Here is a 72,089-nt window from a genome sequence, read left to right on the forward strand (position 1 = left end):
CTCTCAGACAGGAGGACTCCAGGAATCAGCGTTCAGTTTGCACAGAGATTCAAGCAGCATAGTATGTTAAAGGGGCAGCTATTCTTTCAGATGACTGGGAGGTGTAGGAGAAAGTGAATTATACAATGGGTAAAAAAAAAAAGGATGATCAAGATTAATCTTTCTTTCCATCTATTTGACCTCAGCTGAATTATCTGACTTCAATAAGGTTCAGTTTCCTCATTTTTGAAGTTTCTTCCTAGAATTACTATGAATATGGAATAAGACAAAATAGCTTAAAATTACAGACAAGGATATGACCCTTAGTACAGTATGAAGGCTAGATACTCATGCTATTCATGGAGTTCAACACAGCTAAAATATAAGAGTGGGAACACTAAGCCTGTGATTTTACAGAACAACCTTAAACTCGCTACCATGCAAACATCTGTAAACTGGGGCTCAGCAAATACAGAAGTCTGGGGTGGGGGTGTTGTGTGAGTGAGAGGGGGAGAGAAAGAGAGAGGAGGGAAGAGATGGAAGGAGGCAGGAAGGGAGGGAGGGAGGGAGAGAGGAGTGAGACAGGGGAAGGAAGGAAGGAAGGAAGGAAGGAGGGAAGGAGGGAGGGAGGGAGGGAGGGACAGAGACCTAGATTGGGGATTGTATGTGTTCCCCCTCCATTCTCTTGGAAGTCCATAGGAGCTTGGCAAATGAACATACTTATGTGAGTGATTTCTGCTACAGTGAAGCACAGCATACTCTTGAATTAAGTTCTCACAGCAATTCAAATCCAGTATCTCTCTGTTTTCTGACAGGAAAGGAATTTATATATCCGAAAACCAATTTCTCTGAACTTTGTCTCCAAGTTCCATGTCCTCTGTCAATGACATCATGCTACAGCCAGACCACAAACCAGGAACTTACAGTTCATCCTTAATCCTCCTCCCCCACCAACCCCCAATCAATCACCACATCTCAGAAAATCTAACTCTAAAAGAAAGCTCTTCCTCTTCCTCCTATTCTACTGCAGCTTCCTCTGTTCAGGTCCTCATGATTTCTTGGCAACGAAATTGTCAAATCATCCTCACTGGGCTCCCTGCCTCCAGCAAAAAGGTCTCTTGTGATGTAGAGTTCCAACAATACCCAGCTCTGCTTAAAACCTTGTAGGCTTCACAGTTTGTAATAGCTAAAGCTTGGAAACAGCCCAAGTGCCCATCAACTGGAAAATGGATAAAGAAGATTTTTTTTTATAAAATGGAATACTACTAGGCCATAAAGAATGAGAAACTAGAGACATTTATAGCTAAATGGATGCATATTGAGGCCATACTCTTAAGTGAAATAAATAGGACACACGTGTAAACACCAAATAGTTTCTCCAGTGTGAGAAACTGGAAGTTTAAATAAGGATTAAAATGATTAAAATGAATAATTGATAATCTGAAATAGGAAAAGATCCAAAGGTGTAGGGGTGGTGGGAGGGGAAGGGGAAAGGAAAAATTATGAGAAAAGAAAAAAAATGGGAAAGAAGTCTATATAAATAGGGAAGGGTGGAGGGGGTGAAGGGCGCACAGGTAATGGAGATAAAAATAAGAACTAAGATACATCATGTACAGGTACAAGCACCCAATAATAAATGTAAACATAATGTATACCTAAAATGTACCAATAAAAGAATTTTTTAAAAAACCTTGGGCTTTAGCATTATCTTTAAAATGAAGGCCCAACAAGGTAGACAACATCTTGTAGGCTCTTAGCTGCCTCCTTCTCTCACTTCATCCCCATCACAGAGCACTTGACACTTTGTGCTATGATTATATCAGGTTAAGTGGCTGTTTTCCAGATAACTCTTCCAAGCCTGCAAACATTTGCAACTGCATGTCTCTCCCTTTAAAGTTTTGCTCCTCTAGGTGAGGCCCACATCCCAGCAGCACTACTTGGGGATTGGCTAGAAGTGCAGACTCTCAGTTCTCATCCCACAGCTTCCAAATAACTAGCCATACTTAAAAAGATTCCCAATGGTTCGTGTACACACTAAAGTTTTAGGACTTCGTAGATTGCTCTTTCTACTTTGCCTGCCTCACTAGTTCTCAGCCTTACAGACACAACTCCCTCTTGTGAAATATTAAGGAAAAAAAGGAACCTTCTCTGAACTATCTTGAAATAAATGATATGGATAACATGTAATATCTGTATTTGTAGTTTTAAAAAGTTTGATGTAATGTTTTAAATATAATAAGGAAAGGGACAATTAATATGAAATAAAATATTTTTGTATGTAAATGCTTACACACAACTATATGTGAAGATATAACAAAATAACTAAAAGTTTTCCTAGAATCACTGGGGACTGACAGGTATAAAATTAGTACTGATGAGGGTGCATTATGTTGATAAAAAGAACCACAAAAAATGAGACAGACCGTGATGTAGCTTTTCAAGATGGTGAACAATTCTTGGCAAAGTTCTGAAGAGAGCAAAACACACTATTCCTTTTATTCACATGGGAGTCATATGCCTGAAATATGCATTGTAATACTGTACAATGCATGCTTTGTATACCTGTATAACATGAATTAGGTGTTAGATTTGGATCATTATAACCAGATATTCACCTGCATGAATGTCTAGTGGGATATTCTAATATTATCCTGGATATAGGAGGATTCTTTGTTGCATTTGATTAGCCCAAGCAGGACATGTAGCACCTCTTGTATTTATTCATGGCAGGTCAGAGCTGTACTCCTGTCAGTGACCACCAGTAATTCCCCCCAAATTGCCAGACTCCACAAAGGGCAATACATTTCCTGTCTGGAGATGTTGGCCTACCTGGGAGCTCTGCAATTCTCTTCTGGTCTCAATTTCCACAGTCACCTTCACCATGCCTGGGGCTTCTCTGGTGCTTTCCCTCCATGACATGGTCTCCCTTAGTGTCTGAGTGGAGTCCTGGTCCAGTCCCTGGGAGTCCAAGGTCTGTGTGTAAAGTAGGAGTGTCTCCTAATTACCTTTGTGCCCCCAGAAATCACACATTCTGAAACCCAGTAGATGGTCACCAAGGCTGTTGAATAAATGACTTAGGAAACAAAAAGTAAAATAAAAAGAACTCTGAGAGCTTGGAGATTGAAGATACTGTCATCCATTAAAACAGAGTCTTTTTAATGTATCTACTTTACCCTGAACATAATATGATAACATGGACATGTAATAATCTTTTCCTCTTTATAAGCTTAAGTATTTCCACGTAGTCTTTATTTTTTATTCTCATATTCAGTTCCAATTATGAACATGAGCTAAGTACAAAACTTGATATATTTAAATGTGATATTATGTCTCTCTGGTGTTATCAAGGGAAGGAGTGATTAATTCTGATCATAGGATTTGAGGAGACCTTTTCAGAAGATGAGATCTATTATGGTATAAATATGAATTATCTGGAATGACCTTCCTATATATCAATGGCTTAATTACCAATGCAGGAATATTCAGAGGTGAGGTCTAGAGAAGTGATTGGATCATGAACATGCTAAGCTCAACAATCGATTACTCAAGCAATGAGGATGGCTGACCATAGACCTCTGAAACCATGGGCCAACATAAACCTTTCCTCCTTTAAACCATCTATGTCAGGTGTTTTGTCACAGTGACAAAAAGCTGCCTCACACAAGACACTTGTTTTCCATATATAATGGTACTAAGGCTCATGTTTTAAGACTTTCATATAAAGACAATTTGAAAAAATAAGTGGCTTATTCAATGATGGTACTTTTCATTGTTTTTCAAAAGTAATGGAAGGCAGGTATGTGGACAAAGGTTTGCAGATATTGGTACAACCAACAAACCCTGAGGCAGGGCTTTGAATTTTCTGCCCCCTCTGCCTGAAAGAACCTCTGCATTGACATCTGCCTGGTTTGCTCACTCTTCACTCACTGTTTATTCAGATGTCACCTTCTAAAAAGGTGTCTATGATCACCTTATTTAACCCTTTATGCTTAATTTTTCTCCACAGCATCTGCTACCATTTCTCTGCTCATGTTTGTGTCTGTTGTCTCTCCTCACTTCCTCACTAAAATGGAAACCCCAGGGTTGCAGGGTTTTTACCTGTTTTGTTTTCCTGATAATGCCCATAATGCCTGCGGGTGTTAGCTTTCCATCACTATGACAAAATGCCTGAGGAAAATCAATTGAAAAGAGGAAAGGTTCATTTTGATTCATAGTTTCACTTGGTTCTGGGCAGAAAAAACCTGTGGACCTGTTGAAAGCATTTCACTGTCCACTTTCCTGGTTTCTTAATTCTTATTTTGTAACTGGCATCTCATTCTATATCTTGAGTCTATGGTTATAGTGTGTACAGTATTTAAGAATTTACTCTTTCCTTTGGCACCTGTCATTATTAGAACATATCTCCCTGCTTTCTATTACCCAGTGACCCTGTCCCATCTCTTTTAGCTGATAAACTCATTAAAGCCAAGAAAATAATCAATAATAATGCCTCTACTTCCTGGAAAATAATTTGCATTTAAACAACTCTTAGTGCCTGAATGCAAAGAGGGAAGTGATGTGGGAATCCTCAGCAGGCACTAGGTCTGGGCCAGCTTGGGTAGCCAGAGAGAGGCCTGGTAGGAAAATCAAATCACATCTGATGGGTGCCTATCCACTCAGGCTCTGCAGGGTGAGTCCAGCCATGCACACCCCTCAGAGCAGCACACACAAGGCATGCAGGGTGCCAATTAAAGGCCTGAGAGCATCTCAGCTTGCATAGAAATAAGCCTGTTGGGCCGGGGACTTAGCTCAGTGGTTTTGCTGCCTGCTACGCAAGCACAAGGACCCGAGTTCGATCCCCAGTACCAAAAAAAAAAAAAAGAAAGAAAGAAATAAGCCTGTCACTTGTGGTATATGTATACACTTACATATATTACCATCGATTCCTTCCCTCAGTGCTTTGATAGCTTTCTGTCTGACACAAATATATCTTGGAACAGAAAAAGGTAAGCTAGTTAGGCATAAGCCTCTGCCCTCAAAAAAGGATAGACTAGGTAAACTGGGCTCGCATTACTGGGGCACAAATCACAAGCATATTCTTTACTGGGGCTGCACTGTAGAGAGGTGAAACTTTTTCACTACAACAGGACAAAAATATAATTCCTGATAAACAGACCTTGTGCTATGCAGAGACAAAACTAACACAATGATCTGCAGGACTGAGGAGGAGAAATTTCTCCATTAGTACGTCTGTTGGATCTGTCTGAGCAACACTGCTGTATCTCCACAGGCCCGGGCACCATGCACCATGTGCAGAATGCTGCTGGCCTTCCCAGGACAGAGCAGGGCAGGCTGAGGCCTTGGCCTAGTTTACCAGAACCAGCTCCAGGGGGCCGAGCACTTGTGCCTGTCTAAAGTGAATGAATTTTCTTTTGAATTATGACCGAGTATGACTTCTTTCTCCACCACTCTTACACAGTGCCATATAAGCCCCTCTGTTGCTACCTAGTGGAATGGGTACTGATCTGCAGTTCCTCCAGGGTAGTTTTGTTTACTTAATTCTCTGGACAAAGAGACATTATAGTGTAACTGTATAGAAGCTTTCCACATTTTATCAAAATGACATCTTTTTTAGAGAAATTCTGAGAGATTAGCATATATTTCAGATACTAAGTAACCCCCCACCCCTGCTAAGGATTGAATCCATGGCCTTCATGCTGAGCTATATTCTCAGCCCTTTATTGAAATTTTTATTTTGAAACAAGGTCTTGCTAAACACTAAATTGTCCAGGCTGGGCTTCAGCCTTGTCACCCTTCTACCTCAGACTCCCAGAGTGCTGGAATTACAGACATGTTGATGGACACACAAAAAGGCATTTTTTTCAACTACAGTGAAACTAGTTTCTCAAGCTGTTTCTAACTCCCTAAATATAGAGTTAAAGAGTCCTCAAGCTACTTGGAAGCTGACTTCTTCCCTGCTAGAACAGAGGAGGGATGTGTGTCCTTTGTCTAGAGATGTTGGAGACCTTGCTGTCCACAGAAGAGGCTTCACTTGGACTTCACAGGATCTTTGTCTCCTGCGCTGCCACCACTTGACTGGCACGTGTGATCTGGAGCTAATAGCAAATACCCAATGGTTCAGGGAACATCTGGGGTCCTGAGGACATGCACTGAACTGCAGATGGCTTTCTCCCACTGAAATAAAGGAGACAGGGGCTGACATTACCATGATGGATCCCCTTGAAGGCAGGCCACCTGTCTTCTGAGGTCAGACCCAAGCCAGGGCTCTCAAACATCGACATGGCCCAGGTTTGCTGGAAGCCTCCCTGACACAGAGACTCTGGGCCCCACCCCAACGTCAGGTTAAAGAGGGCAGAGGCAAGGCCTATGAATGAGAATTTCTTTTTTTTTTTTTTTTTGGTACTGGAGATGGAACTCAGGATTTTGCGCTTGCAAGGCATGTGTGGCATTACTGAACTAAATCCCTGACCCTAAGAACAAGCATTTCTAATAAGTACCCAGGCCCTGTGGCTGCTGAAGATCCAGGGAACACTCTTCAGGAGCCACTCCTCTGGGTCCAGGTTCTGTCTGACCTGTTCCTTCCCTCCCACTGCTGTGCTTCACACATGAGAGACCGGGGAAGAGAGGAAGTTGCAGCTTCTGGAGCAACATGTGCTGGCCAAGTCCAGGTTGCCAATCAGGACAGAGAATCCAGCTTAAAGAACAGGGGGCCAGACCACCTTTCTCATGATTCTCACTGTGCAGGCCTTTCTCCTCTGGCACTGCAGTGCTAGTTCATCCACTTCATTTATAAAGCCCACCTGGTGAGAGTTTGAGTGGAGTGGCCCAGGCCCATAGCAATCTGACCAGAGTTAGAGAAAAGGAGACTAGACTGGCAGAGGGACTCAGAGGACTCTGGAGCATCAATAAACCGTGTTCACGTGGCAGTTTCTCCAGTGGTTTTGCACAAGTGATCACAGCAGGGCAGGGAAGGGCACACCTAAGGAGCCATCATGTAGACAGACAACAAAGATTCTCAGCAGACATTTCTGACTACTGCTAGTGGGGAACTCACCGGAAACTGCAGATGAGACTCAGTTTGAAATGCAGACAGATACTCTGCAGCTAGTTTCAAAGAACACCATGCACTTTCTCCCTAGAAAACTTGCCCCTCTGAGGCTCTAAAAAGCAGTCTTTAAAGATCTGATTCTCTCTATACCTTGGCCCCAAAGAGAAACTATTAGATTTGGACTAAGAAGAACAGCTGGGACAATTCAAGGATGTTTGTGTGTATGAGGGAGGAAGTGGGGAGGTGCCCTGGCTGCTGGGGTATCTCTGCAGGGCTGGGCTGTATTTAAATAGTTTTCATGATGTCTGTCAGAATACAGGACTCCTTTCTTTCCATTCTTGTTATGTTTCCTTTGCAGGTTCACTGGGGCTTTCTTCTGCTTCATCCTCACCCCAGGACCCAGGCTGTGGGAAGAGCTTATGACTGGGCCTTGCTGACTGCTACATCAGAGGGAAAGACAGTGATAAAATGCATGCTTGGTTTTGAAGTTTTTGACCAGAAATAATACATGGCACTATTGTTAGCTGAATAGTATCCCTCAAAACTTCATGTCTACTTAGAACCTTAATGATGTGATTTTATTTAAAATAGATCTTTGCAGGTATATTTAGTTAAGGAGCTCAGGACAATATTAACCCAAATCTAGGGTGGGCCTGACATCCAGTGATTGTTGTCCTTATATGAAGAGAGCAGGATATGATAACAGAGAAGTCCATGTGCAGACAGAGAAAGAGTCTAGAGTGATGCGCTCACATGGAAGAGCATCAAGGCTGCAATGATTCAGCGGAAGCCAGGAAGGAGATTCTTCTCCAGCTTTCGAGGGAGCAAGCACCTGCTGACACCTTGATTCCAGACTTCAGACTCCAGAACTGTGGCAGAATAAACTTCTCTTGGTGTAAGCCTCTCATTTTTGGTAATATGTTTCAGCACCGGTTGGAAACTAACTCACTGGCCAAAGCAAGTTCCATTGCTATGTCCAGTTTCTATAGGGTGGAAGATGTTCCTGCAGGACTGGGTGGTCTTGCTCAGATTCACTTTCCACCACTTGTCCTCTGCTGGGGGACTGCAAAGCTAAACTTCAAGAACTGCATGAATGGACTCCTTTTCCCTCTGGTTCTGGTTGAGATTTTCCAACAAAGGGAGTTGGGGTGAAGTCAGAGTCCCTCCCTTGCTACCTTCTTCTCTCATGAGGGCAGTGGCTCTGAAGGCCCTGCCAGCTCCTGCAAGGCAGCCCCTCCTGGTTTCTCCTTTCCCTTGAGCTGCTGATAACTATTTCTTCCCCATTGCCCGCCAGACCTAGGGTGCACAGCTGTTGCTAGGTAAGGTGCTTCAGCATTCCTTGTTGGTTTCCCACACCCCCGCCTTCAGCCTTGCCAATAGTCATGTTATTAATCTCCCCTCTGCAACTTCACTGGTGGGTGCCATGTGTTTCTGCTGGGACCCAGAGGACACACGTCTTGTACCTAGAAGGAGAGCTGGCAATGTTGATGGACAGTGGCAACCTTGCTAAATTGAGAAACAGCACCAGTGAAACAACAGTGAGAAACACAGGAACAACAACACATCACTGGATGCTTGGCTTCCACTCCGCCCTCTGTGTGGCAGAGGAGGGAGCATGAGCTGTGAAGAGAGACTCAAATCCCAGCTCCACCACTCATTAGCTGTGATATGAGCCTCAGTTTCTCAGGAAGGATGCATAACAATGCTTCCCTTGGTGGGATGCTGCAATGATTAAGAGGGATAAATATGAAAGGCACCTAACTGTATTGGACAGAATAATGTCCCCCAAAGGTATCCAAGCTTGAATCCCCAGAAACTTGTGAATATGTTAACTTACGTAGAAAAAAAGATGGTAGGATTATAATTATGATGATTATAGATTTTACAATTAGGGAAATTATCCTGCATTACCAAGTGGGCCCCATCCAATTACTTGAGCAATTAGAAAGAGAAGAAATAGGTGGAATTGCTGGTCCTAGAGATTAGAGATATAGTAGAAAAGGGAACATAGAGAAGATACACCATTCTAAGGATTTAATGTACCATTTCAAGTTTTAGATGCTCAGAAACTCACACGGGACCCAAAAGAGGCCATTAGATTCTAAAGGAGACCCTGAGATGGCAGCTAACAAGGCAAAAGTGACCTCACCTTTACATACATTGAGTTCTGCCAACCACCTGGGTGAACTGGAAATGGATTCTTCCCTGGAGCCCCTGGAAGGGACAGCAGCCCAGACAATGCCTTGATTTCAAGCTTGTGAGACTCAAGCAGGGAAACCAACTGAACCTACTGAATTTCTCATATATAGCCTGGTGAGGTAACAGATGCATGCTGTTTCAAGCTCCTGGATTTATGGTAATTTGTTACAGCGTGTCTTAGTTACCTTTCCTGTTGCTAAGACAAAATACCCAACACCCACAAGTTAAAGAAGGAAATGTTTATTTTGTCTCACAGTGTGTAGAGATTTCAGTCCATAGTCACCTGGCTCCAAGGCAGTATGACACGGCAAAGAATAAACAGTCTATAGCACAACAGGCAGAAGGCAGCAAGCAGCAAGCCTCCCTTCCCTCTCCCTTTTATCCCATCCAGGCTACTAGCCTTTTCCACACCCAGAACTATGCTACACCAATCAGTGGACTCAATTAGTACCACACACCCTTAATCCCAGTATCACACGCCTTAAATCCGGCCAGCTCTGAAAAGCCCTACCCAGGAGCACATGAGGATTTGGGGAGACAAACCATAAGCCATAGCAAGCAGAAAATAGGTACAAGCCATTACAAGGTACAAGCCATAACATTTTGGGAGCAATGCTACATAATTTTAGGGAAAAATCATTTGATTAGGAGTAGCTCTCCTGCCTACAGGCCGGCTATGGCATTTTGAGACATAATTCCATTTTGGTCCCAGGTCACAACTGAGACCTCAATGATCCAGTGATGCTGTGATGCTCCAGGACAAGATTACACCAGCTGAAGAAATCCTGGGAGGAACAAAATCTTCCATCTACTCAGTTCCTCATTGTTCTTGGATTGTTATACTTTGTTTATGCCGATGTACTGAACTCTCTGCAAGTCATTTGTTACATTTGTTTCTGCCATTATACTGAATAAAAGGTGTGGTAAGCTGGGAGTTTTCGTCTTTGCTGCCCAGAGCAGCACTGATCAGGCCCAAAGCTCAGCTTCTTCTCAAAGTTTCATTTTTTTCTACCTTTCCTGTATAATAAGTTAATTCACCTTGTGCTGCCACGGCTCTCAGGAGACTAGGACTTACTGTAGAGGTCCTAGTAACATCCCCTTTCCCTGTTCCCTACAATAACAAGCAGAAAATAAAACTACTCACAAAGGGACATTCACTATGTTTGTTATTTAGCCCAAATGTGAGAGTTAGGCAGGATATGAAGGGCCCTTTGCGGGATGCAAAATACTGCACTCTCATAGAAATGCTCCTGCTGCAATTTTACAACCTCCCCTGCCTGGATGCTGGCTTTTCCCAGTGTTTTGAAATTACATGAATATGGATTCCACATAAGCAGCTGGAGCTCCAACAGCAGGAGGAGAAGCAAGAAATAGAAACCCTGTGCATATTCCTGGCAGAGGCAAAGTATCCTGTTACTTCCTGGACACACAGAAGGAGATTCACAGCATATTAGATTGCCCTCGGTATTTGCATTTGATTGAAGCACTGGTGAGGACACCCTGGAACCTTTACTTCTTTCTTAGGCTAAGTCTGCCTCTCCAACCCCATGTCATTATCTCCAAGGTACTGATTATCCAAACTCTGTTCTTGCCCAGACAGCACAGGCCCTTATGCTCCATGTCTTCATGGGATGACTGTGGCTCTATTCTGCCACAGCTGGGTGAAATTGAGAAATAACACCAATCAATGAAACAGTTCGTTTTAGAAACCAGCTTACTCCTGTAAGTATGAGTACACTGGCTCTCTGAATTCCACACCTGCTCAGGTTCCCCTACTTTGAAGTGCGCTCTGCTGTAAGGTAGGTTTTTGGGGGGGGGGGGGTTTCCTGCATTCACCACACCATAAATAAACTCTGGCTTAGGCATCTCTTTAATTCTGACATTCTCATTTTCCACTTGAGGCTTGACTTTGAGCCAATCTTGCCCCACTTCCTCATTCTTTCTGGGAAAGACGGTGAGGGAACTGGAGAAACAAGGTCTATGGGGGTATCCCCCTCAAGGACTCCCTGCTGGACACTATACTATGTTCAAACATTCAAATATACATCATCCCCTCTCCTTCCATTGAAGAACTCCATTACATAAAGATAAAACAAGCTCATTTTCAAATAAATCTGTCTGAATAAATTAAAACTCTTAAGGAGGTTATATACTAGAGAAAAGAGTTTAAGGTCATCTCAGAAAGAAGATATCAAACCATAGCAGGCTACTATGGACTGTCACTCCTAGGATGGGACTCCTCTTGGTCCTGCACCACCCCTTCAACCCACCAACTTGTCCGAACTAGAGCAGAGGTGATTGCCCAGGTGCCTCTGATTTGCCTGACTTAAGCCTATTTCAGTTTCTGCACAGAGGGACATTAAGCAGTCTCAGTAGTTCCCAGAGTAAAACAGAGCATCACTGGATCTCTCCAGGTACCTCTCCAGTCACTCTGCAGCTTTAGGGGGTTGGTCGGTTGCCGGGACAGCTGACAGCTTTATTTAGCCAAGTGTCCCTAATGCTCAAAGTCTGTTGGATGATTCTTTTGTAGCAGCTGGAAAATTGATCAGCTCCTCTCATAGCCTCAGGGTGTCAAGGCTTCCATTCAAATTGTTACTATCATAGTTATTAATCATTGTTTTAGTGAGATGTCTGCTCGACTACTATTTTTCTTTCTTTTTTCAATCACTTAACAATCAAGTTTCACTACAGCAACTTGGCTAGTCACATTAATAGATTTAGTACACCTCTTCTGTTTGCCCAATTTAATGGAAAATCTTAGAAGAGGCAGTACTTCACAGAATACAATACATTGCTTCAGTGTCATAGAGAGCAGCAATTCTATTTCCTGAATTTTATTCCTGTGGTGATAAATGCTAGGGAGAAGATGTCCAGGGTAGAGGATTTGGAGAAGTTGGGATACTGTGGTGGGAAACTGCTGTCTTTTCCAGTATGTGAGAAAACCATCAAGGAAATAGACCATATAAGCTCCATGAGAGCAGCCACCAGAGCCTGACACTGACAAGAGAGTTCATCACTTGGGATAAACGCTAATGGTAGCTTTAAAAGGGCTTTTGCTTTGAGATGAATGATACGGCCTGTGTGATTCAGCGATATATTCAGAGGCCCTGTCCATATTGTAGCTTGGAGCCACATTCTGAACCCATTTTTCAAGCACGATAAACCCAAACAGCGCAGAGAAGTACACACGGTAGAGTCACAAACCGTACTCAGTGACACCGCTGGCCGGGGTGTCCTGGCTCGGTCTACTCTGTTTGCCATCTCTGTGTTAGTCCCATTATGAACGTTCACCACCACAACTGGAACTTACTCGATAAAAACACGAGAGAGAGAGAGAGAGGTAAGAGGCCCGCACCTGAAACAAAGAAGGCGGCCGCCAGCGTCAGGGCGGGGAGCGGTCACGGCGCCCCGGCTCCGCGCGGCCCTCGGGCTCGGGCGTGGGAACCCCGCGGGGGTCTGGGGCTTGGGGGGAGAAGGGCCCTGGTGAGGGCCGAGGGAGGGTCGGGGCCCTGGCCCAGCAGAGGGAGGCCGGGCGGCGCGTAGCGGGGACTCCGAGGTCGGCGGAGCGAAGCCTGGCGGGGCCTGGATCGCGGCAGAGCGAAGGCGCGGCGGGGACTGTGGGGCCCGGGCTCTGTGGAGGCGGAAGAAGCCGCAGAGCGGAGGGCACCCGGGGACCCCCATGAGCTGGGGATAAGGGCTCAGCCCGCTGTGGCGTATGGAGCCGTGGGAGAGCGAGGACGGCGGGACTTGGGCGGGAGGCCCGCGGAGGGCGCAGATCGGCACCAGAGCCCGAGGGGGCTGGGGAGCGCGCGTGTCGGATCCGCCCGCAACGGTATCGGAGGCGGCGGCTACTCGACACCCTTGGCTGCGGAACCCACAGGGCCGGCGCGGAGATGTGGCCCTTGGCGGCGACGCTGCTGCTGGGCTCTTGGTGCTTTGGTGAGTGGCTGCTGAACCCCAACCCCAGGGCTGCGTCCTTCGCCGCGGTCGACCCCGCAGCCGGAGCCGGAGAGGGTGGCGGGGCGCGGGGTGCGGAGCCCTGTGCGGTCACCGGGCGCCCCTGCCTGCCTTCCCTCCTCGCTCGCCTCTCTCTTCCTCCCGAGTGAAGGCAGCTCCTCTCCTTCACCCCGTCCGCACCTCCACACGCAGCCCGAGGAAGACTGGAGACCGCGCAACTCGTGCGAACGGGAATTGTGAAGAGAGGGGGCCAGGGGCGGCAGCTGCGTAGGACCCCTGATTCCTCACCTCTCCTCCCCTTGCGTCCACGCTCTGGGGTTGGAGGCAGAGTGGGAGGGCCCGGGCGTCTGGCAGTGGAAGCGCGCTTTTGGGTGAAGTGGCCAGAAGGGGCTTTGCCCCACAGCGGAGCAGGGAAGCAGGGGGCTGAAAAGGGCCGTTTAAGTGTCCTTTCTGACTCGGCGTTTATCGGAAGAATCTTCTGCTGGCGTATTTCCTTGTTTTTAAGCCTAAAAATAAGCTTCTTTGAAAGTGTCTTGTGACCCCCCAAGCCACAACATCATGTAACTACATTTCAAACCATTGAAGTTTTCCTAGTTTATTTGGGGGAAAAGTTTTAAAAGTTATCTAAATTTTGCTGGAAATAAGAAGACAGTAACCTGGAGTCCCAACACTTATGCAGTACATTGGGATTTGGTGTCTTTGGACTTCAAAGGAGTTTTGCCCTCTGGTGTGGTATGGATGTGTTAATGTCCCCTAAAGAGCTGTGTGCTGGAGCCAAGAGGTGGTAGAACCTTTGGAAGTGGGCCTAGTGAAACTAATTAGGTTGAAGGTGGGGGTGCGGCCCTGGGAAAGTGTTAAAGTAGGTTTGGTTGGGTTTGGTTTTGGTTTGAATCTGAGGAGTTTCCTGATGTTGCCCAGGCTGGTGTGAAGTTCTTGGACTCAAGTGATCTCTCTGCCTCAGTCTCCCAAGTAGTTAGGGCATAGTGCACCATGATACCTGGAAGTACCGGAAGTGTAGTTCTTGTAGGACCCTAATCAGTTTTGTTGTGGGATGGAGGGTCTCAGGGGAATTGCTTGCGGTGGAGGGGGGTTCTTGGTATCCTGAACAAAGATTTGAGCAAGACACTCAAAAGGAGTAACAAGAGTAATATTTATTTTAAAAGGCATAGCCACTTTTAAATGGTAAGCCACAGAAGTGAAGGTACAGGCCACGGGGTGGGAGCCAGCCAGTGAAAGGGCTTGGGGCCTGGATAAGGGCAGGCATTGGGCCTTTTAAGGTCCTGGGATTCTGGGAGGATCTATAGCTGGGGATTGGCAGGAATCATGACCCAACTGGGTACCTGCCTCTACCTGCCCCTTAGGAGGGGGTAGGTTTTGACCATGCACAGTTTTTAGAGGAAATGTTCTGGCATCCAGCACCCACTGCAGGGTGATGATAGTGTCAAAACTGCAATCTGCATGAGGTTAGACACAGGCAGGGTCATGTACTTTTGGGTTTGTGCATACATGGGAGTCTTGGGGGGACAGGGTGACCTTTAGGTATTGGTTTTCTGACATTTTGACATTGCCATCCTTGGTCTAATTTCTTGATTATTGACCCATAGCGTTTTCTCCTCTTTCATGCTTGCTGTACCTCCTATCTCAGTTCCTCTAACAACAAGTTGTTTAAGAGGAGGACCCTGACCTCTGAATGTCTCTGGCTTCCTGCTATGCCATATGAATTCTTCTGTGTACACTTCTGCCGTCCTGATGCCTTCTGTCATGAGGCCCTAAACAGAAGATAAATAACTGAGGCCACCCAATCCTGAAATTACAGCTTCCAAAATTGTAAACTAAAAAAAACCCCTCTTTTTAAAATAAAGTACCCTTCCTCAGGTATTTTGTTAGAGCACCATTAAATAGATTGTTACACCCCCCTACATACACACAGATCAAGCATTTGGGAGACATTTGCTTTTTAAAAGTGCATGCTTCATCTGTAAAACCTGAGGAAGGAATAGGAATTTTCATAGCACTATAGTGCCTGTCAGTAATCTGTAGAGCCCTTTGTGGACTGTTTATAAGATTCAGAATTGAGCTTGAGTACTGGTAACATCAATTGCTCCATTTTTCATAGAATGGTAAAATAATTTCATTTTGTTAGCCTCTGTGCACCTTTGAAAATTATTATGTCAAATGCAGTCATTCTCAAATGGAGTCACAGCCACTTAAATGGAGTTGAGAAGCCATGGGTGGGGGACTACTGACTTCATGGATGCCTGCTTCAGGAGCTATCTCCTAAGACCAACTCGATGGAATGCCCTGAGAGACTCTCATGACTAACTTTATTTAGTAACTGTTGATGGAACACCCCACATGTGTTCACAGTAGTTTCACCTAGTAATTTCAGCCATTCATCAAAAAGTCTTGTATAATGCTGTGTGTGCCATTGAGCTTTATTTCAAATCACCTCAGGTAATTTTCTCCCCTGAAATCCACTTTCCTTTACTCTTCAGACCTCCCAGAGGCCACCCTACCCTGTGTATGTGTGTCCTGCCTTGCAATCTTACTCTTTATTTATCACAAAGAAAAGTCTCATTATTACAATTTGTCTTTACATTTTCAATTGGTTATGCATTAAGTGATATCAGAAGTGAGGTCCAAAGCAGACTCACCTCAGAGATTAACTGCTTATAGGATTACTGCATGTGGTACCCACATCTGTCCCTTGGGGAACCTTCCTTCCTGTGCCTCCTTTCCTCACCTGGGTCTCTCTCAGAACCTCCAACTCTGTGACCTGAGCTGTTATTTGGACCTGTTTTATGAGGAGTCTTTCTCTTCTTGTTTATGAGAACCCTCTCCATGTTTATCTCAGTTGGCATTCGTTGCCTTAAAATGCATTCTAGGACCAGACAAGTAATGCTGAAACTCCTTCTTCAGAGACTTGCCCTCACCTTCCTATAGATTCTCAGCTGTTAACCCAGTTGTTCTCTCCACAGCCACTCAATCAGCTTTTAAAATAAAACTTCTAGGGAAATTCCAAATGGAAGAAATGGAAAAGTTAAAACTTGCTACTCTGACATATTGGCTAGTCAAGTGAAGACACTTGAAAAACATTTTGCTATTTCTTAAAGAAAGCAAAAGATAGAATCCTCATGAGAAAGACGGGTACCTTTAGTGAAAGAAAGGCATCAGTCTTTCTCTAAAAAGGCAAAAAGTTGAGACCGAAAGGACACTGTAAAACTCTTGTAAATCTTCCTCACATATTCAGCCACAGTTTTAACTTTTATTATTCTTTGTCCAATCCAGTACATTGGTAACTTCTTTGAAGTTTTTCTCTCTTTATGAGGGTTCCCATGCCACATACACATTAACTATTCTACATTAAATTTAATTCTTAGACTTGGCCAGGACCTTTATAAGACAGGATACCCTATTTATTTCAAGGCTTATGAATGGATCCTAAAAAAACATGATGAAAGTTGGCTGTGTGTGTATTCAAATAAATAAATAGATATACATACATATTCAAAAATATATACTGTATATATTCAATAATTATAGCCCATCTTCATACACATTTTAAACCAATGGACAAATAAATGATAACTTTTTCTTTCACTCAGAACTGAATTTAAAACATGACAAATGTAAGGTAACATATAGAGACTTCTAACCTCTCTGTCTTTCAAATATTTTTCCTCTCCCTATTTTAAACTTATCAAAAGTTTAGTGAACAGCCTTTTAAGATTACTTATCAGGGCAAATAAAAAATTCTGAACTTTACCCTTCTCCCATTTTGATAGAGATATAATTTGGATCACACTTTTTTAAACTGGTGAAGTTATATCATTAAGCTTTACTCATGACTAGAGTATTTAATGAGTTTAGAGAGTATTTAGTGTTTAAATGAATTTTTTTTTCTAAAAACATATGCTATTTTCAAACATACATTGCCATTTTAAGGAAGTACATGTCTACTGGAAAGTCCTTATTCATGGTTTCACCCCAGCAAGTCCAGAAGCAGTGTGCTAAAGCATTTCATTAAATGCCCACCATTAGGAAACTTGCTTATGCTGTTGTCGGTGTTTTGGCAGATGTCTTTGCCCCTGAGGTGTTAATGGAGAGTTGTAAGACTAGTTTCTAAAGATGAAAAACGGGTGACCCCAATGATAAATATTCTGAGTCCAAAATAATCACTTACTTTTACCAATGCTGTTTGAATTTCTTAATGTGAATTCAACTATAGCTAGTAAAGACATTGTTTTTAATACAGTAATGTTTTGTGACATAATCTTCACATGACCATTTTTCCTGTCTTTGCCTTTTAGTTTTTTGTGGTCATAGCTTTTTATACAAGATAAAAATTTCTACATTTTTATGTCTAATGTAATGCACCCATGGGTTACCATAAAGTTATTTTCAACTTTGTGTATTAGTGCAGGCGTTTATTCTATGACAAAAATAATAATAGTGTGGCATCAACTTTGCTAAGCTCATTTGGTACTAAAGTAAAAATACAGAGTAGGTATAAAATTTAATTCTGATGTACCTGAACTAAGACAACAGAACCTGGATTTTCATTCTTTACAGTGACATGAAGTTGAAACAGGAATTAAAAGCCCCACCCTCCTCTGAATATTTCATACCATATCCATGGAGCAGTTGCACAAGATTTAAAATCTTGTCAACCCCAAAGTTTGAGATTTAGATTAAGAGAATTAATGTGCATATCTTAATGCTTTTACATTTTTCATTTTAAGCGTATGTGAGACCATGTTACATCCTAAGCTTTTGGCAAATCTCTCTTTGGCTTATGGACAAATTTCAGACTGTGCTTCTTAATAAATTACAATCCAGTTTATTGAAAATAGAGCTTGTTTTTATCCCTCAGTAGTATTTAATATACTTGAAGTTCTTGATAAGGCTATAATTCTGGATGTTACTGAGTTTAAACTGCCCCATCTCTAATAATTCCAAATTACCCACTTCCATTCTCATAAGATCACTTTTAGATCCTGTGCAGGGATTACTTTGAGTCAGAATTAAGTCACTTGTGGACACGCCACTCTACCCCTTACCTTCACTTTAGTATCCCCTGAGGAGAGGTGTGACCAGATCCTCCTTTCTGTCCCTAACTTTATTCAGTGTGAGCTTCTAGTTCTTCATGCCAGCAGCTAGTTCTGAGGAAAAAATTGGTAGGATTTATTTTTGGCAGATATCTTTACTCAAGAGCTTTGCTTCATTTACCTTAGCAGCTGCTGGGGCTTCTCAGCCCATTCTTGAACATTCCTTCTGGGCAGATAACTCCATTGCAAACAGTAATGGTGAGTGGTTTGGTCCCTCAGCTGCCTTCCCACCATTACTAAGCTAACCTATGAAGACAACTTTCTTTTCATTCTTTTCCTACCAAGTGTCAGAAGAATCCCTGTTCCCCTTTCCAGGGGAAAGGCAACCTGTGTACTACTCTTTGACTTCCACCATCTTGGAGACCTGCTCAGTCAGTTGAATTCTTCCATCTTGCATCCTAGATCTTGCCCTTTCCATTGATTCCTTCCACTTAGCTTGCACCTGTGATCAAGTGTTACTTCAAATTAGAGAAGGAAGCCAGTCCAAGAACTAAAATATCCTTGTCCTCATTTGTCCTGTCTTCAAGCTCTCAGTTGTTGCCTTTCCTTTTTGCTTTGTTACTGTGGCAGATTTTTTTAAATTTAAAAATCATTTGTTCTTCACTATTATTTTATGGAGCCTTTATTATACATAAACATTGATTGCAGTGAACTATTCAAAAATATAAAAGTAATATTGTAAAACATTACATAGTGTAAGATTACAGAAAGAAGCAGTTTCTGTGAGTGTGAATATAAATTAGAAACAGCTAGGTTGAGATTGCTAATATCTGAAAAATCTCAGCTAGGAAAATTTTTTTATGTAAATTTCAGTGCTGTTGGTTAGGATTTAGGGATAAGGTTCAAATTATTATATTCTGTTTTCTTGGTTTCTGTTAGTATTTTCTAGCTACTCTTCTCAGAGTAATATTAACTCAATAAAATGTACAGGTACAAATTCCCAATGATGAATGTGATCATAATGTATACCTAAAATGTACCAATAAACTTAATGGAATAAAAAAACTATCTGGCCAGTAAGGTTGTTCTGTATTTCTTTTTCTTTCTTTTTTTTTCCAGTATGGGGTATCAAACTCAGGACCTTGTGCTTGCGAGGCAGACACAGTGTTACTGAGCTAAATCTCCAGGCCAGTTGCTGTGTATTTCCATTAACTTTTAGAGTTACGATAATGACAGTAAAAACAAGGGATAGAAATGAGACACAATAAGGAAAATGAAATTATCCTCTTCAAATAGGTATAACTAAAATGTACTATCAGCCTAATATATCTTAGATATTTTATATGTTGCATTTAATAAAGTTGAAATATTTATTGTGGCAGATTTATTTTAAGAGATTCACTATTGCTTGATTCTCTTTGCATTTATTTCCCAAGTGCAATCTGTATCTTATCCTCTTGTTCACTGACTTTGCTAGAGATGAAATAGCTAATTTGCAATCTAGAGGCCATTTAAAATCTATTTTATCCATATCAAGACCCTTCCTTAGTTTGCACTTACATACTTTTTTTTTTTGGTACCAGGGATCCAACTCGGGTCCTTGTACTTTCGAGGCAGCCGGGGGAACCACTGAGCTAAATTCCCGGCCCCTGCACTCATATACTTTTTATCTCTTCTGCTTCTCTCACTTGTTTGGCCTGTTCCCTTTAGATTATTAGGTATGTAAATACTCAAGATCTTATTCTCTACCTCTATTTGACTTATAAGGAGTCTAGGAAATCTTGTTTATTGCTCATGATTTCAGTTAGCAACTACATTCTTGCAGATTTTGAAGCCTTTAAAGCTCTGACCTTTCTTCTTAAATCCAGATTCATAGGTCTGGGAATTTACAGGATATCTCTACTTCATTGTACTATAGTACTTTAATGATCAAACTATTTAATATTGAAAAAATGTTCCGTCCCAGTCTTCAAGCCTCTTTTCTCTATAATTAAGCAACAATACAACTAGTTACTCTTGGACCCAGCAAGAAAGAACCAACCAGAGACCAACATGAAATCCACACAGGAGTTTATTACCGACCGGGACCGGAGCTGAGCATCGGACTGGAGCCCCGACTAGGGGGAGACAAACATGTTTTGTACACCTTTGAGGCCAACAGTTTCTAGGCCCCCCCTATGGGATAGAACTAGCAAAGCAAGCCAAAGGTACAAAAGCAGAACGTCCTGCTGTTAGAACATTTGTAAAACAATAGTTGATTAATTGTTGTTTCTAAAGAGACTTTCTAAGGGGAGGAGGATTCTAAGCTTCCTCCTTCTGAGTTCATCTAAAGGGCAGGGAGGTGGAGCAATATGGAGTCTGTCTTGCTAACTAGGGTCCTTCAGTTACACATACTACTTCGGTGAAAATTTTTGACTTCTCCTTTTTTTTAAAAATCCCTCAACTTACATCTGATTTCTGTTTATTATAAAAATTCTGATTTTTACTGTAATTTTTTTTTTTTTTTGTACCTGGAATCAAACTAGGGCCTCGAGCTTGCCAGGCAGGCGCTGTGCAGCTGAGCTACATCTCCAACCATTGTACTGTCATTTTTAACCCTTGTCTGTGTGTCATTTTCCTGGACTGATGCCATAGATTTTTAATGGGTCTTCCTTTCTCTTCTCCTTTTCTACCCTCTACCTTTCCTAATGCTGTCAACATTATTTTTAAAGTGAAAATAAATCTAAGTGGCTGGCTGCTGATTATGTTATCAAGTCTTCCCTTCTGAGCATGACATTCAAGGAAGCTTTTACAGCTTTTCTTTACCGTCTTTCCAGCCTTATATCCTAGACCTCACCCGCTCTCACTTATTCATTCATTTCCTTCATTCCTCTGTAAAAATGTTATTCTTCCCAGAAAGCTCTTTCTTTACCATAACATTCCTATTTATCAGCAAAATCCAATTCAATCGTCACCCTCTAAGAAGATCATTCTTAGATATAGTCATGTGATTTTTAAGGACCTTTTCTATCCAAGCATACAGCTGACAAGAAATTTTCCAGTAAGTTATGCAGCTTTGTGATTCCATGATCTGGCCTATAGAACTGAGAAATAGTGAGAGTGGCACACACCTGTATTTCCAGCTACTCGGGAGTCTGAGACAGGAGGACCACTTGAGCCCAGGGGAGTTCAAGACCAGCCTGGGCAGCACAACAAGATCCTGTTTCTTAAAAAAAAAAAAAACCAGAAACCAACCATAAATATGGAAGAAGAATGAATCCTTGCCTACACGAAGAGACTTTCTTTCTTGAGATTCACACTTAAAACTTTTTTATTGGTATATGTTTATGATATATAATAATTACATTCATCTTGGGGAATTGGTACATATATGTATTGCATCTTGTTCATTTTTGCTTTTTCTCCTTCTCTGTGCTCCCCTCTCCCCACTTCCCTAGATTTCTTTCCCACCTTCACAAAGTCTAATCCTTGTTTATCATTTCTATTTTATTTTTCTTTATTCATACTTCTTATTTATCATTTAAGAAAAACCAAGTGATATTTAATCTTTGGTGTCTTATTTTTTTAACCTAGCATTACAATCTCAAGATCCATTTATTTTCCAACAAATGGCTCAAATTTATCCTTTCTAGCTAAGTAGTACCCTATCATGAATATACACCATGTTTCTTTTTTCATGCATCTATTGACAGCCATGTAGGCCACTTCTGTAATTTAGTTATTATGAACTGTGATGCTGAACATGGGTATGTGTGTGTTACTGAAGTATGATTTTTAAACTCTTTTAGGAAGATACTCAGAAAGGGTATTGCTGCATCAAATGTAATTTATATTTTCAGTTTTTTAAATAATCACCACATAATTTCTATAGTGGTTGGACTAGTTTATATTCCTAATAATAGAGAAGGATTCCTTTTCCCTCACAGCCTCACTAACATGTATTATTTTTTGGTTATTCGATCATAGCCATTCTTAACAAGAATCTCAGTTCTGTATGGATTTGGGTTTCTCTAATGGCAAAAGATACTAAATATTTTTTCATGACTTACTAGCCATTTGTACTTTTTTGGAGATGTCTTTCCATTTCATTCCAGTTGTCCATTTTTTATGGGGTCTTTTTGGAGGGCTCTAAATATTTGAATTCTTTATACGTTAGTACTAACAAGTAGCTGAATTAGTACTAAAGAGTAGCTAGCAAAAACTTTTCCCCATTCTGTAGGTTTGCACTTCACTATTGTGATTGTTTCCTTTGATGTACAGAGCTTTTACACTTGATTTAATCCCATCTATTGATTCTTGATATTATTTCTTGTGCAGTTGGGGTTATGTTCAGAAAGTCCTTGTCTATACTTATGTCTTCTGTCAAGAACTACCCGTTTTATCTTCTAGCAGTTTCAGCACTTGTTTTTATATCTAGGTTTTTGACTTATTTTGATTTGATTTTAGAGCAGGGTGAGAAATACAGGTCTGGATTCATTCTTCTGCACGTGAAAAACCAGTTTCCCCAGCAATATGTGTAAAAGAGGCCATCTTTTCTCTGACATATGTTCTCGGCTCCAGTATCTTTTTCTTTACCTCTGATCACAACTGCTACACATTTCTACAACCCCTATCCCATGGATTGCTCAATGCCTGGCTCCAGGTCTCTATCCAGGATTACGCATTTGTTTCTTTCTATCTCTAGAGCTCACAGTCCTTAATTCAGCATTGTCCTCTGGGTGATTCTCTTGCCTATGCCTTCGGTCCGGTCCCTCAATCTGAGGAAGCCCTCTCTTGCAAATACCTCACCCATTGAGCTCTGTCTCCCAATGGGAAGAGAGCTAGCACAGGTGTGCACTGGGTGTGTGATGCAGCAGCCTAGCCAACACTGCTGTATTTAGCTTCTTCCTCAAGAGCTTAGATCCTTTCATATAATGACATGTTCACTGCACCTGGGCTGTAGCAGTGCTTGGATCAAGAGGTGGCCCTACTTCTTTTCCTAAACAGCCCCATTACTGGAATTCATCTGGTAGGCTTCTTCAAATTGCCATCCTATATTTGGGCTTTTGTTTGTGCCCCATTTTCAAATACCATTGGATCCTGGTATCTTGTGAGTGCTGCTGCCTCTAGTCTGCCATGATGTTTCTTTCCTCTTTTAAACATTTTAAATGAATAAGGAATGGATTGAACTTTATTTTCTGTACCCTTGGTATAATCTAAGGAAGACAAATGAAGACATTGTCCCCCCCGAGTCTAATGGAATGATCCAGTTAACTAAGCCTGTACTAATAATATTTGCTAGTAGCTGCTATGATAACACTTGAACAGGGGGCAATGAGAACAGTAATAATGGGACAAAAACAGTTACATGGTAGTAAGAAAGGGGGACAGGAGTGAACATCTCAGTGGAGATTTAGAACAAAGAACAAAATCTAGTGAACTGTATGTGCCATTTATTGAGCACTTGCTATGTATGGGAACAATACTAAAGTGAGAACTTCATGTTTATTATTTCATTTTAACAAAATCACCATGCAGTAGATGCTATCACTCTTCACATTTTATAGGTAAGATCATGTAAGTAGACAAGCTAAATAATTCATCTCTATAACTATAAAGTACTTGAGCTGAGTCTGAAACCAGGATCTGGCTCTTAACTGCTATACACTCTGTTCACTTAGGGAAGGATACAGACCTCTGTAGGCTGGGAAACAGCTAGTGGTAAGGCATGGAGATGAGTATGCATAGCGTTGCAAGAAAGTCATTATGATTGGACCTAAGTTGAAAGTGAGAAAGGATAGGAAGTGTGGGTGGAAAGGATCTTGAAGGACCTCAAGTGCATGCTAATGCAGTTAGAATTTAGCCTAAGGAGACACTGGGGAAGAGTGTTGCTAAAACATATCAGGCAAAGGAGTACACATTTCCACTTAGGACAGTTATTGTGGGAACTATGGAAAATTCACCAGGGCCAGGATGGAGAAACATTGAAGATAGAAGTTGGGAACTAGTTAGGAGGTTATGATTGTTGTTCAAAAGAGAAAGGATAAATGTCTAATTCATTCATTCAATACATATTGGCTTTAGGAACTATTAAATAGGTTGAACCTACCAAGAATTCCCCATGACTAAGGAAAGGGAAGAATACAGCGTTATTCCTAGGCCCTAGTCTGGGTGACTGGTAGATAATACAAAATACATTATGAAGGTAAAGATTTGAAAAGAGGGTAGGGAAGGGTGCGGGTGCGTAGGTTTTTAGAAATGTTGACTTCAAAGTTATATTAGTACTTCCAATTGGAAATGCACAACAGATAGTTGATTGTCTAAGGCTTGAAGTTTAGAAGAAATGTGAGCCTTGTTTAGTAAAGGAAAAAGCACACAGGCTTTTACAACTGTGGGAGAGAAGACTGCTTGGTCAAGGAGGTGCTGATGATAAAGCCCTTAGGACATTCCCATTAGTGGGAGCCAAGGAGTAGACTTCAAGAAAACAAGCTAGGAGAGGTAGACAAAGAAGGAGGAAATTCCTCATCAAGAGCAACCATAGAGGCCAATGAACAAGAGCAAGACTTGATGAAGAGCTGTAGAGATGTTAGGACAGAAAGGAAACCATGCACACTGGTGTTTTACAAGGCATCATTGGTGATTAAGATGAGAGCTGGAGTGGTGAAGTAATAGGGGAAACAGATGGAGGCCAGGTGGTGAAGATTTAAGGAGTGAGTGCATTGCTGTTGAAGAAATGCACATAGACTATTCCCTTAGCATGCACAAAAAGAGCCTAGCATGTGGAATTTTTAAGGTTGATGAATACTCAAGAATTTTTAAAGAATTTTTTAAATGCCTCACAAATGGAATAATGGGGTTTTGAGAATGATAATTCATTTGCAGAAGTCCTTAAGATAGATGGATCAGCAGAAGAAATAAAAACTAGTACTCAGGTGAAGGGATTCAGTTTTGAAAAAGAAGGAAGTGGGAGGAACAGAGGTGTGGATAGTCAGATTGCAGGTAAATTTGTAGGTGGGAAATTTTAAAGTGTCTGCCTCCTCTGAAGGACTCTAAGTAGGGAGAGAGTGCTGTTTTGGAGGATGTAGGATAACCAGCAAAGAAAGAGAGGTTCAAGAGTTGTTAAAAGGAGAGAAAATTTATATCAAACTTATGGAAATATAAAACATTAGCTAGACATTGTGGCACATGCCTATTATCCAAGTGTTCTGGAGGTTAAGGCAGGTAGATTGCAAATTCAAACCCAGTCTGGAAAACTTAGCAACTGAGGGAGACTTTCTCAAAAAAAAAATAAAAAAAAAATAGAAAAATGGGGTTAGGAGGTAGTTCAGTGGGGAAGCCTTGGGTTCAGTCCCCAGTACCACAGAAGAAGAAAGGAAAGGTTTAAGGGCCCACTCTGAAAAAAAATCTTCTGCTGCCTTATTAGTGACATAAATGTTTTTAGGAATCTTAAAGACTGATTACTCTTCTGCCCATCCAAAGCACTTTGTTCATACACAAAGAATGATACTTACGACCTTGTACTATATGAGCTATATTCCTTTTCTATGTAGGAAAGTTTCTCCTAAAGATAATTCCTACTTTTTTTCATCATTGCATCCCCTCATCCTATCAAATGTTTCCTATTAGGTCTCCGTGCATGTTGACTGCTTGTTTAAAATTTCTTAGCTGGGCCAAGCATGGTAGTGCATGTCTATAATCCCAGCACTTGAGAGGCAGGAGGATCTCCATCAGTTTGAGGCCAGCCTGGGCTGCACAGGAATTGAAGGGCCAATCTGAACTTCATATCAAGACCCTGTCTCAAAACAAACAAACAAAAAATCTGAGCTGGACTTGTGTGCCTTGACTCCAATGATTAGGCTTCCTCTGCAACTGCTCTACATGGCTGTTGTTGGGCTGTGGTCTGAGACAGTTTCATTGGTGGTCTGTGTTTATAGAAATCATAAGGTCCAATTAGTAAAGGAGCTGGGAGACCATGTCCCTCCACCCACTTGAGTTTGGGCAACATCCCAGGGCCAATCTTCTTGGCATCATTACAAGTAACTTAATCAGAGTGAACTCTGAACATCCATGCTTGTTGGAAGCCCTTGACACTGGACGACTCAGCACTTTATAAATCATTCCTGTCAGTCCTACCTAGAGACCCAACAAGAGGCACCCAAGCTGGGGTGCACCTCTTCAGAAATCTGAAAGTCTGATATATTGGTATGCTTTTTGCTTTTCCTGTCATCCCAGCACCATTTTTCTGTTTGTGCTCTGTTTTTCCCATGAGCATTTCTCATGATCTTCAATAAATGTAGCTGCTCTTCTTTCACTATCTGATGTATGCTTACACTTCTTTGCTCACCATACAAAAGATCCTGGAATCTCTCTGGTGGAGCCATCCCACAGTATCACAATGCTGTTGGCATATAATATAAAAATGTTTTCCTGTTCTATCTGTAACTCTGACATCACTCTTGGTTAAATTTATCTACTAAGCAATTTACACTGCTATGTCTTATTTATTAAGAATTTTGTTATTCATGTTACTCATCTATTTCCCTTTATTTGCTCTATATTTTCCATCTTTTCTTCACTTTGCTGTTTCAACAGAAGGCACTAGGCTAAAGAGAAAAATACCAGATCACATCATTTTACTACATGGTAATTTCTGTACATTTTTATAGAGGGTGAGGTTATCCTTTACATCTGGGATATTTTGGACTACCCTTATTTATTAATTATTAGAGTAAAGTTTATTCACATCATAGATTACGCAGATTAATTTTACATTTTAGTGGCAGCATTTATCTATGTAAATTACTTAAGTTATGAAGTGTTTTACTAAGAGAAATAAAGCAGTAAAATTAGTGTTTTTTGTATTCTTTAGAAAATTTATTTTATAAATAAAAGTTGTAAAATAATGGAGTGTTTTGTACACACTTCTTTCATACCTAGAGCTTTCTCAAAAAGTTTGACAGGATAACTGAACTCTTTACTTTTATCATTTACTAAAGAAAAAATGTTAAAATCACTTATGCACGTATTGTTTTTAAATGACTCATACAAATATAAAGTGGACAAATTTAAAATTTTTTTCTTAACTCATTAATTTAAGAGCAAGCCAAGCTGAAGACAGAAGCCAATTAAAGGAGAATTGGAAGAGAGTATGCATTTATAGGCATGCAAAATGTTGAAATTAATTTACTTATAGAGGCAAAATTGGTCAGTTTACTCAAGTCAGTGGAACATGATTTTTTAATCCTCTCTTTTAGCAAGTTGAAATCAGTAGCAAAACAAAATTTGTATCTACTTGGAGACCATTCGTCTGCTTTACTAACAATTATGGGCAACTTACAAAGTTGAAAGATAACCCAATCACTGTCACTGGAAGGCACAAGTCCCTACAGAATCAGATAATTCCAAAGCATCTGTTAGACAATGCTCAGCACTCTATTGAGAAAATACCAAAATTCATCAAAAATTTTCACCCCATTTTCTGACACCTGCCTTCCTTTCTAATTCCAATGCCATCGTCCCTTTGTTTTCTCCCTGTTTGCTATAGTTTCTCCCCTCAGTGCTTCTCTCTCTGGGGAAATAATTCAAAGCTCCAAGGATTTAAAGAATGCAATTTACAGCCCAAGTTTTGCCTGGGGCTTCCTAATATTAGGCTATCTAGAAAGGTAGAGATCTGGAAAGAGGTGAGGTATAAATGTCTAAAAGCCTGATTCAGGTGGAAAATTACCAGAAGTATAACCACTTGAACAAATTAGATAGGGTCCAGTTTATTATGCTAAAATACCACATTGTCTCATTTTCATAATATTGCCCTATCATATTATAACATAGTGTTATTTAGGGAATATTTGCCTATATATTTTTTCCTTTGATGCTCACCACAGTGTTATGAAGTGATCCACACTGAAGTCGTCTCATGTTTTGATCCACTTACATATACAGGAAACAAAGCATAGGGAAGTTAGTTGCTTAAGATTGAGTACTAAAAAGTATTCACTTTTTTTCTTTTACTGTTTTCCAGGTCATGTTCACTGTACACCATTGCATTAAATTATTCAATTCAGTGCATGTTTATTTAATAATAATTATTTCTTAGGTTAATAACATCCTATGCCCCTTATTTTTTATTACAGTTTATATATAGGGAAGAAATACTAAGAATGAACTATTGTCAAAGTTTATATTTTTTTATACTTGTTTAGTGCTTTGATTTTTGAAGGATAAGTCAACTAACTACTGAAGTAAAAGAGTTGATAAATGACCAAAGAATACAGAAGATAACTGCAGTTCCTTCGCAGTGCCATCTGTTTTAGTTGAATAATGAGTGTTTGTGTCCATGGATAGTATGAATTCTTAGGCACACATAATACGGAAATCATATATGGGTTGGTTCCTGAGCCTGCTGACAACCATGACCATTGTCAACCCTTTTCTTCAGGGTCCTCTCAAGAGCACTGTAAGTGCTTCCACAATGTGCCTTACCAGCTGGACGTTCTTGCGCAATTGTAAAGAAATCATGAGTTGGCAATATGTATCTATTTTGGTGTTATAAGCCCTGAGCTTTGAATGGCAGTGGCCAACAGCCATTAATTAGTATTATTAGTGCTCCTCCTTTGATGCTCGGAGCAGATAGTGACTGACAGGCCTTGGAACTCTTTCAGCTGCCAAGAGCCACTCTTTGTGGCTCCTAACAATTCTCCATTGCTCTTCACCATACTTTGTTAGTAGCAGTTGTCAGTGTTATCCTCCCTAACCGCTGATGGCTTTCATGCCGGCAAATTATTATCAGCTCTGGCTGTTGATTGTTTTCAAAGCCAGCAGCCTTTGGTGTTATCAGCTCTTACTATACCAGCTCACTACACTGTACTCAATATAGAAACATGAATAGGCAAGAATATACCATCTGGAAAGGCTTTATTAAGACTTGTTGCTATAGCATAAATAGGAATAGTGCACAGGCTGGACCCTCAAAGGGTATGGAGAGGTTGCTTTTAAAGGAAAAAAAGAGGGTTGTGAATCATCAGAATCATCCAGAGAGGCTACAGAGTGGAATCATCTAGGATATGGTCCGAAGCCTGCTGCTGTCAATGCCAGTGTCTACAAGGGCCCAGAACAGCCCCAGAATAAAAGTACCTTTGGGAGAGTGTTGGGTCTTTCTCTTTTGTCTCATTTAATCTACTCACTCTTGTACAAAGCAGCTACTCATACTTTATGCTATTGCAAAGAGTTGATGGAACATACCCTAGTTGTTAGCAGTATCTGCTTTTAGTTTCAGTGTATTTCTTGGCTTTTTCAATGGTTTATTGTTACTTGGAGGAAGGGATTCCTGTAATATGCATCTGGAAATGGTTCTGTAGCTTCAAGGAAGTGTGGGGTAAGATGATATCATTTAATTGTATATGATCCTTTGTAAGAGTTGCATACAATATGTCTACTGCTGTCTATATTTAGCTGTGGAAAATTAGCCACAGAGAATGTATTTTTCTCATTTGTATTCTAAGACCTTTCAGGAGAGTGGAAAGATATGATTTGATTCAATCTCACTTAGTTTGTATATTAAAATATAGTAGAACTGGCCACTTCTTATTTTTTTGCCACTTCTTTGGAAATGCAATATAAAGGTAAAAATAAATTTCATATGAGTTTAGCAAGTTCTGTTTAGAAGTATACAGAAACTGAGACTGAATATTAGTTTTGATTTTCTGTTCAAAATTTTCCTTTGGTAAGACATAGTTATTTTCTCATTGTTGGGACAAAATACCCAACACCCATAAATTAAAGAAAGAAGTATTTATTTTGGCTCAGTTTATAGAGGAAGTCAGTCCATGATTGGCTGGCTCCAAGGTGGTGTGGCAAAGGAGACCAGTTTATGGGGGCAGGCAGGAAGCAGGAGGCATTAAGAGAGGATAAGAGATACATACCCTCCAGGCCACCCCACAGTCTTCCCACCAGCATCACATCTAGCTGTCAGCCTATCAGTGGATTAATCCAGTATCACACACCCATGATCCAGTCACCTCTCCCAAGCCCCACCTATGAGGGCATGAGGCTTTGGGGGACATCTAGATATAAACTATAACAAAATACACCAGTAGGAAGAAATGATTACTTCATAATTTTTAAAGCTAGATACGATATACACATGTTCCAGTACAACTGCTGAATTCATTCCCAACATGCATGGTAATGTATTCTTTTATTGCTGCAAATGAATAAAAAGGTCCTATTGTCTATCAGATGTGTAAGTTAATATTTAAAAACTCAATTTTATTTTTCACCTTCTAGTGTTGCTCGTTGCTTTACTGTTTATAAGTAAATAATTGAACTATTTCTCTTCTTTTGTTTTTGGAGAAAGGGCTCCTGTGTATCCTAGGTTGGCCTTGAGCTCATGGTGAACCGCCTGCCTCAGCTTCCTGAGTGTTGGGATTGCAGGAGTTTGCCAACACATTAGGCCTTGAATCATTGCTCTTCAATAAACTATTTTTCTTTTTCTTTTCCAGGTTCAGCTCAGCTACTATTCAAAAACATCAAATCTGTAAATTACAGCAATTGCAATGCAACTGTCACCATCCCATGCTACGTTGATAACACAGTCAGATGACACTAGGGAGTTTTTTGTAAAATGGAAATTTAATGAAAACGTTATTTTCAACTTTGATGGACCTAGAAACAAATCCACTCTAGGCAGTGGTTTTTCAAGTGCAAAAATCAATATCCCGGAATTACTAAAAGGAAGTGGCTCTTTGCACATGGATAAGGATGATGCTAAATTAGGAAACTACACATGTGAAGTAACAGAATTAAGTAGAGAAGGAGAAACAGTGGTAGAACTAAAATACCATTCTGGTTAGTGCTTTGATTTGAATATAGTCTCTCCCACTGGAACTCATATTGAAACCTGATTGCCATTATGAAAATGGAGACTTTTAAAAGTCATTTGCTCATTTAGATAGATTAATGCCTATTTTGAGGAAGTGGGTTAATTCTCAAAGGAATGGTTTAGCTGGATTGGATTGCTATAAAGAAAGTTCACCCCTTATGTTCTTTCTTTCTCACACATGCTCATCTCCTCTTCAGCTCACTGCTATATTGTGAAGCAGCATAAGCCCTCCCAAGGAGCTATGTAGAGGCTGGTGCTGTGCTATTGGACATCTTAGCTTCCAGAACCATGAATCAAATAAACCTCTACTTTTTATAAATAACCAAGTCTGGGGTATTCAGTTATAGTAACAGAAAACAGACTAAGACAATAAGACTTCTACAAAAGTTCCCTGTTTATTTGTCCTGCTATAAGTGATCATTTAAAGGGAAGCAAAATGGGACTTTTTATTTTTGAAATAAAAAGCAGCTAGTAATAATAAATACTGATGCAATGTTTAGAGATGTTCGGTATTCCTCTACTTGCCACAGTAAAATGCATTTACTGTTTTTTTTTCTATTTGTATACTGTGGGGTTCTCAAAGTTTTGGCCTAAGGACTGTGCTGTTTAGGGTGATTGTTCTTAGAGTCCTTACTCTGCATTTGTTTACTGCTACCAAAAGTACTTTCTTTAATTTTTGAGCCTCTTTCCCATTCTTTAGCCTTGTTTAGTGTAGTGCTTCACCTTTTCAGTGTTCAACAAAATGCAGCCACGCTCCCTCAGCAAAGAAAGAGGAAGAGAATCAAGAGTTTAAAGATCAGGTTATCATGGGTAATTCCTAGAGTGTTTTTGTGCTTAGCCTTGCTTTAGAGTTGTTTTTCTTGACCGAAACATGAGGGAACTTGGGAACCAACTTAACTGAATTGACTTCAGCTTTGTTTATAGTACCATGACTCTGCCTTCTCTTACAAACTTGGGTTGGTGAGTTATGTAAAGCAGTTAACTCAAGTAAAGAATTTCTGTTTTTATTGCTTATGTACTAGTGGATTTCTTTAAGCATATTTAAGTACATTCTGACTTTCTACTTGAAAGCTTGTACTTACAATAAAAGAAAATCTATATGTGCAAAATGCCCTACAGGTACATGAAAACAATTTTAACATCACTAGCCATCACTGAAATAAAAACAGAGCTCCACCAAAATATTACTGTGCTCCAGTTAGAATGCCTATTATCAGAGAGACAAAACAAAATGCTACACAGAGTGTAACCCTTACACATTCATGGTAGGAATATAAATTAGTATAGCTGTTATGGAAAAGAGTATGGAGGTTCCTAAAAAAAATTAAAGTAATTCTACACTGTGATCCAGCAACCACTCTACTGAGTTTATAGCCAAAGGACAGGAAATGAGTATGTTGAAGAGACATCAGCACTCTTATGTTCATTGCAGCACTATTCACAACAGCCAAGATGTGGAACCAACCTCAGTGTCATCAGTTGATGAATGAATGAGAAATTCAAAATATAAATACAGAGCAGTGTAAGAAATATAATAGGAGATAGGGAGATACTGTAGGTCTTTTGCTAAAGGGAAGGGGACCAGGAGATGGAGGGAGCAGAAGGGAAGGGGTTGAAAAAAGAATTAAGATGTGTCATGTATGTGTAGTAACTTCCCATGAGTAATGTAATCATTATGTATGACACACATGTACGAATAGAAAAAAGAAAAAATTAGGAAAAATAAAAGAATATTACAACAGAAAAAAGGAAAATGGTCTTCATATCCAATGGAATACTAGTCAGTCATGTGAAAGGGATAAGATGTAGTGATTTGCAACATGGATGGAATTAGTGGCCATTATGTTAAGTGAAATAAGCCAAGAGTAGAAAGACAGATATTGTAAGATTTCACTCTTTTGTGGAATCTAAAATAGAAGATGAAAGTAAAATAATTGTTATCAGAAGCTGGGGAGACTACAAGTCTATAGGAAAGGTCGATCAATTGGTACCAAGCTATAAATTTTGAAGGGGAAATAAGTTCTGAAATTTTGTTCCACAATTGAACTGTAAATAATTCACTGATGAGTACTATACCCCATAATCCAGTCACCTCAAAAGCCCTACCTATGAGCACATGAGGCTTTGGGGCAGCATCAGTATATAAAGCATAACAGGAATCTTCAACTTTAAAAAGTTTCTACTATATAGAGGGCATTACATTCTAAAAAACTAGGATGTCCACAATAGAATTTATGTGGTGGTTGAATTCTAGGGATCAATTTAAACATTTTACCAATGTTTAACATTATAAGCTTAATGGAAGCAGCAAATGGCTATCATTATGAAGTGAAAGCTGATGAAGACCCTCACAGGCTGATACAGAGGAACAGAGTATTGGAGGATTCTGATGTTGGTTTCAGAGGAATTCCAGTACTTGCCTGTGGTAGTATTCACAAGCATTCTTCAGAGTGTCTATCCATTTTCTGCCACCTTTCTTCAAGCAAACTTGAATATTTTCAGTGCAATTCCTTGGCTTTATTGTTAGAGAAAAAGCTTCATACCTAAAATCATGGTCTTCAGGGTTTATAAAATACAATTAAACAAATTTAATTAAAATGCAATTAAACAGTATTAGAAATTCTCAACAAAATCTTATTTGAAGTCCTAATATCTCAATTACCTTTACAAGGGATATATTTTCACCATATAAGTAACCTATTACCCACTTAATAAGGGCTGCCTCAGTAAAGCACCTCAGGTTTACATGTAAATGATCCTTTTTGAAGTCTTAACTAGTCAAGAATAAATCTTGTAGTCCAGAGTCAGTTTGAGAAAAGGCAGGGCACGTGTGTCTTTGTCTCACACACAGTCAGGGGAAGGGACATAATGGTACAAAGAGCTCCCTCACTTAGGTTCCCTGAGTCATCATTATCTGAAGGTAACTTCTAGGCACTTTACACTTAGAGGCATCCAACATACAAACACAATAATAATTGTAGCACTGAGTAATTGTTAACCTTTGCATTAAGCCCTTTGCATATATTAAGTTTGTTAATAGTCACAACAGGGCCGGGGATTTAGCTCAGTGGTTCTGGTGCCTGCCTCGCAAGCGCAAGGTCCCGAGTTCAATCCCCAGTACACACCAAAAAAGAAAAAATAAACAGTCACAATCCTTTGAGGGGCAGGTCCTGGGTTATACCTGTGTAACAATTGAGGATACTGAAAAGCAAAGGTGTTTAGATATTGTGCAAGGCTGTGAGGGTTGGTAGGGCTGGGTTTCAAATCCAGATAGTGTGGCTGCAGAGCTCTGCTCTCAGCTGCTGTGCTCTGCTGGCTTCTTCCTTGTGAAAGACAAAATATGAGAGAAAAGTGGTGAGAAACACTTAAGTAACTGTAGCTTCTTGTTTCCTAAATGGAATGTGTTATACAAGTGAAATATACATATACATATACATATATATGTGTGTGTATATATATATATATAAATTTGGTTTATATTTGTGTGTGTATATAAATTAAAGCCATGGCTTTAATTATTTTTATTCATATGCATAATAAAAAGATACGTTTTAGACCATTAGTAGGATTTAAAGAGACTAATACCCATTGTGATTTTTCCTTTCTTTATTCTTAGTTTCATGGTTTTCTTCAAATGAATGTACTCTCATTGTTACTTTCCCAATTGTGACTGTATTTCTGTTCTGGGGACAGCTTTGTTTTATAAGTAAGTATTTATTTCCATTTTTCATATATATTTTAGTGATACAATTGTTATATAGAAGAACAGAGCAATACTACTAGAAGTTTTTAAGTTGTAGTAGGGTCATTGTGACTAATAAAAATATACAGTGAAAATATTAATAGTCTTCTTGAAGAATATATAATCCCTATATTTTGCTATAATTCATGTAACCAAACCTCAGAGGGGAAATCTTGATGCTGTATCAGACTTACCATCAATAGTACAGAACTGTCTTTACAAGGTAAATAGGTGATATGCATTGTGGTCAGTGTTTATACTCAACCACATTTACATACCAGTTTGGTGAAAGAAACTTACTAAACTAGTTAAATTCAGTTGTTTCATTCTAAACTTTTAAAATATAAGATTTATTCTTGCTTTCCCTATAATACCCTGAAATAGTTATTGAAGCCCAGTAAACATCTGTACAGGCAATATAATGCTGAATTAATTTATTGTGCAACCTTTAGAAAAATGAAAGCTGGTCAAATATTGAAGTAGAACAGCCTGTTGTCTATTTCATGAATTTCACTTTTCCTCAGAAGTTTAAGCTGTGTGTATGCTTAGTAAAAATGGAAGAGAGGTTATGGGTTATATATTTTAAGAACCTTTCCCAATGTAAAGCACTGAAAAATGCTTAGGGAATTCAGAGATGTTCTCAACTTGTGTCTATAGGGAAAAAAGAGACAACAAAAGGCTGACAGTGGCAACTGTCAACACATTTCACAACTCTTACCTACAAGTTAGTGTCTAGGCTTCTTTTAGAAATTACCTTAGAATTTCAGTAAGTCTTTTATTTCAGGAGAAGGAACGTTACAGCATCAGGACCTATTCTATCATCCCTGATGTTAGGAAAAGCATTAACCATTTTGGCACACCCAAGCCTTAAGGGTTAAGTTGTGTGATTTGGGCAGGAAATGGCCTTTTTTAAGATCATAAAATTATTTCACATTTGTTAAATTTGGATTAATAGAAGTTTGCTGATTGTGCCATTGTCATTAGTGAAATATTTTTGAGTGGAATGAAGCAGGAGTGAATCTGTTCCCTGTCAGTATTTTTACAAGATAAGCTTTGGAATTTTTTTTCTGAATTAAAAAAATAACAGAGTTGGCTCTCAGGCTACATGGCAAAAATCTATGGATGCTGGAGTCTCTTACATAAATTGTACAGTGTTTAGGTATAACCTATGCACACCTTCCTGTATAGTTTGAATCATCTCTAGGTTATAGTAACTCATATAAGGCAAATGGTATGCAAATAGTTATACTGTTTAGGAAATGATAACAAAATTAGAGTCTGCACATGTTCAGTATATAACTTTTAACATTTTTTTTCTCAGTGGATCGAATCTGTTGATACAGAAATCATAGATGCAGAAGGCCGGCTGTGTAGAACCATTTTTGGGCTCAACTGGGTGCTGACCACGGGGCCCATCACACTGAACCACACCCTGCCTTTCTTTTTAATGTTGAGATAGGGCCTTGTTAAGTCTCTGTGTAGCCTAGGCTAGGTTCAAAGTTGCAGTCCTTCTTCAGCCTCCCAGAGGACTACAAGTGTGCACTACCTACTCAGTTCATAACATTTAAAAACCCTGTACAATATAGGTAATTATAGAAAAAATGCCTGCAGTCCTAAGATTTAGAAATATGCTATTGTGTATTCTAGTGAATTTGCTGCTTCCTTTTCTTTATTTTTTATCTTCCTTTAAAAAAAAGAAACGGTGTTCTCATGCAGCTTATATACTTGTACATCCTGATTTATTTTTCCCATGTCTTCAGAAATTTTGATTTGACTACCTATGTTCTACTTCTATAAATGTGCTGTAATTTATGGAACTTTCATCATGATCAATGTTAAGGTTGATTCCAATTGTTCTGATACTATGAAAGTAACTCTGCTAATGGTATGTGAGCCTAGAAATGCAGAGATGTTGTAAGGCACTAGATATGCATTCCAAAGTGTTCCAGGATCTTTGTGTCAGGTACTACTGCAAAAGAGAATACCTGTTTTGTACCTCACACTGACATTGTTATAATTCTGAAATCTTTCATAGTTTGTACATGTTTTGATTTTATTTATGGGTTAGTGAGAATGAATGCTCATTTTTGTGCTTTCTGTCTCAGTCATTTTTTAAAGAATGTGTTTATGACCTAAAGAACATTAAGGAATGTGTTTATGAACCATGTTTTAAGGAATGAGTTTATGAAATATTTTGGTGGAATTTTTATTTTGGCTCATCTTAAACAAGTAAATATGTGTGTGTGTGTGTGTGTGTGTGTGTGTGTGTGTGTGTGTGTGTGAGGAAGAGGAGTCACCCAGCCTGGCCTCACATTTAAAGGTATTGATAATAATGGTAGCTAAATACTCATGGAGCCCTTGCTCTGTAGGACAGGCACTGTGCAAAGTACTCTACATCTCAGATCACATGTATCTCTCCCAGGAAGTCTAGGTGCAGGCAGTGTTGTTATTTCCATTTTGTAAATAAGTAGTTTAGGCAATTTGCCTGTAGTCACCCCTGTTTCTTGGCAGTCTTGAGATTTGAACAGTGCTGTTTACCACTACACTGTACTGTCCCCCATCTTGAATTCATTTTGAGAATTTTCTAATTTTAATTTTTTTCTACTTCTTTTCCATCCCTTGGTTAATTGTCATTCTCCTTTCTAAGTTTGGACCAGCTTCCAAATGTTTTACTTTGTACTGTTAATGTCATAAAATCTCTCTGAAAATTCCTTTAAATGTTTTGTTTTGTTGTTGTGGTTGTTACTGTTGGCTTTATTTATTTTGTTTTGCTTTGCCAGAGTGACTTCCTCTGGAACATCTCATTCTTTTTCTCACATCATCCTCACTGTCCTCATTTGTGCCGATGAGTTCACCTTTACTGCTTCCTTGGCTGTACCTTGAGGAGCACCATGTGGCAGTGTGTCAGGTCCCCAGTCAGCCGCTGCTTCTGCCACTCCACTGTAGTCTCTTCACATTTCACATTCTGCATTCTCACTTTTCACTTCTCTGCTCCTTTATCTTTCTTGCCCAATTTCCTCTTTCCATAATCTATTATAATATGCCATGTGGTTTCGTCACTGAGAAACAAGGTGTAGCACAACTACATGCTTGGGTTTGTATGCTAACTGAATAACAAGACTTGCACTGGCCAGTCACCAGTGGTCTTCGAAAGAAGTGACATGACTGATCACTAATCATGATGCACATCTGCTATTTGTGTAGTGATTTGTGGGCCGAAGAGGCACTGGTGAAGTTTGTACTCTGTTCATCTATTGGTGTAGCTAAAATTTAAACTATTTTGGGGATTTGTGTCACTCAACTGAACCACACTCATGTGTATCAGAACCATAGGAAGTGAGGACTGCTATTAGTTTATTTCAAATTATGTATTCTGAGCATCATGCATTTCCTTTTCCGAGTTTCTTGTCCCTCAAGATTATTTCGAAAGGATATTGGTTAGCTTACAGGTATTTGGTAGATATTCATGTGGAAATCATTGTTGGAAATTCAATGGAAATAATTCTCTGACAAAACAGCCTTCAGGTCCTCTGAAGTCCTGAAGTACAGACTTGAGCCCTTGCTTAATAATGAAAATAATTTGGCCATGGAAGCACATTTAAAAGAAGTAATGGAGAAGGCAGTTTCTTCACTGGTTAGGAACATCTTTCCAAAGAAGTGAGGAAATTTACTAAATTGCACTGGAATCTTCTAGAAGGTCAAATATTTTTCCAATAAATATTATTACAAAGAATAATTCTGTGACCTGACTGATGGCCTCTAATAATAGGACTTTGTTATTAAGTTTAATATGAATTCTATTTGATCATCTTAAACTTTCAGTGTTTTCCATTGGTCCTGTCTGCATAATGACCACATTCTGTTATAAAATCATGGGTTTAGCCCTGACTTTATTGCAAGGAGGTGTCTTAGTCACTTTCCTATTGCTAGATACGATATCTGACACTCACAACTTAAAGGAGTAGAAATTAATTTGGATTCAAAATTTTAGAAGTTTCAGTCCGCAGGTAGCCAGGCCCAACGCAGAAACCACATGGTGGAAAGACTCGGTGGAGGAGAGCTGCTCACACTCATGACATCCGGGAAGCAGGGAGAGAAGGGAGGAGCCAGAGAGGGAGATAAACCATTCCAGGCCATGGCCCCAATCATCCACCTTTTCCAACCAGGCCCCACTTCCTTACAGCACATTCACCTGAGAGTGTGATGTTTAGCAGGCATTCATTTTAACAACATTGTTTCATCAGAGTAAGTTGAGTGATGTCTGTAGTTTCATAAAGCCTATATTTGTGTGTGTGTTTTTGTTTTTGAGACAGGGTCTCACTATATAATCCAGGGCGGTCTTGGACTTACTTGGTAGCCCAGGCTGGCCTTGAACTGGCAGTGATCCTCCTGCCTCAGCCTTGTGAGTGCTGGGATTACAGGTGTGTGCCACCACGACTGGCTGTGTCTGTGTAATAAATGAATGTATTAAATATTTTAAAAATAATATTTTAAATAATTCAAAAAACTGGAAACTGAAAGTTGATTTAAAAAATTATCAGATGTACTTTATCCTACATTGAAAATATTTGTTTAGAGCTCAACAGCTACCCAAAGTATTCTAAATTATTTTCCTATAATCAAAAAACAGCATTGTATAATTAAATCACTTGTCTTTCTTTGTGATTTATTCTTAATCTGATATGTATTTCCTCTCACTGGTAAGGATACTTGTCTCTACTCAATCACTGACCACTTGCCTAGGGCCTATCCACATGTCATGTCTTGAAAAAATGTTGAATTCTTAGATTTTGTTAGATCTATGTGAGCATGAATTGGTGTGTCAAATCAGCCTTTAGAGTATCATGAAAACTTAATGTGGTAGATTTGATTTTATTCCCAAACTGACTTGATAATTTTACTAAGTTTTATCAGCTACAATCTGCACTCTGTCCTGTATGTACCCCATATCAGTCACAAAGAGACCAGAAAATCTTTTCATAACACAAGCACTTCTTTTCTAGAGGGACATGTCAGTGCTTCTTTCATATGGATTTGAAAGGTTTATTACATTAAAAAACCTTCCTTGGACTACAGGAGAACTATGTCTTATATTTAACTAGGGAAAGTCTGGGAATATCACCTCTCATCATCCACCCCTCAACCCAACACACACATTCACCCACTGGAATGTAAAGGCCTTGAGATGGGCCTTATGTCTGCATTATTTGTACATTGTCAAACACTTAGAATAGTCATTGTCACATGGGTTCATCGTGATCAATCAATCATTACTCAGTAATCATCTATCATGTAAAGGTACAAATTTCCAATGATGAATGTCATCCTATTGTATACCTAAAATGTACCAATAACCGTAATGAATACAAAAAATCATCTACTTATACCTTCATTTTCACTGACCTGATACATTGTAGGTAGAGAGTAAATATGTGTTGAATAAAGGGATGACCCAATCTAAAACATTTTTCTAAGAAATAGCCTGCTAGATTTTTTAAAATATATTTTTTATACTCTGAAATTATATTGAAATTAAACAGCATATTTTCTAAAATAAAAGAGAATTTTTACAATTCCTAGTTTGTTGATAAAAATGTCATATTGCCTCTCCTGATGTTTGGTATTCCCCTGCATTTTTTGTTAAAAAATGTAAATACTGTTATTTCTCATGTATCTTATTTTATGTATTGATTTCAATATTTAGCTGAGGGAAATCTTTAAAATCATGCAGATCCTTAAATCTGTATAGATTGTCTTGCTAAACAGAAAATCATACCAAGGAAGTTTGATAAAAGTCTGCTATTAAGAATACAGTATTTTTATCTTAATCCTAAGTATTTGGAGAATTACTTGTATTTTCTTTCTTTGTCATATGTAATTTTTTGATAAGTCTTATACATAAGGGTAAGCCCATTTAAAGGACAGGAAAAGATTATCAATAACAGGCCCTTGATATCATTGAGCTCTGTGGCATCTCAGTGTAGCTGAGAAAATTGACAGCTGGACTAGCAAAAAGATACCTGTCCCACATTTTGAGGTAGGATTTGGTAAAAGATGCCCATTGTGAGCAAAAAAGATGAGCCAAAAGGAACTCTTTACAAAGGCTCTCTGAAAAAAACGTGGAGGTGCTCTTTCATTGCCTGTAATTAAGTAGACTCCATAATATATTTGTTGGAAATAACTGAAAATTCAAAGTAGTTTTGCAAACAAGTAGTAACTGAACCAACTAACAGAAACTAAAGCTACACTCAGTGTATACCGTACTCACACTCAAAGGGAAGAGGCCATGTTAAGATTGAACACTACTAATAGTAGGATTTTGTGGGGGTTTTATTTTTTGTTAGTAGCATTGATGTTATTTTTCCCTTACAGCAGCTCTTTGGAGCCTGAAGGAGCTGAATGAGGTTCAAACTCATTTTTGTTAAGAATTATGTAATCAGCCTTCTGCATGAATGTATACTGTATTCTAAAGCAAAATCTTGTTGCTTATCTTACGGTCTCTTTCATGAATGGAATTAAATTGGGAAGAGACTCTTATGAATGTTGAATTGATTGTAAGATATATTTGAAACAGCTTTACTTTATAACCCTTGGTAGAACTTTCAAGTTTTATATAACTAACAAGTTTTAAATATAAGGGATTAAAATGGAATGCATGACATATATTTAAAGAAAGTTTCTTTTTCCTTGTGGTACCTTTTATAACCTATGCACTCAATTTCCTTTTAAGTAAACTTTGAGCTAGTAAATAGGAAAGTTGTAAAAACTGTGCCTCACAAGGAGGCAGGAATATAACTTAAGTAGTCATGTTAAGTTCCAGGGCTGGATGCAGGAAACAGATCAGATAAAACATCTTCTACAATCCTTTCTGATTACTATGGCTTTCTCTTTTCTGGTTCATGTGACTTCCAGGTACTCAGCTTCATAAACGATGGTTGCTTAGGTCACCTGCTAAAGAGACTAAAGCTGAGGTTGTAATCTATAATATGTGTAGATAGAGATTCAAACTTTTGGAAAGTATGCCTTAAAGATAAATTTTGATTCTGGTCATTTAGAAGTTTGTTAATTTTACTATATTTAATCTCTTCATTGTTTCAGTGGAGAAAATTAAGTGCAAAATATAACATTGAAACTACGATAAATGATCAAAAGCTGTGGTAAATGTATACTTTTTAAAAAAATGTATTACAGTAAAAGACACATTGCAATTAATTTCTGTTCCCCTTTGCTTTAGACACACTTGTCCCATCATTCTTGGCATTTTTGGAAGCAGTTCTGAAAGTCCTGTTTTGTTGGTAACATTATTTGTGCTGTCTTTGCCACTTGATCCTGAATCAATTGAAAACATTCAGCTTTTATGGTAATTTTGACTTTGGGGAAGAGCTAGAACTCACAGGGTACAAGATCTGGTAAATAAGTTGAATTATGACCCACCATAATGATTTTACAAGTATGCCTTTCAATGGATGGCACATGGCACCAACATTTACTGTGTTTTTCATCATACTTCATAAAGACACAAAAGAAGACTCGTAGAACTACTTCAGAAAGTGAAAAGAACAATGTGGTATGTGAGTTTGAAATAACAGGGAGTATTTTAAGGGGGTTAATGGCAACATGTCTTTTGCTTTAATAAATTTTTAAAATTTTACTTTCACTGTATATTTTGATCAAACCTCACTTCCTAATTTTCCTTTCATTTTAGTCACTGGTTAATTACTGGCATGAAGACTATGTGTGGTTGGCACACAGAAAAATTTTTCTTGCGCACAACCTGTTTTTCTCTGCTACTAGTCTGATTTTAGATTAACTTTAACAACAAAATTTAAATTTAATACTGACCAAAACAAAAAAGGTCCGAGGAGAGTAAAAAAAATATTTTAGGCATGTCTGTTACATTATTCTTTCAGGGAGAGTATCAGGCACTTGACAATAAATCCTAGAATCAGGAATTATAACATGTACAATGAATCCATTTGAGGCTTCACTGCTTATTTGTATAAAAATATTTTAGTTAAAAATTTTAGTCATTTTTTCCACAAAAGTTTCATCAAGGTGTTTTATTTCCAATGGTTAGTTTATCTTTTTCAAAACAAAATATCCATATCATCAGAAATGTTGCCAATTTTATATAAGGTGGAACATAGTTTTTCTCAGTATTGCTAATTGTCCAGCTGTTTCCTATCCGCATTATGTTGTGTCAGTGTTATGCTGTCAGTCTGGGGTGATTTTGCTCATCAGGGGACATTGACAATATCTAAAGATACAAGGATTCATATACTGGAGAACTGCTACTGGCATCTCATGTACAGTCCAAGGATTCTGCTCAATATTCTGTAATGCACAGAGCCACCCCCAGACAAAAATCTTATCTTCCCCAAAAGATTAATTGCCTCAATTAAGAAAGCCTGATATATGTAACTTTATACTTTAAAATAGAGGGGACTAAATTATTACCTACATATTCAGTATCCACATTGATACTGCCGTAAGTCTATCTGTTAGCTTATGAAAATATGTGAAATGAATTGATAAATGAAGGAGTTGTTCCTGAGAGGTTATTCAGTTATAGTGGTCAGTTTGATTTTGCATCTTATATTACAGAAATGGCTTCTCTTTGTGATTGAGCTCATATATTCTTTCTTTTTTAAAGTGTTTAAATATAGATCCAATCTTATGGGTAAGAAAATTATTATTTTATCAGTTGAAGGACTAGTGCTCATCATAACTGTCATCTTTGGAGTCCTTTTTTTCACCCCAGGTAAGATGTACAGTTACTATGAGGGAATGCAAAGTTGATGTAAGGAGGGCATTTGAGGGCAGGCTTGTGAGGGGAGGTTAGTAGTTTCCTAGAGCTGTTTGTAATGAATTACAGGTATGGAAAATGGAAAGACTACAAACAACAGAAATTTTTTCCCATCTCTGGAGGCCACTGATATGAAATCAGGGTGTTATCAGGGCCAACTCACTCTCAGAGCTGCTGTGGAGGATCCATTCTTTGCCTCTTCTAGCTTCTGATATTTGCCAACAACCCATAGCATTCCTTGGCTTCTGACAGCATAGCCCCAGTTTCTGCCCCCATGGTCACATTGCCACATTCTCACCTCTGTGTCTCTTCCTGTGTGTGTCTGTGTCAAATCTCCCTCTGGCTGTCTCTTACAAGGATACTGTGTCATTGGAATGAGGGCCTACCCATAAAGTCTGGGATAAACTCCTCCTTAGAAATCCTTAATTACATTTTTTGCCATGTAATGTAACTCATTCTTTTGTTTTTTAAAGTAATATTCATAGGTTCTATGGTCTGGGAGATGGGAATATTGTTAGGGCCACCATTAAGCCCAGTATAGAGGCAAACTTCATTGGCCAAGATGTGAAAGTAGCAGTTACATCTGGGGGATGGAAGTGTGAGTAGGAAATAACTACAGGGAATACATGGAGAAGAATCACAAAGACAGGCTAGGACTCAAAGGGATGGATTTAAGAACTATCTCTGGTTTCTTCAGGAGACTGTAGAGTAGGTATGATATTCAGGACATAAATTTGACAGCTGTGATCGTACCTGGAGCTGGTAAGCACATAGGGGTAGAGGAATGCAGAACACAACTTGAAAGTACAATTGATTTGGTTTTGGGACAGATTGAGTGAACATATCATATGAAGAGTATGTAAATGACAATTACCAAGTTTCTAATGTGGAATTCTGGAACTAGAGCCAATTCAAGGACTCCATGATGAGTCTTAAGTGTTGAGGTTTAGATTCTTAAGTTTGGTCTTTAATAATTAAAAACTTTACTTATTTTGTGGAAATTATGGGGAGAAATATTATTAAATCTTTCACAGTTTATAAGAGAAATATTGAAACGAATGTACTTAGTAAGTTAAATACTGAAACTTCCCAAAGAGTAGAAATGTGTAGGAAATATTTTAAATATGTTTCATTATTAATAGGTAAATATTCAAAAAGGAGAGTTTGTGGACTTCATTTCCTTGTAAGCCCTTCAGTGATTTTAGTACTGCTTCAATTCTATAGGTTTACTCCAGGTGAGTATCTGATGTTTCAGTATGATCTTACCTACCTTTTCATTTTAAAAACAACAGTTTTAGTGAAAATATTTTCGTATTTTTTACAACTCAATAAATGTTCATTTATTATTAAAAGATTTCCATGCTATTCTTAGTGACATATTCCCATGCAGATGAATTTTAAAGTTATCTTAGGTCTTCAGAACAGTAAGCCATTTTGCAAAAAGTGATTTTCGTATATACAGGTTGTGTATCCCTTCTCTGACATACTTGGGACAAAAGTGCTTCACATTTTGGTGTTTTTCAGATTTTGAAATATTTACAGAGACTTTACCGGTTAAGCTTCCCTAATTTGAGGATCCAAAATCCAGTATGTTCCAAAATCTAAATTTTTTGAGTATCAGATTTCAGATTTTCAGATTAGAGATGCTCAACCTGTACTTGATGTCAGTATAATTTTAAATTATGCCATATATCTTAAGGATTACCTTCACATTTTGAGTTCAGTTTTTTTGTGGGGGGGGTCTTTTGGTACTTGTGAACACACACTTTCTCTTTGTTAAGTGTCTGCATGGGAAATGAGTTCTACAAGAAGTTGTAAATCACAAATAGTGGAAACATGCTTTATACAGTTATTGGCAAAACTTGACACTAGAGTTTTACAAGCTAGTAGGGCAATCCTAACTATAATCACTATCATTTTCTCCTCATTTTGACACTAAATCACTAACATATTTTTGTTGTTGTTATTATTTAAAAGTCCCGTGTAACACTGGGTCTAAGAACTATACATTGAAAAGGTATTTAATATAAATAACTGATGATCTAAATGCACAACATAGGAATCATGATGACTATAATCACCTTTACATGATGATTTTTCTGTACTAGAGCAGTTTTCTGTGGCTATAGAGAAGCCATACATAATAGCCATTCATACTGTAAAATGCACAAGTGTGGTCAGGCACTATTGCTCTTAAGATTTTGGATAAAAAGTGCCATTTCTGCTCAGATTACTGACAATAATAAAAGGCTGCTGAATGTGTGAATCTGAAGCTGACACTTGGGTGGAAAGGTTAGATCACTGGAAAGGCATCTGCTATCTGACAAGGAACTGCGGAGTCTGTCTGTGGTCATGAGATTTTTACCCTTAACTGCACCAAATGTGTGTAGGAATGATTGCTTTATCATTACTCTTCACACACTTCTGTCATGTCCTTTGCCTTTCCCCAGGTATTGGGATCACTACATATGTCATTGGCATATTATCAAGCATTCAGTTGGTGGGCTATATAATCGCTATAATTGGACTGTATCTTTGTATCTCTGGTAAGAGTAACATTTTTCTGTAGTTCTAATTTGTATTTCTCTTGGACAGAACTTTTTCTTTCTTCCTTTAGAAAATATAAACTTTATTTTTTAGAGCAGTTTTAGATTCACAGTAAAATTAAATTAAAAGTACTAAGTACCCATATGCTCCCCACCCATCCATCTACTCCACGAGGCTACAGTTTTCCTCAACATCCCCCACCAAAGTGACATATTCATTAAAATAGACACATCATTGTCACCCAGAGTCTATTTACATTAGGGCTCACTCTGGGTATTGTATGTCCTAGCGGTCTTGCCAAGTGTGTAATGACATATACCCACCATTATAGCATCATACAGAATAATTCATCTCTTCTTTCCTCCATTATCTCCTCATTTTATTATCTCTTCCTTATTACAATTGGAATGTCTTAGAGTTAAGTCATACAGTATGAGGCATTATTATATGGGCTTCTTTCATTTAGAAACAGCATTTTCATTTTCCCTGTGTCTTTTCCCAGCTTAAGAGTTCACTGCTGTGTAGTGTTGCATTGTATTCTATTGTGTGGATGTACCTCAGGTTGTTTATGCCTTCACTATTGAGATACGTGTTGGTTGCTCTCAATTTTTTGAAACTTTAAAAAGCAAGCTCCTATAAACATGTATGTTCATGTTTTTGTGTGGACATAAATTTTCAGCTTCATTTGGATGAATACTGAAATGTGCAGTTTCTGGATTGTATGTAAAAGTTATGTTTAGTTTTATAGTAAACGCCTCGATACTCTCTGTATCAGAATGGCCACACCAGTTTCATACTGCCAACAATGAATGACAAATCCTGGTTATCCATTAACTTCCCAGCATTTAGTGTGGTGAGCTTTTCCTTTTGCATTCGCACCTTACCCCCAAGTAGGAATAATGCTTTCCACATTAGTTTAAGGATAGTGCCTGTTTATGGCTTGTGAGCTAATTTTTCTGGTTGCAAAATTGTATAGCTATATTTATAGAAGAATTTTTAAAATAACCAGTCACCAATTCACTGGAGTCTTGATATGATTAGGTATGTTATGCAAAGAAGAGATTCTTTTTTTCCCATTAAGTTTATTGATACATTTTAGATATAAAGTACAGTTACATTCATCATTGGGATCTTGTACCTTTACATGATGTATCTTGGTTCTTATTTTTTTCCCCTTCCCCTGCCCTCCCTTAACCCCCTCCACCCCTCTCTATTTGCAAAGAATTTGTTTCCATTTTTTTCCTTTTCTCATAAGAAGAGATTCTTTTCTTACAATAAATTCCATTGAGTTATTAGTAATGAACAGATGTAGGTGATTTCTGCTTATCATTGGAACAAGAATTACTCCCCTTAAAACTTGATGTTATTATAATTGTTGTTTATTCATTTAAAAAGTTATTTTGTAGGCATTTCTAATGTAAGATTTCATTTGTTTTTACAGTGTGTATAGCAGTGCATGGCTATCTTTTAATTTCAGGTTTGATTATCATTGCTCTAGTAGAATTACTTGGACTAGTTTACATGATATTTATGGGTAAGTCAATCATCATTCCTTGGAGAGTGGCTTTGTTATACCAGTCTCTGTACCTTTCTTTTTTCTGATACTTAGGGGGTGACATTTCAGTACATGCGTACAAAGTGTAATGACCAGAATGTGACATTTCAACACATGTATACAAAGTGTAATGATCAGATATGAGCTGATTGGCATGTCTATTACCTCTGACATTTGTAATTTCTTTGTGCTACTAACATTTCTTTGTGTTATCAACTAGTTATCTTTCTATGCTAATGCTAAACTTAAGAAGTTTCCTCTACAGCTGCATCCCTGTACCTGTTAACCATCTTCTTTATCCACATTCTCCCCTTCCTGCCACACTTCCTAGGCTCTGGTAATCACTCTTCTGTTGTCTACTTACATGAAATCCTCTTATTAGCTTCCACATATAAATAAGTACATCCTGTACTTGTCTCTCTGTGCCTGATTTATTTCACATAACAAAATGTCCTTCAGTTCAATCTATGTTTCTGCAGTTGACAAAATTTTATTCTTTATTATGACTGAAAAATAATCACATTGTGTACATATGTCACATTATTTTCATCTATTTATCTATCAGTGAACCCCAAGGCTGATTCCATATCTTAGATATCTTAATGTTGCAATAAACATGTGAGTGAAGATATATCTTCAACATACTGATTTCTCTTGCTTTGAATGCATGCCTACTAGTAGGATAGACGGATAATATGGATTTTTCACATATATATATCTGCTTTTATGCCATTGAGATACTCTAGCTTTTCTTTATGATCAAGATTGCTTTTGCTACTCAAGGTCTTTAGTGGTTCAGTGCCAATTTTAGTAATAATTTTTCTATTTCTATGAAGAACATTTTTGGTATTTTGATAGGGACTTCATTGAATTTGTAGATCATTTTATGTAGTATTTATACATTTACAGAATTGATTTTTTTTCAATCCATGAACATGAGATGCCTTTCTGTGTGTGTGTGCATGTGCGTGTGTGTGTGTGTGTGCACTCGCATGCTTCACTTTCTTTGTGCTGTAATTTTCCTTGTAGAGGCATTCACTTTCTAGTTTAAATTTATTCCTACGTATTAAATTTATCCCTACGTATTATATTTCGGTAGCAACTATGACATTGCATTTTTTATTTCTTTCTCAGCAATTTTGCTATTGACGTATAAAACAGCTACTGATATTTGTGGATTTTATATCCTGAAATTATGTATTAGTTCTAACTTTATATGTAAAGTCATATCATTTGCAATTATGGAATTGATCTAGTAAAGAGATAATGAACTGATGATGTAACGAGAAATAATTGCAGAGACACATTTCTTGAATGCAAAAAGATGTGGGATTCTGGACACATTAAAAATAAGAGCAGAAGAGGCAACAGAAAGAGTTCACACATCTGTTAATGGCTTGGTAGAAGTGGTGGTTAGAGAATGAAGCAGTTATCAAGAACTGGTGAAAAATAATTAATGAAGCAAGAACATCAGCTGAAAGGGAGATTGGAAGGGAGGATGCTGGAAATTTTAAGAGAATGTAGACTATACCAGATTAATTATATGGAGTGGGAGGGTCAGCTTGTAACAGTTTGTCTCACACTGGGGCAGTGGACATGGGTAGTCCTAAATTTATACTAACTTTAGTGGATCTGAGTTAATTTTGCCTTGAAAAGGACCTAATTTTAAGGTGTTTTCTGTGGCCTATAAGGGAAAAAAAGTTTTATACATTTACATATTTTCACAGTAGAAAAATGAGTTTAACAATTACCTGTAATCTTGCTATTCCAGGATAATCATTGTGATATATATCTTTATATATTACACATTCATATACATCTGTAGGAAAATATGAAGGACTTTTTTGATAAATAATGCTATTGTACAACAGTTTTCACTTTACTAAATATTTTAGGTATTCTGAGAGAGATGGACAGTATTACAGTGATAAGTTTTTTTCCTATTAGATTTTAATATTTGTTTGTTTTAAAACATACATACATACATGTGACTTAATGGAAAATATATAATTATGTTGAAAAGACCCTCTTCCAAAGTAGTATATTGTTATTCTCTTTTTATATTTAACATGTAAAAGTGAAACTCTACATTATTAATCTACTAGGTTCTATTTGAATAAAATATGATGAAGGAATGTAATTTTGCTTTTTAAGATAGCTTTAATCATTCTAAAATCTCATTTCACAATGAATTTATAAATTTTCTTTCAGTAGTAGAACTTTCAAATTTATTTCTTTAAATCCTTCTTTTAAAAGCTTTAAAAAATCATGTTATTTTTAAAGAGTAAAAATTCTATAATCTCATCATAGAGAAAATTGGAGATATTTTACTCAGTTGGAACTATATTGTATATCACACATTTTGCCATTTATATTTTCTTACTTTTTTGAGTCTTTGAAAAGCACTTTGTAAACTATGATTTTAATGGCTGACTTTAATGGTTTGTGCTATTGTTGGGCACAGAAATATATTTCTAGGCTTTATTATGGTTTTTTTCTTTTTTAAATTAATTTTATTGGTACATTTTAGGTATATAATGTAATGACATTCATCATTGGAAATTTGCACCTTTACATAATCTCTCTTGGTTCTTGTTTTTTCCCCATTTCCCTGCCCTCCCTTCAACCCCTCCATCCTTCCCTATTTACAAAGACTTTGTTTCCATTTTTTCATTTTCTCATATTAATTCCATTCCCTTCTTTTCTTTCCTTTACCCCTCCCACTTTCCAATGAGTATTGGTTATAAATAACATCACAGGTAATGTCATTGGCACTTGAATTGATTTTTAGTGTATTTTACTACAAAAGCAATGTATCCAATGTGTCCTTTGTAAGAAAGCCTTATAAATAATATCTATATAGTTGACTATGTATATTGAATATACTATATATAGTATATATTGAATATACTATATATAGCTGAATCAGTGTCAAATGATTATTCATTCCATACCTGTTTTGAATCTGTCAAACTTTTATTCATTCAGTAGCTGTTTTCTACACCTATCAATGGCAGGCTGTGATCCAGATGTGAAACTTGATCTTTAGAGCTAACGTCCTAGTGTCTGTTTAGTGATGGATCCTGCTAATGTCCTATGCACAGAAGTGAATGAAGTTTTAAAATAAGGACCATGTTATTTAAAAATGGTATTATAATCTGATTTTTACCCTATAACATATTAAGAATTTCCATGTTATTGAACTTTGACAATATCATGTTTAATAGCTACAGAAGAATTATTTGTATAAATGTACAGTAGTTTAATCTGGAGTCACACAGTATAATTATTTTCCAATTCCTTTTTTGCATTTAAAATCTATAACATGAATTCTTTTCTTCTCTTTGACAGTTACACAAATACAGCCTCCATAAGACCTGAAGGCACAAGCAGTGCTGTCTTTCTTCCTCATTTCCACTGTCTCTCAGTGGATTGTAAGGTGACATCTTTTACAATACAAATTTCAGCTATTTGTATCATTAGATAAGAACATGAGCACAAAAGTAGATACAGATTGTGCATCCCTAATCCAAAATCCAAAACATTTTGAGCCCTGACATGAAGCTACAATTAGAAAATTCCACACCGGAACTCATGTGACAAGTTGCAGTCATTACACAGGTACAGTAAAATGCTATAAAAATTACTTCAGACTATGTCTGTAAGATGTTTCTGAAACACAAATGAATTTCATGTTTAGACTTCAACTCCATCCCCAAGTTATCTCATTATCATATACAAATACTCAACTCTTCAGCTCAGATAAGGAATACTCAATCTGTATTTCTCCATAGTTACAGCACTGTGAACTTTCCTAAATGATCAGGAAACAGGCTGGAATTCTGCATGATGATTAAAAATCATACTTTTTTCCCCATTCTTAGTAAGGCTCTTTCTAATCTGTTATCTGCAGCCAGAAACAAAATCACTAGAAAGGGAAGCTCGATGTTTTAAAGGGTCAAGTGTGTGGTTAACAAGGGACAGAAGGCATTATCAGCATTTTAAGTCCTATGACATACTTAATTATCCAATGGTAACTGGACGAATTACAGAAATTGACAGATCACTTTTTCACACCTTTTAATGTCTTTCAGTATAATACAGTGTCTCTCTATCTCTCTGAGGGAGAGAGGTGGAACAAGGCAAAATGGAAAGAGCCCCCCGGGGAGTGGGGAATACAATAGTCACACCATTTCCTACTGTCACAGGCTAGAATGGAAGAGACACAAGACTATTGATCAACTGGGCAGTAAACCAATATTTCTTTGCTTTGAACTGTTGCCAGTTTTCAAGGTTGAAAAATAAATAAATATTCCATCAAAATGGAAGAAAGTCCAACAGAGCTTCATGACTTTTTCTACCAATAGTCCTTGATGATATATTGTTAATGATCAGGCTGCTGAGCTAGAAAGTTTCTCAGACACATTCAGGAGCATGCTTTACTAATCTACTCAGCATTTCTTATTCCAATGATATATTAAGACTAATGGTCACTTTCAGTACCCAGTATTATTATTAAAATTCTCTGCCAATATGATGAATTAAAAATATTGAATTATTTATTTAAATTGAATTTTTCTGTGGTAAAATAAGATTATTTGCTTTCCCCTTCTCTGTATTAACTGTATAATATATAATTTGATATATAATACTCCATGTCTATATAACTATGTAGTCATATCTATATTTATAACTACAGTGGTACCTTAGTTCACAAACTCAGTTTTCTCCATGATTCTGGTCAGAAACAAAACTGGATGAGAACCGAATCAAATTTCCCCATAAGGTCAACATTGAACTTAACTGTTGAATTTGATCCAGTTCTCGTCCAACTCAATTTGCAACCAAGAAAGAATCAAGTTCGTGAACTGAGGTACCACTGTATAAATATATATAGTTAATAGATCAACTGTTTTAATATATTAACCATTGCCAGTTCTCAGAATTATAATAAATCAAATAGGTATTCAATTCAAATTGAAGAATCTCAAACACAGGGCTTCATGGCTTATTTCTGATAATCAGACTACCAAGAGTTCTTGATGAGGTGGTTTGTTGACATTAGGCTGCAGATCAGTAACACAGTATATCGTATGTTACACAAATATATGATAGAGTTAATATGTAGTATAATACATATAAACACACACATTGGTATTTCTGTGTACTTTCACGAAACACTTGTTCTTTCACTCTCTGCCTTATGTATCTGCTTTATACCATGTGTTAGTTACTTTTCTCTTGTTGCTGAGATAAAATACCACAGTTGAAGGGGAAAGGGTTTATTTGGCTAACAGTTCATAGAGGTTTCAACCCATAATGGGCTGACTCCAAGGCTGGGTGGCTTGGCAGAGGAGAAACAGTTTATGGTGGCTAGAAGTAGCAAAGCAACAAGGGACCTTATCAGCATTTCTGCCCCTTTTATCTTATTCAGATTACTTAGGGCCGGTAGCACTCACACCCTTAATCCTAGTGCCCTCAGGCCTACCCCCACCATGAATCAATCACACATTCTAGATTCAATCACCTCTGAAAACTCATGAGGCTTTGGGGGACATCTAAACACAAGCTATAACACACCATGACTCAGAAATCTAAGAATTATTTGTAACCCAAGAGTCAAACTTGCTAACTCTGTATCTAAGAAGTTCAGAGTACTAAATTAGCTCTAGTTTTTAGACTTTTTACCATTTTTCTTGTTCAGTGAGGCCATTACATTTGTCTGCTAAATTTCTAGAGAATAGAGATTGCATTTGCTGTATACTCGTGTTGCTCTTTTTTATTATTTTTGTATAATGACACTGTATCTTGAGGTTCTATGGAGTTTTTGCTCTAGTTTTCCTTTCACTAGCTGCTGAGTTTTATGAGCTTTTCAGCTCATAAATACTAAGAAGTATTCTGCACAGATGGCCTAGAAGGAGATAATGGTGACAGATGTCCCTGTGCCCTTCTTTCTTTCTCTGCAAAGCCTACCTTAATCCTGTGATGAAGTACAAGAAGCAAAACACAAACAGTTTCCTGGTATGCAGTCTGCTAAGTTTTTATCCTTGTCCACATGTCACCTGGAAAATGGACACTGTATCTGAGTCTCCACAGGAGGACACTGAGTTGACTGTGACTCAGAGATTGGGAAACAGAGGCAGAGACAGAAGTGGCAAACACTAGGGTTGGTGAGAGATGGTCAAAAAGATCTTGGCTTGGTCTCCCCTCCCAAACCCTCCCCCAGGACCAAGCACAGCAGCAACTGCAAGCTTGAGAGAAATGCAGAGAATGAAGGCAACTGGAGTAGGGAAAAGTTGCCATATCAGTGCAGGGATGTCCCATTCATGACCCTTGGATCTCTTGCAGGGCAGAGGGAGCTTGAGGAAATTGCTTCGGAACCAGCAGAACTCCAACATAGCTGGGAACCAAATGTACCAGTGACTTGAAAGAAGGAATCGGTGGAGCCTGTCACAGAGACTGTGGCAGGTGCACAGACTGAGGCCCTGGACAGAGACCAGCCAGAGTTCAGAGTCTGCTGTAGCAGCTGTAATAGGACATGGACTGGGACCATGAGGCTGTAACACTAAAGAGAGTGGCTCCAAACCCACTCCATGGTCCCCAAGAACACAAGAGGCCCCTGCGTATGGGGATCTAAAGACAGCAGCCTTGATGGTTGGCTGAGGGGGATTCATTATAACCAACAACAGGAAAAGCTTCCTTTTTAATTCTTTTAAAAATAGATGATAGATTAGATTCTCTCATTTTTTCCTTGTTCTGTTTGTCCATTATTATTTTGTTGACTATAATTAGATGTGGTCTTTTATATATGCATACCAATATATAGCAATTTGTATTAGTTTTCTGATTTAATAACGTAGCACACTTGAGTTTTTCAGTCATAGATTCCCATACAAAAGGATGCTTTTAAGGATATTTAACTTTTTGAACAGTCTTCTCAACAATTTCACACAATGCTTTTCTTTTTCTCACTGCCTGGCTACACTCCCTTCCTTCCCCTCCTTTCTCTACATCTCCTCACATACCTTCTTTTTTCTTTCTACCACCCCCTCCCTTTTTATTTTTTATTTCTCTATTTCTTTTTCATTCTATATCTTCTTTGCTCCTCTCAATATAAACTATTAGTATTAATCTGAATATCATTAATGTTTAATTTTCTCTAACCTACTTTTAAAAAAAAATTCTTTTATTGGTACATTGTAGGTATACAACACAATTACATTTCTCATTGGGAACTTGTACCTTTACATGATGCATCTTGGTTATTTTTTCCCCATTCCCAGCCCTCCCTTCACCCCCTCCACCCTTTCCTATTTACAAAGACTTTGTTTCCATTTTTTCCATTTCTCATAATTTTTCATTTCCTTCTTTCCTTTCTCCTGCCCCTCCCACTTCCACTACCCCTTTGGACCGTTTCTTCCTATTTCGCATTATCGATTATTCATTCTAATCATTGGTACATTTTAGGTATATAATATAATGACATTCATCATTGGAAATTTGCACCTTTACATAATCTCTCTTGGTTCTTATTTTTCCTCTTCCCCTGCCCTCCCTTCAACCCCTGGATCCCTCCCTATTTACAAAGACTTTGTTTACATTTTTCCATTCTCTCATGTTAATTCTGTTCCCTTCTTTCCTTTCCCCTAACCCTCCCACTTCTGCTTTCCCTTTGCCCCTTTTCTTCCTATTTCACATTATCTATTATAACTTTTAGTCCTTATTTACACTTTCAGTTTCTCACACTAGAGAAGCTATTTGGTGTTTATACACGTGTGTCCTATTTATTTCACTTAAGAGTATTGCTTCAATGTGCATCCATTTAGCTATAAATGTCTCTAATTTCTCATTTTTTATGGCTGAGTAGTACTCCATTTTATTAAAAAAAACACATTTTCTTCATCCAGTCTCCAGTTGATGGGCATTTGGGCTGTTTCCAAGTTTTAGCTATTACAGATTGTGCTGTTATGAACATGGGTGCAAATATATCACTGTGGTATGATTCTTTTAATTCTTTGGGGAAGATACCCAGCAGGGGAATAGCTGGGTCAAATAGGACTTCCAGTCCTAGTTCCTTGAGGTATCTCCATACTGATTTCCATAGTGGTTGCACCAGTCAGCACTCCCACCAGCAGTGGAGGAGGGTTGCTCTTTCCCCACAGCCCTGCCAGCATTTGTTATTGGTTGATTTCATGATAGCAGTCATTCTTTCTGGGGTGAGGTGGAATCTCAGTGTTGTTTTCATTTGCATCTCTTGAATGACCAGTGATGTTGAACATTTTTTCATGTATTTATTTGCTATTTCTACTTCCTTGTCTGAGAAATGTCTGTTTATTTCAGAAGCTTATTTTCTGATTGAGTGTTTAAATTTGGGAGGTCTGATTTTTTAAGTTCTTTATAGATTCAGCATAGTAGGCCTTTGTCTGAAGAACGGCAGGTGAAGATTTTTTCCCAAATTGTGGGTTGTCTCTTCACACTGTTGGTGGTTTCTCTTGCTGTGCAGAAGCTTTTTAATAAGAAGAGATCCTACTTGTTGATTGTTTGTGCTAGTTCACAGGCAACTGAGGTTTTTTTCATAAAATCTTTTCCTACACTGTTGTCTTCAAGAGTTCTACCTAACTTCTGTTCCAGCTGGTTCAGTGTTTCTATTTTAATATTTAGATCTTCAATCCATTTTGATTTTCGTTTAGTGCATGGCGAGAGATAAAGTTCTAGTTTTAATTTTTGGCAAGTTGAAACCCAATTTTTCCAGCCCCATTTATGAAAGAGGCTATCTTTCCTCCAGTGAGGGTGTTTGGCTCCTTTATTGAAGATGAGATGGCTGAGTGTGTCTGGAGTTCTTTCTGCATCTTCTAATCTGTTCCACTGTTCCTCAGGTCTGTTTCTTGGCCAGTACCATGCTGTTTTTGTCACAGTAGCTTTGTAATATAGTTTCAAGTTGGGGATTGTGATGCCCCCTGCCATGTCTCTGTTACCTAGAGTTGCTTTTGCTATTCTGGGTCTCTTCATTTTCCAAATGAATATTTGGATTGTTTTCTCAAGGTCCATGAAGTATGCTGCTGGCATTTCAACTGAAATTCCATTGAATCTATATAGCAGTTTTGGAAGTATGGCCATTTTCACTATATTAATCCTTCTCACCCAAGAGCAGGAGATGTCTGTCCATTTTCTGATATCATCTTCAATCTCTCTTTTCAGAGTGCTATAGTTTTCAGAGAAGAGGTCTTTGATTTCTTTTGTTAGGTTGATTCCTAGGTATTTCAGTTTTTTGGATGTTATTGTGAAAGGAATTGTTTGCCCTATTTCTCTCTCAGTGAGTCTGTTGTTAGTGTAGAAGAAAGCTATTGATTTTTGTGTATTGACCATGTATCCAGGTACTCTACTGAATTTGGTTATTAAATCTAGAAGACTTTTGGAGGCATTCTTGGGGTCTTCTATATAGAGTATCATGTCATCTGCAAATAATGACAGTTTGACTTCTTCATTTCCTATCTTTATTCATTTTATTTCTTTTTCTTGTCTAATTGCTGTGGCTAATGTTTCTAAAACTATATTGAACAAAAGTGGTGATAGTGGACATCCTTGTCTTTTTCCTGATTTTAGTGTGATTTAGTATGATACTGGCTAATGGTTTTTCATAGATGGCTTTTATCAGATTGAGGTAGAGACCATCAATTCCATTTTTTTGTAGGGTTTTTATCATAAATGTGTGTTGAATTTTGTCAAATGCTTTTCCTGCATCTATGGAGATAATCATATGGTTTTTGTCCTTGGCTCTATTGAAAATAGTGTATTACATTGATTGATTGGTGTATGGCAAACCATCCCTGCATCACTGGGATGAATCCCACTTGGACAGGGTGTTTGATCTTCTTGATGATCTTCTGCATTCTATTTACCAGTATCTTAGTAAGGATTTTTGCATCTATGTTCATTAGTGAGATTGGCCTATAGTTCTCTTTTTTGGCTGGGTCTTTCTCTGCTTTGGGGATCAAGGTGACGCTTGCTTTCAGGAATGAATTTGGGAGTATTGCTTCCCTTTCAACTTCACTGAAGAGTTTAGACAGCAGTGGCAGTAGTTCCTCTCTAAATGTCTTGTAGAATTCATCAGTGAAGCCATCAGGACCTGGGCTTTTCTTAGTTGGTAAGTTTTTAATTACATTTTCAATTTTATTGGTTGATATTGGGTTGTTTAGAAATTTAGGTCTTCTTCATTCAGCTTTGGTTATTCATATGTATCTAGGAATCTGTCCATTTCTTCTGTGTTTTCCATCTTATTGGCATATAGGTTCTTGAAGTAGGTATTGATGATCCTCTGGATTTCTCCTGGGTCCACTGTAATTCCACCCTTTTCATTACTAAGTGCATCTTTTTGGGCCTTTTCTTTCCTTTTTCTGATAAGGTTGGCTAAGGGTTTGTCAATTTTGTTGATTCTTTCCAAGAACCAACCCTTGGCTTCATTGATTTTTTGTATCATTCTCTTAGTCTCCATCCCATTGATTTCTGCTCTGATCTTTATAATTTCCTCCCTTGTATGAGCTTTGTGTATCTCCTGCTCTTCTTTTTCTGGAAGCCTGAAGTTCAGCATCAGTTTGTTGAATTGGGCTTGCTCTGTTTTCCTAATATGTGTATTCACTGCTATGAATTTCCCTCATAAGACTGCTTTCATTGTGTCCCATAGATTCTGATATGTTATATTGTCATTGTCATTTAAATGAAGGAACTGTTTGATTTCTTCTTTAATTTCCTCTGTCACCCATTGGTTATTCAAAAGTGTGTTGTTCAATTTCCATATGTTTATGAAATTTTTGTGGTTTCTTAGCTATTGATCTCCAATTTCATCACACTAAGGCCTGATAATATACAGGGGATAACTTAAATACCTTTGCACTTACTTAAATATGTTCTGTGAGCAAGTATGTGGTCTATTTTGGAGAATGCCCCATGTGCAGCTGAAAAGAATGTGTATTCTGATTTTGTGGGGTGGAACACTCTATAAACATCTGTTCAGTTCATTTGTTCAAGAGTTCAATTGAGTTCTAGTATTTCATTACTTATTTTTTGTCTAGTGGATATATGTATTTGTGACAGTGTGGTATTGAGGTCCCTCACTACTATTGTTTTATTGCATATATGACTCTTCTTGTCCGTTAGTATCTGTTTTATATAGTTGGCTTCAACAGTATTTGGAGCATAGATATTAATGATTGTCATCTCTTCCTCTTGGATTGTTCCCTTTAAAAGTACGTATTGTCCTTCTTTGTCTCTCTTAATCAGTGTTGGTTTGAAATCTACTTGATCTTCCAAGAGGGTAGCTACTCCTGCTTTTTTCAGGTTCCTGTCACATGGAGTATTGTTTTCCACCCTTTAACTTTCAGTCTATGAGTTTCTTTTTGAATTAAGTGTGTTTCTTGTATGCAGCATATTGTTGGATATTGCTTCTTGACCCATTCTGCCAGTCTATTTCTTTTGATTGGTGAATTGAGACCATTAACACTGATGGTTATAACTCATAAATATTGACTTATCATTGTCATGACTTTTTCTTTTTATTGGATTCTCCCCCTTTGTGTTTAATTTCTTATTGTGCCCCATGGGCTCATTCTTCTGTGCTTTTCGGGGTTGTGATCCTCATTGTCTGTTCCTAGGATATTGTCCAAAATATTTTGGAGTGCTGGTTTGGTACTCATGAAGTTCCTAAGGTGCTCTTTGCCATGAAAGTATCTTATTTCTCCATCAATTTTGAAAGATAATTTTGCAGGGTACATCAATCTGGGTTGGAGGCTGTTTTCCTTTAGGGCTTGGAATACATCGCTCCAAGCTCTTCTTGCATTGATGGTGTGCGTTGAGAAGTCTGCTGTGATTCTGATGGGTTTTCCTTTGTATGTGATTTGTTTCTTTTCTCTAACTGCTTGTAGAAATTTATTCTTCTGTTGGGCTTCTGGAATCTTAACAATTATATACCTATGTATAGATTTTTTTTTTTTATCAAGGCTATTTGGAGTCCTATATACCTCACTTATCTGTATGTCAAGTTCTTTTCCCCTGTTTCAGAATTTTTCTGCCATTACTTCTGTGAAAAGTTTTTTTGTCAACTGCACTCTCTCCTGTTTCTTCTTTGACTCCAGTCAGTTTTATGTTATTCATCTTTGCATCATCTAGCAGTTGCTGGATTGATTTCTTGTGGACTCTTACAATTTTGAAGCAGTTTTTCTTTTCCTGGTCACTACTTGCAATATTATCTTCTATATCTGAAATTCTATGCTCACAGTGGCTCATTCTGCTGGTGAGACTTTCAGTGGAGTTTTTAATCTCCTGGAAATCTGTTTCCATCTGTTTTATGGATTTCATTTGTTTCCTATGTTGAGATTCCATCATGTTCCTCAGATCTTCTCTAGATTTGTTAATCATGTCTTGCAATAGGAGCACAGTTTCTCCCGTTATCTGAGAAATTATTTCTGATTTCATTTTCTTCCAGGTCCTCTTTTGTTGCCAGTTCAGGCAGTCCAGATGGTTATCAGAGCATTCCATCTCATTTCCCCTTTGGGTTGCTGTAGGTGATCTGAAAGTTTGGTTTTGAGACTTGTTTATGTGTCTTCTCATTTTGATGGGGGCAGGGTGTGGTGGGGGTGGTGGTGGTGGCAGCACCCACAGGGTTCACTTTCTCTGCACTGGGAATGGTAGAACAGCGGCCTGGAAGCATCTTCCTCTGGGCTTGGAATGGTGGAATGGCAGTCCAGAAGCCCCTTTTTCTAGGCTGGGAGCGGTGGAACAGCAGTCTGGAAGGCCCTACCTCTGGGCTGGGAGCAGTGGATTGTCTGTTCAGAAACCCCTACCTCTGGCATTGCTGCTTCCTTTACTTGGAAAGATAATGATTGTCTTGTGCTTTGTATAAAAATAAAAAATATGAAAAAGAAAAAATTGACAGATGTACATGGTAATTTCTGCTCTGACAAGAGAAAGTTGAAGAATGTGAATGGACTATAAACTTCTAATTATTGAATGGAATATCCTACTTTGGTCTAAGACATAGGGATTAAGACTTTCTAGTAAGCACAAAGATCCCTTTTTATAACTATTGTTCCCTGAAGTTTCAGAACCTGGTGTGCACTTTCCACCAGCTGCATATAGTACTGCTTTCACAGACTTGCTGTGTGCTAGCATAAGCATAGTTTTGTTTTGTTTTTTATCACAGTTAAATTTACTATTCTATCTCTGAGTAGAGGAGATGGGGCTTTAATATTATGAGTCAATAAATACTAGATATAGCAATAGTTTCACTAAAATAAAACAGCTAAGCAACTCAAAACCCCTCAAAAATATTAGGCATAAACCAATATATATGGCACTTAAAATTACAATCCATGTTGCTATGGATACTAAACCAAAGATGGCATGTACATCTCAGCCATGGTGGTTTTGTCCACAACCACGTGCAGGCTTGTCAGAAAAGAAATACTGAGAACTGTGTTTATGTTCACCCAAGGTTTAGGGGTGATAGAGGGCCCAGAATGAAATGCTCCTAAAAATTTCCCATCCCTCTATGCCACCCTGCTCTTAATTGACTCACTTCTTCTAGTGGACATGTTTGTGTGTAAGCACAATCCTGATGGAAGGAGCTCTTGCTCCTAGAGGGAAATGCAGCATAAATTTCTCCCTTGAGCAACAAACCTAACAAGAAAAAACAGAGAATGGGCAGACATTAAATCCAGCAGGTCCTCTCTGATGAGCTAGTCATCTAGCTGAGGATTTAAGGAGAAACGAAGGCTGGGAAACAGGGGGTTACAATTGCCCTAGGCTCTTACCGCTGCCTCCACTTAATGCTTGTAACTCTGCACTTTCAGCTGAAGTTTATTGATCATAGTCTGCATCCTGCTCAGATTCTTTTTGTCTTCCTCTGCCTAAAATGCACAAGTATATGTGATGAGGTGATTTGAAAGATCCAGCAGTCTACATTGGTCATGGACTAAAGTGAGGAAATAAGGGTTGAAAATTTTTATTAAACCACATCTGAGAATTATAAAATGGTTGAACTCTATTCATCCAAAATTTTGAGAAATTAATAAACACAGCTCTGAGAATGACAAAGCCAATTTCTCTTGATGCACCACAGAACCCCATTGACTTTTACTGGACCAGAGGTTAAATATAGTCCTCAGCCTTCCATCTCAGTGAACACCTGCCTGAGGTGTTGACCTAGGAATGGATCATATTACTATAAGTCATATATGCAAAACAGAAGACCACCCCTCAAACAAATCAACCCATCTCTTGAACTTTTGATTTGATTCATTGTCTTAGGATAATGGAATTATAGAGAAGGTGACTTTTCTGAGATTGTTTTATGTGCATCAGTGAAGGAACATTAGACAATCTGTGGGGATCTTGGTCTTCCCATTCTCACTGCCTGAATCAGTTACAGTCATCTTTGACTAGAGAAAGGAGATCTGGTGAGGCAGTGCTCCCTACTATGCTCCATGGAGCCTTTGCTATTCAGGGGAGCCACAAGCAGGTAGATGGGACTCCTGTTGCACCTTTTCGCCTATGACCCTTTAACTGCAACTGCAATATTTCTATTCCAGAGCTGTTGAACTTCCAAAAGGAAGAAAATATTTGAGCCCAACAAAGACTGAAAAACAGATTTAATTAAGACATATCTTTGGTGCTGGTTTTTTTATTGGCTCCATTTACCTCTTCTCTTGAGTATAAACTCCTTTGATGACAGGTATAGTTTGGATGCTAACTGTCCCTCAGAGACGTTAAAGGCAAGTATTAAAGGCTCAATCCCTAGAGAGGCACTATGAAAAGGTGCTAGGTTCTTTAAGAGGTGGGACCTAATGAATAAAGTGAAAGCCACACTAAGGCTAATTTATTATTAAAGAAGAGAAGATCTTTTTATACATTTATATACAGTGTTTATAAAGTCTACAATAGTGCACACTAATGACCTAGACCTTTACCTTCATTCAATGACTCAACCAGACTAGCCCCAGCCCCACAAGCTCCAGTCATGGGGAGTGCCCTATCCAAGTGTAACCCTTTTTAATCTTTCATACCATCTTTTATAGTTACCCTTTCTATGTCTAGATATATTTACATATGTAAGTATTACAAATGTCTATAGTGTTCAGTGTAATAATATGATATACAGGGTTTTAGCCTAGGAACAACAGGATCTACCTCATAGCCTTGGTCTGTAGTAGGTTACATCATTGAGATTTGTGTAATTACACTGTATGGTATTCACACCACTATTAAAGTGCGTAACAATGGATTTCTCAAAGTGGATACCTGTCCTAAAGCTGTGTGCATGTGTGCACATGTGTGTGCATACCAGCTATGCACCAAGACTATGCTAGCACTAGAGTGGACAATAAATCACACTTGCTATCACAGAGCTGAAAGGTCACCCAGCAGATTAAAAACTCCACTGAAAGTCTACGCATCAGAATGAGCCAATATGAGGACAGAATTTCAGATATAGAAGATAAGATTGCAATTAGTGAACAGGAAAAGAAAAATTTCTTTAAAATTGTAAGGGACCATGAGAAATCAATCCAGTAGCTACTACACAATGCAAAGAAGAATATTGGACTGATCAGAGTCAATGAAGAAACAGGAGAGAGTGCAGACAACATAAAAAAAAAACCTGTTCACAGAAATGATGACAGAAAACTTCCCAAGCAGGGGAAAAGAACTTGACATACAGATAAGGGAGGCATATAGGACTCCAACTAGCCTTGATCAAAAAAATTCTACACATAGGCATATAATTGTTAAAATTTCAGAAACCCAACAAAAGAACAAAATTCTACAAGCAGTTAGAAAAAAGAAACAAATCACATACAAAGGAAAGCCCATCAGAATCACAGCAGACTTCTCAACACAAACCATCAACACAAGAAGAGCTTGGAGTGACATATTCCTAGCCCTGAAGGAAAACAGCCTCCAACCCAGATTGATGTACCCTGCAAAATTATCTTCAAAATCGATGGAGAAATAAGATACTTCATGAAAATGAGCACCTTAGGAACTTCATGAATACAAATCCAGCACTCCAGAATATTTTAGACAATATCCTAGGAAAAGAGAGTGAGGATCACAACCCCAGGAAGCACAGCAGAATGAATACATCAGTCACAACAAGAAATTAAACACAAAGGGGGAGAATCCAACACATAGAAAAAGTCACAACAATGATAAGTCAATACATATCAGTTATAACCATCAATGTTAATGGTCTCAATTCACCAATCAAAAGAAATAGACTGGCAGAATGGGTAAAGAAGCAAGATCCAACAATATGCTGCATACGAGAAACACACTTAATTCAAAAAGAAACTCATAGACCAAAAGTTAAAAGGGTGGAAAACAATAGTCCATGCAAAAGGATCCCAAAAAAGCAGGAGTAGCTATCACTTTTGCAGATCAAGTAGATTTCAAACCAACACTGATTAAGAGAGAAAAAGAAGGACACTACATTTTTCTGAAAGGAACAATCCAAGAGGAAGAGATAACAATCATAAATAAATATATATGCACCAAACACTACTGTGCCCAACTATATAAAACAAATACAAATGGACATGAAAATTCATATAAGTACTAATACAATAGTAGTGGGGGACCTCAATACAACACTGTCACAAATAGATCAACTAGACAAAAAATAAGCAACAAGCTGGAGATTTGGCTCAGTGGTTCTGCTGCCTGCCTCGAAAACACAAGGTCCCGAGTTCAATTCCCGGTACCAAAATAAATAAATAAATAAACAAGCAACGAAATACTAGAACTTAAACTCTTAGACAAATGAACTTAACAGATGTTTACAGTGTTCCACCCCACAAAATCAGAATACACATTCTTTTAAGCTGCACACTTTTCTACAAAATAGACCACATACTCACTCATAGAACATATTTACATAAGTGTAAAGGAACTGAAGTTATCCCCTGTATATTATCAGACCATAGTGCTATGAAATTGGAGATCAATAGCAAAAAAGAAACTGCAAAAATTTCATAAACACATATAAATTGAAAAACACACTTCTGAAGAAACAATGGGCCACAGAGGAAATTAAAGAAGAAATCAGACAGTTTCTACAATTAAATGACAATGACAATACAACATATCAGAATCTATGGGATACAATGACAGCAGTCTTACAAGGGAAATTCATAGTAGTGAATGCTCATATTAGGAAAACAGAGCAAACCCAATTAAACAACCTCATGCTTAACCTCAAACTTCTAGAAGAAGAAGAACAGGACAATTTCCTACCTCATTCAAGGGAGGAAATTATAAAGATCAGAGCAAAAATTAATGCAATGGAGACTAAGAGAATGATACAAAAAAATCAATGAAGCCAAGAAGTGGTTCTTTGAAAGAATCAACAAAATTGACAAACCCTTAGCCAACTCTATCAGAAAAAGGAAAGAAAAGGTCCAAATCCATGCAATTAGGAATGAAAAGGGTGAAATTACCATGGACCCAGCAGAAATCCAGAAGATCATCAATACCTACTTCCAGAACCCATATGTCAATAAGATGGAAAACACAGAAGAAATGGACAGATTCCTAGATATGTTTGAATTATCAAAATTGAAAGAAGAAGACCGAAAAATTCTAGACAACCCAATATCAATCAATGAAATTGAAAATGTAATTAAAAACTTACCAACTGAAAAAAGCCTGGGCACTGATGACTTCACCACTGAATTCTACAAGAAATTTAGAGAGGAACTACTGCCATTACTGTTTAAACTCTCCAATGAAATTGAAAAGGGAGCAATACTCCTGAATTCATTCCTGAAAGCAAGCATCACCTTGATCCCCAAAGCAGAGAAAGACCCAACCAAAAAAGAGAACTATAGGCCAATCTCACTAATGAACATAGATGCAAAAATCCTTACTAAGATACTGGCAAATAGAATGCAGAATATCATCAAGAAGATCAAACACCCTGTCCAAGTGGGATTCATCCCAGGGATTGTTCAACAAATGCAAATCAATAAATGTAATACACTATATATCAATAGAGCCAAGGACAAAAACCATATGATCATCTGAATAGATGCAGAAAAAGCATTTGACAAAATCCAGCACACATTTATGATAAAAACCCTAAAAAAATTGGAATAGACAGTCTCTACCTCATTCTGATAAAAGCCATCTATGCAAAACCAATAGCCAATATCATACTAAATGGTCAAAAACTGAAATCCTTCACACTAAAATCAGGAACAAGACAAGGATGTCCACTATCAGCACTCCTGTTAAATATAGTTTTGGAAACATCAGTCACAGCAATTAGACAAGAGAAAGAAATGGAATAAAAATAGGAAATGAAGAAGTCAAATTTTCATTATTTGCAGATGACATGATACTCTAGAAGACACCAAGAACACCACCAAAGTCTTCTAGATTTAATAACCAAATTCAGTAAATTAGCTGGATACAAGGTCAACACACAAAAATCAATAGATTTTCTCTACACAAACAACAGACTCACTGAGAGAGAAATAGGGCAAACAATTCCTTTCAAAATACCATCCAAAACACTGAAATACCTAGGAATCAACCCAATGAAAGAAATCAAAGTCCTCTTCTCTGAAAACTATAGCACTCTGAAAAGAGAGATTGAAGATGATATCAGAAAATGGACAGACATCCCCTGCTCCTGGGTAGGAAGGATCAATATAGTGAAAATGACCTTACTTTCAAAATTGCTATATAGATTTAATGCAATTCCAATTGAGCTCCCAGCAGCATACTTCATGGATCTTGAGAAAACAATCCACAAATTCATTTGGAACAAGAAGAGACCCAGAATAGCAAAAGCAATTCTAGGTAACAGAGTCATGGCATGGGGTAGCATAATCCTCAACTTGAAACTATATTACAAAGCTGCTGTGATAAAAACAGCATGGTAATGGCCAAGAAACAGACCAGAGGACCAGTGGAACAGATTAGAAGATTCAGAAAGAACTCCAGACACTTAGCCACCTCCTCTTTGACAAAGGAGCCAAACACCCTCACTGGAGGAAAGATAGCCTCTTTAATAAATGGTGCTGGAAAAATTGGGTTTCAACTTGCCAAAGATTCAAACTAGACCTATATCCCCTGTACAGGAAAACAAAACAAAAAACTAGACCTGCATCTCTCACCATGAACTAAACTAAAATCAAAATGGATTAAAGATCTAAATATTAAAACAGAAATGCTGAACCAGCTGGAACAGAGGTTAGGTAGAACACTTGAAGACATTGGTGTAGGAAAAATTTTATGAACAAACCTTCAGTTGCCCTTGAACTAGCACAAATAATCAACAAGTGGGATTTCTTCTTACTAAAAAGCTTCTGCCCAGCAAGAGAAACCACCAACAGAGTAAAGAGACAACCCACAATGTGGGGAAAATTTTTCACCCGCTATTTTTCAGACAAAGGTCTACTATTTAGAATCTATAAAGAACTTAAAAAATCAGACCTCTCAAATTTAAAGACCCAATCCAAAAATAGGCATCTGAAATGAACAGACATTTCTCAGACAAAGAAGTAGAAATAGCAAATAAACATATGAAAAAGTGTTCAACATCACTTGTCATTGGAGAGATGCAAATGAAAACAACACTGAGATTCCACCTCACCCCAGAAAGAATGGCTATCTTGAAATCAACCAATAATAAATGCTGGTGGGGCTGTGGGGAAAGAGGAACACTGCTACACTGCTGGTGGGAGTGTAGACTGGTGCAACCACTGTGGAAATCAGTATGGAGACACCTCAAAGACCTAGGACTGGAAGTCCCATTTAACCCAGCTATTCCCCTGCTGGGTATCTTCCCCAAAGAATTAAAAGAATCATGCCACAGTGATATATGTGCACCCATGTTCATAGCAGCACAGTTTGTAATAGCTAAAACTTGGAAACAGCCCAAATGCCCGTCAACTGGAGACTGGATCAAGAAAATGTTTTTTGGTTTTTTTTTTTTATGAAATGGAGTACTACTCAGCCATAAAAAATGAGAAATTAGAGACATTTATAACTAAATGGATGCACATTGAGGCGATACTTTTAAGTGAAATAAATAGGACACACAAGTGTAAATACTGAATGGTGTCTCTAGTGTGAGAAACTGAAAGTGTAAATAAGGACTAAAAGTTATAATAGATAATGTGAAATAGGAAGAAAAGGGGTAAAGGGGAAGGGGAAGTGGGAGGGGTAAGGCAAAGGAAAGAAAGGCCTGGAATTAATATGAGAAAATGAAAAAATAGAAACAAAGTCTTTTTAAATAGGGAGAGATGGAGGGGTTGCAGGCAGGCGAGGGAAATAGGGAAGAAATAAGAACCAAGAGAGATTATGTAAAGGTGTATATTTTCAATGGTGAATTTCATTATATTGTACACCTAAAAATGTACCAATAAAATTAAATTTACAAAAGAAAAGAAAGGCATGGTGGAGCAACACTGCTCATTTCAAGGCAGCCAGAAGGCAGAACACAAGGGAAGAGCACCAGCAGGAGCTATACCCTCCACAGGCACACCCCAGTGACTCACCTCCTCCAACTGGACCCTACCTCCTAACAGCATTTGTAGCTATGCACTCGTCAGTAGATTAATCAACTGTAGAGTTTAGCATCCTTATGATCCAATTGCCTTCCAAAAGCCCCACCTCTGAACACATGACACTTTGTGGGGACATTTTAGATATAAACCATAACATTATATATGTTGTTGGGTAAACGTATTAATTTTAATGCTAGTAGAAATAAGATATTATTTTGGAATCATAAATGCAGTTTGTCCCCTCCCACATACCATTTTTGTCCTTAAGATATATTCTATGAGGGCTATACAGAAAATATTTAATATTTAAATATTTAAAAGTCAATGGGAATAATTTTTTGTGTATGTTTTATTTCCCCAACTTGATATATAGCTAGCTTCATTTACTACATTGGTATTAAAATTGTAAGGATGGTTGATTTTTTCTATTTGACTTAACATGTTCAAAAAGGGGCCATAATTTGTATGTCTTGTTGCTAGGGGGCTCTTTTTTGAATTTCATGGTTTGGTGTTAAATAGCTAACCACCAGGGGTTCAAGCTGCCCAATAGCGCAATCCTGCCTGTACCACTGGTGGTTCAAGAGGGCACACGTGTGTTACTTATTTTTAAGTTCTGAAGTATGGAAATGAGTTATATGATTTTGCAATCAAAACAGCTTTAAAGGGCTCAGTTTCATCAGAAGGGCTTAATTTCATCTCTGTACTCTTCTGAGGGTGGTCATTTTGTCAGTTTTTAATTTATCCTGTCAATGTTTCTTTTTGATAGTATGAGAAAATGTGTACATTCTTCATATTTTCCCTCTTTGTTGCACAAAATGATATATATTCTCCATATTGCCTTCATGCTTTATCATCACCATCCTACTAAGTGTGCTCTCTAGGAAATATTCCAGGCTTTTCATTTCTTTTTAATTGACATAAATGTATAGATATATCATAAATATGCACTGATATTCCCTTGTTTCCATGTACTATAAAGGTATAAAATGATACATTACTTTCAGAGGTCCCTTTGAACCATCAAATCCCAGCAGAATATTCTCTTAATCTTTGTAATATTTATCATATGCCCTGTACATAGTCACTGAAATTGATTCAATAATTTAAAAATTCCTAGTGAGATACATTTTCCTATGTATTTTCAAGTTCCCTGAAGGTAGATACTACATCATTTCTGTCAGCTCTTGCTGAAACTATCTGCAGGGAGTCCTTCCTGATCACAGATTTGTGTTTCTCTTTTCTCTAGCAGTTAGGAAATGGGCATTCTCTACAGAGAAAATAACAGGAGCAAAGGCACAGAAGCAAGACAGCAAGGGGGTGTTGGGTACAGTGGGTCACCCTTCCCTTGGAGAGTCCCCACCTGGAGTGGGGAGAGAGGGGAGATGCATCCCCACTAAACAGTAAGAGGGAAGGCACATTTTATCCCATTCAAGAAAAGTCCTATTGCCAGCCCAAAGGCAAACAAAAATGAATGCATGTATTGATAGCAGACACTCTGAGTTGGACAGAAAGTGCTAAAAGCAAAAAAGTGATGAGGGTCCTAATGCATGAAATTCCTGGACAATAAGCCTTGAATTGGGGGTTGTCAAGGCCTTGTGATTACCCAGGAGAACTCTTACCCTGGATTCTAGTTTCTGGATTTGCTTTTTGCTTCCCATCATGACAGTCTGTTCAGCTTCATCCAGCCTTTTTTGTAAGTCTTTGTCTGACCCATATTCTTTCTCATCCTAAGTGAGCATTGGTGTCTTGTTCCTTTTTCAATTCTTCTGACATGTTTGCTGCCTAAAAAGGAAAAAAAGAGACTGATCTAGTCCCAAAGCCAATAGATCTCTACTTTTCTGCCAATAATTGACAACTCCTGGTCTAACTGCATGTCACACTTTACCTCTGTGTATTTAATCCCTCTCCCCCACCATGGTCTCCCTAACACCTCAGCCAACTGCAAGTTTGTGAATGATAAAGCAATTGAAATAGCAGCAACCACAGGAGAGACTGGGTAAGTAGAAGTGGAAACAGACCAAAGGTGGAGCACCATGTAAACATCATGGTACAACATCTCTGTTTAAAGAAAGATGACCAACAGCCGTAATGGCTTTTAATTAAATAAAGTGCTGGTATATCATTTATTCCTGAATACTGGTGTCACATGCTACACCAGGAAATGTGTGGGAAAGGGCCTATTAATATCTTTTTCACAACTCACTGCTATAATTCTGGAATTCACTACTGTAAACAAGTTAAGGCTCCAAGAAACTGGCAGCAACAGACGTTCTCAGTTCCTACAATCTGGCATGAGAAAGGTTAGTTGTGGAATCTGGTCTTGGCTTTGGCTAGATGCACAAGGGCTAGGTGTCTCAATGAAATTATTAAGAAATATTTCATAAATGATTTCTTAGTGCATTTCATTTAATAACATGACCCCCCCCCACACCAGCCAAACTTTTTCTGGCTATTAGGTTACCATCTTAAGGATTGAGTTTGTTCCCCAAAGGTTGGAATATTAGGAAACTGGTGCTCAGTGTGGTGATACTGGGAGGTGAAATCTTTAAGAGTTGAAGGATAATGGGAGGTCCTTACATCAATCAGGGATGTGTTCACTGCTGGGATTGTGGGAGCCCACTTTCTCTGACTTTCTGTCTGACAATATGACCTCTTTCACACGTGCTCCCTCAGTTGTGATTTTATTTAATAAGGTGTTCACCATGCCTTTAAACCCCAAGAACCATGAGGTAAATAAACCTCTTTTTTCTACCATTATCCAGCTTCAGCTCTTTTGTTATAGGAACAACAACAACAACAACAAACCTAGACTATGACAGAAAGTTACTGAGGAGTGGGATTGTTAATATAGCTATACCTGAAAATATGGAGGCAGTTTTGGAAGTGAGTGACAAGCAGGAGTTGGAAGAGTTTTAAAAAACCAAGCTAGAAAAAGTCTATAATGCTGTGAGCAGAACATTAAGAGTGACTCTGGTGAGGGCTCAGAATGAGGCAGGGAGCTAACAGTACTTTGAAGTAGCCACTTGATAAAGCCAGCAGCTGCACTTTCAGGTAACAAGAAGGGAAAGGAAGCAAATGGTTAATCAAGGGACAAGCCACTGCACTCCTGGAAATAAGGAACCTGGATGCAGATCCTGGATGAGACCCATGTATGTAACTCTATCCTGTCCGGAGATACCTGCTCCTTGTATTAAAAAATGAATAATTAATGGCATTCCTTTGAGACCTCATATAAGAGAAATGCCTTCTTGTGCCGGGCTGCTGTATTTGTGATGCAACAACTTTGCTGTCCTTTTCTGGGCAGGCTGCTGTCTGTGAAGCAGCCATCTGTGTTTCTTTCCTATAATAAACTTTCATTTTATTTTCAGTTTAGAACTGGCATGTCTGATTTTCATCTTACATGTGGTTATGAATCCACTCAAGCCAGTGACAAGAAGAAGAAAATAAGGAACAGGATCTGATTCAAAATATGAAAACAGTTACCTTTGATAAGCCATAGCAAAGAAACTGGATACAATATTTCTATGTCCTATCACTCTGTGGAAAATTGAAACATAGGAATGATGGACTAATTTATCTGGTGAAGATTTCCAACAAAGCACATAGGCTACTGCGTAGATATTATTGGCCCTTTTTAGTCATATTTACTATGAGACGAAGGGACAGAGAAAGAAGACTTGGGAAGACTTGGAAAATCCACAACCTGGCCAGGGAGAGAACTAAAAAGCATGTTGAGTACCAGAGGGAGCAGTTTAGGTCCTGCTAAGATTGGCATGAATCAAAGAGGG

At 38.2% G+C, this 72,089-nt stretch overlaps 1 protein-coding gene across 6 annotated transcripts; it reads left to right on the forward strand.

Annotated features, from left to right (window-relative positions):
• Positions 1-13,034: 13,034 nt before the first annotated feature.
• Positions 13,035-55,639, forward strand: LOC110350590 (leukocyte surface antigen CD47-like). Of its 6 annotated transcripts, XR_002397264.2 has the most exons (8): positions 13,725-31,053; positions 34,704-34,793; positions 43,483-43,590; positions 44,778-44,870; positions 46,086-46,181; positions 47,624-47,716; positions 51,089-51,171; positions 54,086-55,639. XR_002397264.2 is itself a non-coding variant. In XM_087214903.1 (7 exons), exons 2-7 carry the CDS (start codon positions 30,762-30,764, stop codon positions 47,782-47,784), a joined length of 840 nt encoding a protein of 279 aa, XP_087071029.1. In that variant the 5' UTR covers positions 13,035-13,165; positions 30,708-30,761; the 3' UTR covers positions 47,785-55,639. The 6 variants fall into 6 exon arrangements, 3 of the variants coding, with proteins under 3 accessions (XP_087071029.1, XP_021119723.1, XP_021119738.1); XM_087214903.1 differs by adding an exon at positions 13,035-13,165 and having other exon boundaries at positions 30,708-31,053; positions 47,624-55,639; XR_015452666.1 differs by having other exon boundaries at positions 47,624-51,358; positions 53,706-55,639.
• Positions 55,640-72,089: the final 16,450 nt, after the last annotated feature.

Source organism: Heterocephalus glaber, unplaced genomic scaffold (assembly GCF_053883595.1).
Source record: "Heterocephalus glaber isolate CG9 unplaced genomic scaffold, H.glaber_assembly_v1.0 deba00000122, whole genome shotgun sequence".
Classification (NCBI taxonomy): Eukaryota; Metazoa; Chordata; class Mammalia; order Rodentia; family Bathyergidae; genus Heterocephalus; species Heterocephalus glaber.

Coding starts and splice junctions, on each gene's coding strand:
- LOC110350590 (XM_087214903.1), top strand. CDS start 30,762: ATGCAACTGTCACCATCCCATGCTACGTTGATAACACAGTCAGATGAC. Junction 34,794..43,482: donor GGGACAGCTTTGTTTTATAA/GTAAGTATTTAT, acceptor TCTTTTTTAAAG/TGTTTAAATATAGATCCAAT. Junction 43,591..44,777: donor AGTCCTTTTTTTCACCCCAG/GTAAGATGTACA, acceptor CATTATTAATAG/GTAAATATTCAAAAAGGAGA.